Source organism: Diceros bicornis, chromosome 17 (genome assembly GCF_020826845.1).
Source record: "Diceros bicornis minor isolate mBicDic1 chromosome 17, mDicBic1.mat.cur, whole genome shotgun sequence".
Lineage (NCBI taxonomy): Eukaryota > Metazoa > Chordata > Mammalia > Perissodactyla > Rhinocerotidae > Diceros > Diceros bicornis.
In genome coordinates, this window is record NC_080756.1 from 14,757,051 (window position 1) to 14,829,139 (window position 72,089).

At 36.2% G+C, this 72,089-nt stretch overlaps 2 protein-coding genes and 3 pseudogenes across 2 annotated transcripts; 1 reads left to right on the plus strand and 4 right to left on the minus strand.

Annotated features, from left to right (window-relative positions):
• The first annotated feature begins 6,640 nt into the window (after positions 1 to 6,640).
• LOC131416545 (olfactory receptor 10C1-like) lies at positions 6,641 to 7,582 on the plus strand. The gene has a single exon (XM_058559219.1). It carries the CDS (start codon positions 6,641 to 6,643, stop codon positions 7,580 to 7,582), a length of 942 nt encoding a protein of 313 aa, XP_058415202.1.
• Positions 7,583 to 11,299: 3,717 nt separating this feature from the next.
• On the minus strand, positions 11,300 to 12,229 carry LOC131415683 (olfactory receptor 6C74-like; annotated as a pseudogene).
• Positions 12,230 to 30,100: 17,871 nt separating this feature from the next.
• LOC131416546 (olfactory receptor 2AP1-like) lies at positions 30,101 to 31,104 on the minus strand (annotated as a pseudogene).
• A 13,786-nt stretch (positions 31,105 to 44,890) lies between these two features.
• LOC131415986 (olfactory receptor 10A7-like) lies at positions 44,891 to 46,091 on the minus strand. The gene has a single exon (XM_058558050.1). The coding sequence runs from the start codon at positions 45,986 to 45,988 to the stop codon at positions 45,026 to 45,028; it is 963 nt and encodes a 320-aa protein (XP_058414033.1). The 5' UTR covers positions 45,989 to 46,091; the 3' UTR covers positions 44,891 to 45,025.
• A 12,483-nt stretch (positions 46,092 to 58,574) lies between these two features.
• LOC131415988 (olfactory receptor 6C74-like) lies at positions 58,575 to 64,103 on the minus strand (annotated as a pseudogene).
• Between the last annotated feature and the right edge of the window lie 7,986 nt (positions 64,104 to 72,089).

Here is a 72,089-nt window from a genome sequence, read left to right on the forward strand (position 1 = left end):
AGCTGAACTCATAGAAACAGAGGGCAGAATGGTGATTGCCAAGGGCTGCAGAGTGGGGAAAATAGAGAGATGTGAGTCAAAGGGTATAAACTTCCAGTTATAAGATGAATAAGTACTGGTCATCTAATGTACAGCATGGTGACTATAATTAACACCAGATATTCTATTATTATTTTTGTATTATTTGTACTGTTATACAAGTATCATATACTTGAAAGTTGCTAAAAGAACAGAAATTAAATGTTCTCACCACATGGACACAAAAATGGTAATTATATGAGGTGATGGAAGTGTTAACTAACCCTCTTGAGGTAATCACATTGCAATATATACATGCATCAAATCATCATGTTGTATACATTAAACTCACACAATGTTATATGTCAATTATATCTCAGTAAAGCTTGATAAATGTAGGACTGCAGCCGCCTGAAGGCTAGGCTGTGGCTGGATGATCTTCTTCCAGTTGGTTCACTCAAATTGCTGTTGAATTGGTTCTGACTATTGGGAAGAAGCCTCAGTTCTTTGCTATATAGATCTCTCCACAGGGCTTCTAAAGGTCATCATGACATGTTCACTGGCCTTTCCAAAAGCAGTGATTCAAAAGAGCAATATGAAAGAACCAATATCTTTTTTTTTTTTTTTTTGGTGAGGAAGATTGGCTCTGAGCTAACATCTGTTGCCAATCCTCCTTTTTTTTGCTGAGGAAGATTATCTCTGAGCTAACATCTGTGCCCACTTTCTTTTATTTTGTATGTGGGACGCTGCCACACATGGCTTGATGAGTGGTGGTGTGTAGGTCCAAGCCAGGATTCGAACCTGCAAACCCCAGACCACTGAAGCAAAGCACCTGAACTTAACATCTACTCCACCAGGCCAGCCCCCCCAATATCTTTTTTTTACCTTAATTTTTATATTTTTTTTAACAAAAGCTTTATTTATTGAGATATATTTGACAATTAAGAATTTTATACAAGGTATACAATTTGGTGATTTGATATACATACACATTGTGAAATAATCACTACATTCAAGCTAATTAACATGTCTCTCTCTTTGGATAGTTACCAATATATTTTATTCTGAAACTTATAGGTCAAACCTCACCATTTCTCCAATGTAGTAAGGGACTATGAGAGCATGAACACAGGTAGATGGGGACTGTTGGGGGCTATTTTAGAGGCTGATTACTAGAAAAGGCAACATTCTTAATCTAACAGAATTTATCTACATAAAAACGCTAAGGCAATAGTAAGACTTGATGTTATAACGCTGTAATATTTTTTGTGTGATGCACTAAGGTAAGTTAAAAAGCACTAAAAAATAAAATGATTAGAATGGAGGAAATAAAATGGATGCTATTTGCAGATAATAGTATATTTGTAATTCTAGATTGTTTTCCATTATGTTTCTATCCATAGATATATGAATATATATGTATCTATGTATGACAGATGCAGAGAATTTAAAAGTAACATAATATACAGAACTCATGTTTTCACTTCATTGGTTTTTGACAATTTTACACAACCAGGTAAAAAAATAATAATAAATTATTCCACAGAATTTCCTTATGGCTTTTCCAGTCAATTTCTCTCCCCCTAAGGCAACCATTTTCTGATTTCTATAACCATAGGTTCGTTTTTGGTACTCTGAGAATTCCTGTAAATGGAATCACATAGAAAGTGGTATTTTGTGTCTGTATTCTTTCATCAACTAAATCTTTATCCTTGAGGTAGAGTGAGTCCCTTGTTCACTCTATTTTTAGTGGTATTCTATGAATACATCAAAACTCTCTTTATCTATTCCGTGGTTGATGAACATTGGGATTGCTTCTAGTTTAGACTGTGACAACTACAGCATTAATAAACATTCTTGACATGTCTTTGTGTGTTGTATGTTTTATGTTTATTTTCATTTCTCTTGGCTAAATATCCAAGAGTAGAATTTTTGAGTGAAAGGGTCATAATATGTCTAAACTTATGAGAAACTGTCAAACTATTCTGCAAATTGGTTATAAATGCATAAGAATTAGTTTTTTTCACATCCTCAACAACATTTGTTTTTCAAGTTATTTTTTTAATTTTAACCATGCAAATAGCTTCTCTTCTACTCATTGGCATGTGACAGAATATCTTATGTATTGTAGTATTGTATTTATTTTTGCTGATGGTAATTGCACAGTTGATTCGGATCCAACATACCAAGTGTCTAAAATGAATTAAGTGAGAAGATCAAAGTATGGGCCAATTATTTATTTATTAACACAGACAATTAGAATCGTAATTTGGTTGTGGTTGCATGTGTTTAAAAATTGGTTTACTTACTGGTTGGATGGATGTTTAGTGTTTATGCTGCTAATAAAGTCTCTTCTCTAGGTATAAATGTGTATGACTTTTAAAGATGTCTTAAAATTCATTGTATTACTAATTAGGAAGAGCTTCTGTATTATATCTATAATGATGCTGTCTTTTTATCCCCAAGGATTGCCTTGCATTCTCAGCACTCTAGAGTGAAGGTAGAAGACACTTACCTTCACATTCTTTAAAATAAGTTCTTTGAAGATGAGGAGAATAACCAGAATAATTGGGGACCTTCTTTCTCTCGTATAGGTCTTTAATTTTCTTTTTTCCCAGACTCACAATGTTTATTAACACAATGTCTATAATCTATTTAACCGAAATTTATATAGAGGAGAGAGCAAAAGGCAATAAAAACAAGGAAACCTATTATACTTGTTGGTATTAAATGAGACAGCCTGACTTCAAGCCCCAACTCCACCTCTTTGTGTCTATAATATCTTGGGAAATTACTTAATAACTCTGAACTTATGTTTCCTGGTGTCCATAGTGGGGATACCAATAATAACTCTTTCAGATAATTGTCAAAAAAATTAAATGAGGTAAGTTATACAGATTGTCAAACATGTATCTAGCTGTTAGTAAACACTAAAAATACTAGCAGCTATTATTAACCACACATTATTATTATGATGATTATAAAGATGATCTTAATATTGTTGCTAGTGATGCGTGAATTTAAGCTCTCAAAGAAAAAAAAGGTTAGAATGACATTACAGTGAATCCTTGTCTCAAATCAAACATTGTAATTACTAGAAGCACAAATCTTAATATGACAAATATGTTTGTTTTCATTTTTCTACCATAGGATGCTCATAGTTTTCTAATTAATACTTTAATTAGAAAATTAAAATTAAGGTTATACTATTCTATTTCCAAAATATGGGGAGGGGAGTTTTGTTTTAGATGACTCCTTCACACTAGCTATTGAACAAGCTCAGGGTTTCACATCTTAAAGACATAGAGAATAGCAATAATAAATAACCTTGTCCTCTCCTTTCTTTTTCTCTCTAGGTATCACTCTGTCTTTCTCCTTCCCTTCATGGCCCAAATGTCTCCACTGTGTGGCTCCCATTGGTTTCTTTCATCTCCTGCCTTCTCTTTACTCAAATAACTTCAATCTGGTTGTGCTCTTACCTCTTTTTCAAAATTGTTCTTTTCTGAAGTCACCAATGGTCAACATGGAGCTAAAAATCAGCAGATAACTCAAAGCTGTTTTTTTCCTCAACTTCTCAGAAATGTTTGGCACACATAATTCTCAAATCCTCTTTCCTTGCCTTGGAAAATATCCCATTACCAGGATCCATTTCTTCATCCAAAGTCTTTTTTTTTCAGGACCACTCACAAACTCATGTTACGTGGGTTTAGAGAAGGATGTGAGAACTTCTCATGGGATATGGAGTCCACATTTTGTCATTATTGCCAGGAGCGCGCATTCTCATCTGGTCATTGTCTCACCAAATGTTGTGGCCTTTCACCAAGATATTCAGATCCAAAGCAGATGTGAAGCAACATGAGAGGACTTTTGACTTTACTCTCTTAATAAATATCTTACATCCAACCATATACTCATATTAATTTTTAATATCATCCTCTGGTTTAAAGACTAGATTGAGAAATACTCAACAGAGTCCAGGTGGAGATTAGAGAAATGTAGTATCAACATTTGTTTAGTTTTAATATTTTACTGTACAAACACATTGAAGATGGACACTTGTTTCCACATCTTACCTATTGTGAACAATGCTGCAATGAACATGGTGGTGCAGATATATCTTTCAGATACAGATTGTGTTTCCTTCAGATATACACCCTGAAGTGGAATTGCTGGATTATATGGTAGCTCTATTTTTAAGTTTTTGAGGAAGGTCCCTACTGTTTCCCATAATGGCTGTACCAATTTACATTCCCAATAACAGAGCACAAGTGTTCCCTCTTCTCCACATCCTCACCAACACTTATCTCTTGTCTTTTTGATAATAGCCATCCTAACGGGTGTGAGCTGATATCTCAAAGTGGTTTTGATTTGCATTTCTCTAATGATTAGTGATGCTGAGCACCTTTTCAAGTACCTTCTGGCCATTTGTATGTCTTCTTTGGAAAAATGTCTATTCAAGTCCTTTGCCTATTTTTTAATTGGATTATTTGTTTTTTGCTATTGAGTTGCATGAGGTGCTTATATATTTTGAATATTAACTCCTGATTAGATATATTGTTTGCAAACATTATCTCCCCTTTTATAGGTTGCCTTTTCATTTTGTTGATTGTTTCCCTACTGTTCAGAAACATTTTTTGTTTGATGTAGTGTGACTTGTTTATTTTTGCTTTTGTTGTCTTTGGTTTTGATTTCATATCCAAAATATCATTTCCAAGACCAATATCAAAGAGAAATATTATTCAGCCATAAAAAAGAAGGGAATTCTGCCATTTGTGATGACAAGGATGAAACTGGAGGCCATTATGCTAATTGAAACAAGCAAGATACAGAAAGACAAAATATTATATGATCTCACTTACATGTGGAATCTAAAAAAAAAAAAAAAAAGCTGAACTCATAGAAAGAGAGAACACAGAGGGTAGAATGCTGGTCTGGGCGTGAGGCAAATGGATCGATGCTGATCAAAGGGTATACAAGCCAGTTATAAGATGAATAAGTCCTGGGCATCTAATGTACAGCATATAAACTCTAGTTAATAATACTGTATTGTGTAGTTGAAATTTGCTAAGAAAGTAGATTCTGAGCATTCTCATCACACACACACACACACACACAAATGATAACTATGTGTGGTAGTAGATGTGTTCATTAACCTAATTTTGTTAATCATTTCTAAATGTTCATAGTAGATGTGTTCATTAACCTAATTTTGTCAATCATTTCTAAATGTTCATGTGATTCAAATCCCCACACCATACACTATAAATATAAACCACTTTATTTGTCACTGATATCTCAATAAAACTGGAAAAAGAAAAATAAAAGAAAAAGAAAATGAGTTCTGCTTGAAGCAATGAGGATCCTTGAGAATGAACGAGTTTTTCATTTCTTGAGAAGATTGCAAAGAAACATTTTTCATTATTTTTAAATCATAAATTATTTTCACTAATACCGTTGGAAATTTGGAATTTCCCTGAACAGGTCTATTTATTTAGGCTGCTAACAATTTAATCGTAGATAATGCATAAAGCGAATGGTACCTGTGCGGTTATGGAGCCGAGTACGTGCACTGCTCTGTGACTATTGATCTCACAAAGATCTGAGCAGCGTCCATTTGAGGAGCTTAAAGAAGATTCCTATGGAAAACACCGGTTAAATTCAATAATAATTTCAATTATTGAAATATGTGAATGGAAATGCATTAGAACCTTTTAGTTTTACACACTAAAACTTAAGTGATGGAACTAACAGCAGTAGATTATCTCTGGAAAATATGCTCTAAAAATGAACAAATTTACCTGAACATTCATTGTTGTTGTTTCTGAACAAATTCCTCTTGAGACTAACATAATTAAGCTGTGCAATGGATGCCATCCCTATGGTCTCCAGTCAGAATAGAAATACTGCCTGTTCCATCACCATGCTATAATATGGAATTGTAGGAATTCTAGAAGTCGTACAAGGAAAAGAAAATTTGTCTTGTGGTTCTAGGTATGTTCTTCTATTCATAATTTCCTGTAAAATTACACTGAGGTTGTGGAAAGGAGATTCTGTTCATGGATTTTAGCTGCCTAATCATTGGCTTATGCTTTTCAAATTAAGATGAGTAAAAATGTGTATGAAAATGAATAGATAAATCACTGGAAATATACTCCTTTCCAAACTCTTAAGTGGGCTTTAAGGAAGGTTGTGGAACAGAGAAGACCAGAATAGAGCACCTTTATATTTTACACTATACACTTAGGTTTTATGTCACCTCTTTACAATTAGAATGCATTCATGTCACTTAGGTTACAGCTTGTGTATATGATTAGAAAATCAATATGATAAAAACAGAAAAAACATTATGTAACTTAAAGCCATTGTTTTCTCTAAATTTCTGTGAAAATAGCATAAGGTTAAGAACTCAAATTCAGGGAAGAATATCGTATCTATTTTAATTGGGAAGTTATATAGAAAGGTTTAGCAAAAAGAATCTGTGTCTAAGTTCTCATGTCAGACCAGTGATCCTAGGAAAGCTCCTTTTTCTGAGGTTTGATAGACACCTGTGCTAGGTGACTGGATTCCTTTAGCTTATCTGCCTTTTTTCTTGTCTCCACAGATGTCTGGTTCTGAGCCTACAATGAGTGGAAACCAGTCCCTCTGCACTACATTCACATTTGTGGCTTTTTCCTCTCTGGCAGAGTTACAACCTGTGCTCTTCATTGTGTTCTTAATCATTTACTTGTTTACTATGGGAGGAAACCTCATCATCATTTGCCTGATCTGGGTCACCCCTTCCCTGCACACCCCCATGTATTTCTTCCTGGTTAACCTCTCCTTCCTGGAGATGTGCTATATCACCAGTGTGGTGCCTCAGATGCTGGTGCACCTGCTGACAGAGACCAAGACCATGAGTGTGGGAGGCTGTGCAGCTCAGATGTATGTATTTACCATCTTGGGACTGACAGAATGCTGCCTGCTAGCAGCCATGGCTTATGACCGCTTTGTAGCTATTTGTTACCCGCTGCATTACACTCTCCTGATGGGCCCCCGTGTGTGTTTGAAATTGGCTGCAGCGTCTTGGACCACTGGGGTGGTGGTGGAGTCAGCCCAGACTACCTGGATCTTCATTCTGCCCTTCTGTGGAGCAGGGAAGATTCAGCACTTTTTTTGTGACATCATGCCCGTAGTGAAACTGGCCTGTGTTGATACCTCCCAAAATGAGATTGTGATGTTTGCTCTCTCCATGCTCTTCATTATGAGTCCCTGTTTCCTCATTCTGTGCTCCTATGTGCGCATTCTTGTGACCATCTTGAGAATCCCTTCAGCAGCTGGCAGACACAAAGCCTTCTCCACTTGTTCTTCTCATATCCTGGTTGTTTCTCTGTTCTATGGCACCGCCTTGTTCACTTATCTCCAACCGAAGACCACACACACTCCAGAAACAGACAAAGCAACTGCACTCATGTACACAGTGGTCACACCTGCTCTGAATCCTGTTATCTATGCCTTGAAGAACAAGGAAGTAAAGGAAGCCTTTCAAAGGGTAACAGAAAGGAACCCTCTGAGACAAATGACCTAAACCAGCCATACTAGCAGAATCTTACACTTTCGTACAGAGAGGCTACCTGACTTTTTATGTTCCCTCTCCCAGTATTAATTGTCATTAAAGTATTTAAAGCATAGCAACCAGGAAACACTTGGATCTGTTCTACTAGAGGTATTCAATTATATTTATATTCTAAAGATTTCACTTTTGTCTTCACTTATTTTTCTATGGTTTTTGTCTCATAGAATTCTTCTCTGGTGATTCAGTGGGTATAGCATAGTGTTCAGCAAACACACTGAAATAATTAGTTATCTAAATACCATCAAATGAACTTTGGTCTGTGCCTCAAACTATATTAAAATACTAATACAGTAATCCATTTCCCACAAGATGAGTACAAGTTGGTATAAATTGGTAGCACATTTGGCTGCACATAACAATCAAGTAATGAAGTGGTTTGCAGACCACAACAGAATAGTCATAGGACATAGAAAGATAAAATGCTGAAGCTTCCAAAAGATGATAAAAAAAAAAACGGAGTTGCACCAAACCTCTAGGAAATGGTTTAGTCTTCATCGCCATGGTTATCATGAATTTAGGAATAATAGATCATTGTGAGTGAGATTTCCAAGAAGGAGAAATTTTGGAGGAAGAAATACATAAAATGTTTAGGCAGGGATTCAGCAAGTTAAAGAGGATAAGTTCCCCATCATGCTCAACATTGCACTTGAGAAATAGTGACGGGAATAAAAGTTTGCACCAAAGTTTCATCTGTAAGTCCAAGCCGAATGAACTCCATCTCCGTTGATTGGTTCTTGTTTCTCTATTACAATCTTACCAAAAGTACACAATAAAGATGATGAAACTAGGAATAACCGTGGATTTTCTTCATTTTTAAAATATGCTGACAACCAAGGAAAGTCACTTCTGCAGAATCATATCTATTAGCAAGTATTTCTTTTACATGCATAAAATGTCATATGATAGCTAAAGTCATGTAACAGCTCATCTTAGGGATCATTGTATCCTGAGAGATGTTCCCTTTTTATGAACTTGTAGAGTTCCTATTTGCCAAAGTGCTATGTACCTGATTGTTTCTAATTTGACACCTTACCATATGAATATTTTAAAGAATCAGAGCATGTAAATCACATGAATTACACTTTCTAGTGACATCAGAGAAAAAGTGGTTGAAGTAAATTCTAAATGCCAGTGTCAACTCTACCCCATGTTTAAAAGTTTCTCCTCAATGATAGAGTTCTAAGTACATGTTATATCTACCAAAGTTATGCTTTTCATATTTCATTTTCCATCCAGTTCCTAAATGTACCCATAACCCCTGAATATTATTCTGTACATGTACCCAACAGGATAACCTTGTTTATAACATTGTGTACATTTCAAGTGTACATTATTATATATCAGAGTTTGTTAGACTGCATCATGTTTACCACCAATAGTCTAGTTTTTCTGTGTCACCATACATCCAGAGATCTTATTTTTATATCATATTTGTTGTTCAGCCTCCCTCACTAGATAAGAAAAGCTGAAAGCATTTCATAGGAAAGCATTTCAGCATTTCAGGTGGAAGGTCTCTTAAGATGTAAGTTGTACCTGTGTTTAAAAAGCTATGTTACTTGGTCAAGACCCAATTTAAAGAAAACAAGCACTATTAAATTACCTGGGGATTCAGAATTCAGAGGCCAGTGGTAGTGGTTCTATTAGATACAATGTGAGGTGATATGTCATAGACTAACTGAAGTGCCGGAGAAGACAGATGGTGTAACTTTAATCTGCCTGGGAGTGGGAAGAAGTGGGAATGGGGAAATCTTAGTTCAGCAGTGCTAGACCCTTATTAAGAGTTACCGAATATCCTTTATGGTCAACGTAGTTCATGACATACATTTAAAAATACACAAATAAAGCATTTCAGAACAGCTCAAAGAAAAATTAGTGGTTTGACTTAGATAGTATATTTTAAGCAAACTCATCCTGGATGACACACAATAGAATCAAAAGCAATAGTAATGTTGAGCAAACCTTAGGTTTTACTTTTATTAGAGTGTGTCAACATGTTATATGTACTTTTTTTCATTCTCTGTGCTCTTAAAATTTCTAAAAGTTAGATAACGCTCCAGGATTATTAGATCTATTTTCTGACAATGGGAAAAGTATATACACAAATGATCAAGGAAAAATGTAATCAATTATTTAAATAACATTATTCCTGAAATCATATTCGTGACTCACATATCTTTTAAAATCCAGTTCACTAACCAATTGTACAAAAACCTGGAAAATTGTTCAGTCAATTGTATACTGTAAGTATTTTTCTCCCTGGCTATATTTTATTCTGCTCTTTAGATGGCATTCTCAATCATAATTTCTTCAAATCGAGACCCAGAGCTAAAATAAAAAGGAAACGAAAAAGAAACTATGGCCTAATGCAGGCACATTTCTGGAAAAAATTCTTGAAATGTGATGTGTATCTGTGAAAAGATTTTTTATTATGTTAATATTTTTAAATTCTGTTCATGACACAGAAATAGATTTGAGTTCCTTAAATTCCAGATTATGACCTACAGTTCAGAATTCTTTAAGAAAATGATTAGTTAATCGTAATATTTTGGTTTCACTGGCAGAATATATAGCTATATATGTGTATATACATGACAATCTGAAAAGAGTAAATACATTGAGTTAATTTTGTTTTCCTTTCATAAGGTCATTTACAATAAGTTTCCAATTAGCTTCAGAAGTATCCCAAGTTGTTGAACGGAGGTTTTGGATATGAGGACACCAAATAAATACTGTATTTCATTATTAATTTAAAGCATAAAGCAGTGATATGACTCATTTTTTCATCCATAATTGAAATACGTGTAAATGTTAACTATTCTATAACAGAAACTAAACTAGTTCCTATGGAATGTACTTTAATACACTGATTTTTTTTTAATAGACATTTTCTAATTTGAGCATCAATACTAATGGTTAAGCTCTGCGACAGTTCTCTTTTCATTTCATTAAATAGAGTATGCAACAATAAATTGCTAGCATTAAAAAAATATAAATGAATATTAGTTTTAAGTAGGTTGTAACAAACTACAAATAAAGAATGGTAATAACCTTCACATGCATGCTGCATTAAATATAATTTAAATGAAAAATATTTCATATTCTTGAATAACAAGAATTCGAAGATAAAAAGACAGATTGAAAAACTTAGCTCAATTTATTTCAGATATTTAAAGGAAAAGATAGTGAGATGAGAAAAAAAATTCCTATTGAAGAATATAAAGAAAATTAGCTTCTTTGGAACAAAGATTATTGTGAAATGAACTCTTAAAAAAAAATATGATGGGGGCCGGCCCGGTGGCGCAAGTGGTTAAGTGCGCGCGCTCCGCTGCGGCGGCCCGGGGTTCGCTGGTTCGGATCCCGGGCGCGCACCGACACACTGCTTAGCAAGCCATGCTGTGGCGGCGTCCCATATGAAGTGGAGGAAGATGGGCACAGATGTTAGCCCAGGGCCGTCTTCCTCAGCAAAAAAAGAGGAGGATTGGCGGATGTTAGCACAGGGCTGATCTCCTCACAAAAAAAAAAAAAAAAAAAAAAAAAAAAATGATGACTATCAAAGAAATGAAAGTGAAAAAAAGGGGAGGAAACTATGTATTGAAGCTACTACTGGATACACTGGTGTTATTTGAGACTCCTTTGTTCGCTTCCTTTATATATAATGCAATAGCATATCTATTTGTTTAAGAAAGAAACAATCCTCTACATCATACTCATGAAGCCTTTTTTCACTTGCTGGTTCCATAACGTGTAGATGAAAGGATTCAGAAGTGGAGCAACAGAGGTATGGAGCACAGAAATTCCCTTGGAGAAAGATATTCTTTGTTTGACTGATGGTTTAAGATACATGAAGATGCAGCTGCCATAAGAAAGGAATATCACAACCATGTGAAAAGAACATGAGGAAAGGCCTTTCTCCTCTGACTAGTAGAAGGGATTCTTAGAATGGTCAAGGTATTACAGGCATATGATATTGTCACCATTACCAATGTGACCACAAGTCTCACTACAGCTGAGATGAATCCTATCATCTACAGAAGCTGTGTGACTGAGCAGGAGATCTGCAGGACAGGAGTAGTGTCATAGTAGAAATGATCAACAGTGTGGGAGACACAGAAGTCAGGGTATAGGCCTAAGATGAGTGGTGGAAAGATGACAAAAACCCAGTAAGCCAGCAACTGAGGACCAGTGGTACGTAGATTTTACTGTTCATGATGGTTGTGTAATGCAGGGGCTTATAGATGGCAACATAGCAGTCACAGGACATAGCTGCCAGCAGGTAAAATTCAGATGCTCCAAGAAGGAAAGCAAAAAATACTTGAGCTGCACAACTGTTATAGGAAATGTTTTTGTCCATAGTTGCCATAATAGCCAGAAACTTAGGAATGCATGTAGTAGTGTAGGAAATTTCTAAGAAGGAAAAATTCCGAAGGAAAAAATACATGGGGTCTTGAGGTGAATATCCACCAGGGTGAGTGTGATGATGATCAGATTGCCAGTGATGCTTAGCAAGTAGATGAGAAGCAGGAAGAGAAATAACACAACTTTCAATTGTGGATCATCAGCCTGCTAGGATAAAACTGTCACTCTTGTATGGTTTCCCATTATTGTCCCCTACTTTTTCAGGTGTAAATAGAAAGAAAAAAAGAAAGGAAAAAGATAGAAAATAATGATCCCATGGAAAAATAAGTGATAATTAGTAAGGTAAAGTTAGTAAAGCAATGTTATGGATAGAGTAACCCAGTAATCATTCATGTTTTAAAGATAGTTCTGCCAGGAAGAACAATAGTTTGCATTACCAGAGAATCTGGACAGAGAATCCAATCTTTAGCTGGCATTTCTACCACAGAATAACCTAAATCATGACAGTATTTGTTGACTGTTTTTATGTGAACAAATTAGAGGGAAATGAAGGGACATTTTAAGGAACAGAAAAATGCTTCCTCTCTCTCGATAATATGCAACTGTTGGGATAGATGCCATTTCCTTTTCAATTAAAGAAGTCTGCACATTAGAACCAAAGTGATACCTGTTGTAACAAGAATATTAGCCCACGTTGTATGTTTAACACACACACACACACACACACACACACACACACACACCCCTAAGCGAATCAATGCACAGTACTAGTATAACTTTACCAGATTACTCAAATCAAACTCAAGTGTGTCATTTACTTTTATGGCTAATGAGATCCAATTTCAGATAAGTGAATATGAGGTGGTGGGAGTAATTTTATTTTCTGTTCTTGTTAGTATTTCCATTCCCTCAATTTCTGATATCACTCCCACCCTTCCCACTTTCCCCCCAAACAAAATCAGCAGGAACAGTCTGCTAATATTGGTGTGTGTGGCAAGAAACTGCAGTTTTCCTCTGCAGGTTATGGTTTTGAGAATGGTCCACATAAACAAAAGGGAAAAGTGAGATAAAGGGATGTAGAAGCAAAGAAAAATGTATAAATATGAGTTCATATAGTTACATGAGGTGGGAGAAGGAAAGAAAAGAGAAAGAAAAAGACAAAGTTATATGGAAATCTAGAGAACTAAGAAGAGTTTATTAGAGATAGGGTAGTGAGTTTGAGGAAAAATATGTAAATAAAAATATGTAAAGATTAAAAGTAAACAAACGTAAAAATTTGAAAGTAAAAAGTTAATGAAGATTTAAAACGTTTAAATTAGAGAGCAAAAATTTTAAAAGATAAAAATATGTAAATTATTAAGAAAAATATGTAAGAAGTTTAAATTTGTAAATAAAAATCATAGGGAGAGCATGTTTACCAATGACATTTCTATAACTGCTTCTACTTAGCATTTTGATCTTTGTCTAAAATGTAGACTGAAAACATGAACAATTTTGAGACCAGTGTGGCCTAAAATGTTGAGGAGTGAATATTTTGTAAATTTCAACACATAACTAATCGCAGGATAGCATTGACACAAATTTTAGGTGGCATATCAAGATATTCAAATTTTGGCAAACACATAATTAGAGAAATATTAACGATTGAAAATTATTCTATTGTTCAGGTCATATTGTTCAAGTTTGCACAGCTAGCAAATTGGAGGTCAGGATTAAGTTTGAAAAAGTGTATTTTCACAGTGTTCTCTTAAAAGTACAACATTGTGTACAAACAATTATAGGGAGATTATCACATATTTTTACAAAAAAAAGATTAATGATATCTCCAAGGAAGTTTTCCTTGCTCAGTATCTTCATCATCGAACACATAAAATGATAGGGTTTTGTGATGGGCGCTATACAGGACAAGGTTTTCTGTCTTGAGGTTATCAAGACAATTATTTCCAACCTCTAAAACATTCATTATTATTAAAGAGGTGTATACATAAATAAAAATTAACATTTAAGGACACATAAAAGTTGTTTCCAGTAATATCTAGAGGAGTTTATAGGCAGATTCTAAGATAAATTAATGAAATCCACTATCAAAATCGTATTAATAATGTGGACACATACGAGTGAAAAGAAATGACATTTTTGGGGGACATTCGTTTTACATTCACATCATTTTGAAGCAAGCTATTATAAATTTTTCTTCATTTACACAAATTACTCCAATGGCAACAACTGTAGGAATGCATATATCTAAAACACCTACATCAGAATTGTAACATCACATTATTTCTTTGCCCAATTTCCACAATTTCACACACCAACTATCCCCATCACACAACTACAAAAATATTAACAAAATTTACATTACCAAACCATTAGAAGTCAGGCCTATGAATGCAACGATGTTCAGTTGTGTTAGATATTATGAATATCACATATCTTTACAAAAGAAAAAAAGTTTTCAATACTAAATTATCATTGTATTCCATTTTTCTTTTTGCACCATTTTCCCTAAATCAAAATTTACAAGGTTACTGCTTTAATGGTACAGATAGAACAAAAGTGGATTAAAGTATATCTAGCATAAAATATGATCTTAAAATTTTAGACATGCTGATCCTTTTCGTCATTTTAAGTCCTATAGCAGTCTACCAAAAACACTTAAAAACTCAAACACCTTTTTTTAAGAAGATACATACACAGATTTATTCAGACAAAATCATCTCTGCTTCAGTATTTAACTCTTTTATCATCATGCTGAACAGAGCACACTGATGTTCCGTTGCTCTCTGAATGGATCTCACTCTACCCCACAATCTGTGATCATTTTTCCTTATCTATAAATAGCAACTTTAAATGGTTTGATTAGCTATTTTTATTTTGCGTATTTTTAAACAAGTGTATTAAATTTTCCCAATACTACAATTTACTTATTTATATTTTGAATACTTTTCTAAGCACTACCCACAATGTTGTATAAAATTAAGCAACAGTTAATCCTATGGAGTATTTATACTTTCTGTGTCCTGCAGAAAAATATCTCAAGATTATGAAGAATTCTCAGGAGGATATGAGATCCAAGAACACTATTCTCAAAGGATCACAAATTTGTGTGTTACACAAGAGTTCTCCCCAGACATTGAATATTTAAAAATAAAAATATTGTTTTTAAGAACTACTTTTAACTATGACTCCAGAGAATTCAGTATAGATTTCCCTAATATGTGTATGCTCTCATGTTTTGAAATCTCAGATACAAAGACAAGGATTTGGAAGCATAAAAAAGGAAATTTTTAGTGGTAATAAAAAGTGACAATATAAAATGGAGAATTTTGTCTCTCATAGAAAAAACTTGTACCTCCGACTAGATGCACCATTATTAATTCTTCAGACACAGCTAACACTTCATGTCCTGTATGTCCTTCGCTTTCCATTCTGAAAGCTGTCTTTTCTCCAAATAGTCTTTTGTGATATTGTCTAGTGGATCTTAAACTGATATTTCATAATTAACTAAGTATTCTCCATTTCTTCAGTATTAATAGAACATTAATCTATGTTATAGCTAGTGTTCCTTACAACTTGTGGCGGCCACGGGACTAAATTCTGTCCAAAGGATGTAAATGGAGATAATCTGTAGAATTTCCAGGATTACCCTTCCTAAAAAGGCCTTACCTTCCTTTTCCTCTTGACCCCTCTCACTTTGTAATGCAGATGGGATGGCAGGCCATTCTGAGCCATGAGTATGAGCAATTACATCAGGAATGGTGAATCAACAAGACAGAACACACCCAGGTTCCTGACACCATTGCAGGCCATTCCAGCATAGAAACACAATGACTTCATGGAGGGGTTTCAACATACCAGTCTGAACATTTAAATGTGACAAAAACAAATCTATTTCTTGTTAAACTGCTGTGGTATTTGTCTTTCTCAGACACTAACAAATCTATATTATTTTCAAAACCTGAGAAGGGGCTGAACTTTTGCCCTGCTTAGAGTCTAAGAGCTTAGCCCACCACCATTTCATAGACCCTGACAGAAAAGAGGAGCCTGCTGCATCAGTGTCACGCTTGTCATTTTTGTTGAAAACTGGACATACTGTCAAGTAATTTGAATGGAGATAAATAGGCCTTTAGCATGACAGTTTATATTAATTTCTCTAGGAATTGGGCTGTGTTTAATGTTTTCTGTAGCTATAGGCGCCAGAAGCTTCTATTTCCTCTAGTGTCATTTTTCTTTCCCCTCTTGACTTTGTGTTTTCCTAAGAACTCCTCCTCTGGAGGGAGCCCACCTCATATCTCTTTCAACAGTAATCACTATCATTACACTAGTCCCTGTTGGTGTGGTGGTAACGTAAGAGGTTGCCAGAGCATTCTATAATCTTCTAATTAAATTTCAGCTATATAGTGGCCTTTGTCCCTGGGCTGTGCTCTTTGCAATTGTTTCTCCAGTGATATATCTTTTTTACTTACTGGCTTCTACTCCTTTCTCTGGCTGTAGCATTTTCAATCTATTTTCTTGAAGGCATGACACCTATTGACTGTTTTTTCCGTCCTCAAAGGTGAAAAGGGAGGTTAACAGGGAATAGATCAGAAGGATGCCCTTCCTTCAGATACGAATAGGCTCTGGCAAATACTTGTTCCCTGGAGAGTGGGCCTTTGCTATGGAGAAGGCTTCAGGCATATTTCACAGTGATGAGTCTTCCCTTCCCTTGCCAGAGGCAAAAGCAGTATTTCTGAAATATTCACCATGAAACCTGGTGGGGTTCTTTCATTTAAAGCTCATAAGGGCCGGCCCTGTGGCTTAGGGGTTAAGTGCTCGCGCTCTGCTGCTGGCGGCCCAGGTTCGGATCCCGGGCTCGCACTGACGCACCGCTTCTCCGGCCATGCTGAGGACGCGTCCCACATGCAGCAACTAGAAGGATGTGCAACTATGACATACAACTATCTACTGGGGCTTTGGGGGGAAAAAGAATAAATAAATAAAATCTTAAAAATAAATAAATAAATAAATAAAGCTCATAAAAAGGTTGGGGCTTCATTAACATTGTGGCCCCCACCCCAGGAGTTTCTCACAGTCATTCTCTTCCAACTGAGGATCCAGCAATTCATCAAAATTAGCATTTAAGTGTTTCTATGACTTTATTGCTCCAGGGGCTTCTGTTTAAGATAAGCAGATCTCATATGTGACTCCCTGAATGCAACTCTATCCAGATTTTCACTTTCTTCCTGCATTAGTCCCCTCATAGATCTGAGAAAAGTCATTAGTTTTCGCTTGTGCAGCTTTTTCTTGTCATAAGGATTGAAATGTCTTTCAACTTTCAAGGACTTTATATGTTGGAGTTAAAACTGGAAGTCGCTGGCATATTTGCTTTTCACTTCAAGCAGCCAGGTGTCTGCTTGGAGGTCAACCAAACAAACTTCCAATATTGCATTTCACCCAAAGCCAGGTTTGAGGAGTCCTTGACCCTTCTCCTTCCAACTAGAGGAGTGAGCAACAACCAAAACCTTGGGTAACTAGCTTAAATACCGCCTCATGGCCTTCAGTCTTGTTATCAGGTAGGAGGATTTGGAACTAATACCTGCTTACTCACCACATGGGTAAGAGCATCCACAACTGAATATGAGGCATCTCATATCCTTAACTTGGCACATGGAAGGCCCTGTGCCTTCCTCTTCCAGAAAGCCATGTCTCTTCCAGGAATTCATCCTCTTCAACAAACCTATCAAGACTGGAAGAGTCAAAACACATCAATCAGACACAGTTTCATAGATTCTAGCAGAAAGCACATGACTCCTAAGTCAGAGACAATAGACATTATTACTCACAGCATAGCAGGTGGAGTTAACTTCATATTTGCATCAGTTCCCCTTGCCTCCTAATCCTCTCAAGAGGCAATGAAGAGAGGTTGAGCTTAGAAAACCCCCACTGTTTTAAAGAGGATGCTGGAAAATCTGCCCAACCTTGCCACATTGGGAGATCTTACCTTTATAATTCTAATCAGGAAAAACATCTGCCTTCTTATCCGGAGGTAGATATTCTCTCTATCTCCATGGCTGAACAATATAGAAATATTTTTATAAAAATAATCCAGAACAAGAGCTAATGTGAGCTATGTAGAAAGACATTGGAGAATTGCCACACAACAGTCATGGCTATGCAGGTAGTAGCATGAAACAGACCCTTGAAGAGGGTTTTTGGAGCTGGTCATCTGACCTCGACGAGTTTCAAGAAGGTGCTGGGACCATAAGAAGGTGGATTATTAGAAGTCCATGGATTCAAGTATTGACAGAATTATTTACATCATCACATGGACATTAGCTTGCATTAAACGCTGACCTTTCTCAAACTGCATGTAGGGGACACAGAGCAATATGATAAATGTGTGAAATACAATCACTATAGTACTGTAAGTCATACTGAAGATCTGAAGAGAAGTCCTGTATGTCAAAAGTATTGTGGTAAGCATTATAGTTTGTTTGGGCTACTATAACAAAATGCCAGAGACTGTGTGCCTTATATACAAAGAAATTCATTTCTCACAGTTCTGGAGGCTGGGAGCTGAGATCAAGGTGCCATCATGTGATGTCCCTCTTCTGGGTTGCAGATTTCTACTTGTATACTCACGTGGTAGAATACAAAAGAGATGTCTCTGGAGCCTCTTCTGTAAGGGCAATAACGGCATACACGGGGGTTCACCCTCACAACCTAAGCACCTCCCAAGGGCCCTATCTCCTACTACCATCATCTTTGGGGGTTAGAATTTCAAAATATGAATTTTAGGGGAGACATTCAAACTATAGCAGTAATTCACCAATTTACATTGACAAAAGCCTGGGGAATATATGGGAGAATAGATTCTAAGGGTAGTGTTCCAGAGAGAAAGTAAATATAATTCTAAATTAGAGTTAATGTATTGATATATTTTTAGTGATTGTGGCTTTAATGGAAGAGTTCAAGCTTCTGATGCTGGCCGTAAGTTTTTGTTCCATTAGATAATAACTTGGTCTTATGAATGTTTTATTTTGATTAAATTTGAAATACCAGACAACTTATTTTAATAAAAAAAAATCCAAAGCAGTAGGATGATAGCGATATGGAACAGATTTATTATGTGTAATCCACTTACATATATGTTAACTATGTAACTGGCGAAGATCCAGAAGAAAATTCTTTCTACAAGGTATTGATATGTTCACAAGGGCATATTAGCAGGTTTAAAGGTGTTGTAAATGTTGGCCTGAAATGAAGGTGAGAGATGCTTTCATTAAAACGAGCTCCCTGATTTCAGTGGAAATGATGGGTTCACGGGAAGGCAGAGGCCATTTTAAAGCACTTAACAGACATTGGCAAAATGGGTGTGGTTACTTATTAGTCAATAGAGTTAGAGTGGTTATCAAAAAATCATCCTGAATATATTGCTAGAATAGATGCACTGTGGGCTAAGTAGAAAACCAGGGAGTTAAACAAGTAACAGCTCTAAAGAATCTTTCCCTAGCAGAACTACAGTACTTGGTGCCAACTCTAAATACTTTAAAGAATGATGCGAGAGTGGTGATCCATTCCACATACCCATTAAATTCAACTGTTTACTTGTCCTAACACAGATGAATCTCAGAGCATAACAGTGAATTCATAGACTGAATTAGGTGAGAACTTCAGTTGCAACATCCTTTTCAGTTATTGCCCATTTACTGGTTTACATCAAAACAGTCCTGGTGTTAAATGTCGAGCTATTGATTTGTGAATGCAGTTTATAAAGCAGAAGTAGTTTTCATCACCTGTCAAGTAATACAGTAGACCTTTATACTAACTTTAGGGCTATCTCTGGCCTTTTGATATAATAAGTCCATGGGCAAGCAAACCACAGCCCAGAGGACAAACAGTCTGTTTTGTATAGCCTTCCATTTATAAATGGTTAGAAGAAGCATTGTTAGCAGATGAAGAATGAGGAGGAAGAAAAGATGAAGGAGGAAGGGGAGAAGGAGGAAGGGAGGAGGGAGGTAACCTATGATGATATGCTAAGAAATAACTTTAAAAAGTGTGTCAAGAGACGATGTCAAGGTGGTGGCTTAGGCAGACTCTGGACTCACCTCCTCTCATGGACGCAACAAATTTACAACTACTTTTGGAACAATAACCCCTAAGAGAGAACTGAAAACTGTCTAAAAATTGAACACCAAAAAAGGATGGTGTTCACTGAGGTGGAAGAGGCAGAAATTGCTTTCCGGAGAGAAAGAAGCCACCCTCTAGCTGCAAAGATGCATGGCTGGCTAGGAGCAACCTTAAGGAATGAAGCCATCCCTGGAGGAGTGGGGGAACTGAGCTGGGGAGCATACCACCCAAAAAACAGCTTTGGAACTCAGCACAACTGAGACAAGTGTCATTATACCTGGCTTTACTGGCTACTAAGTACATTCGGGGAGTACCCCCAGAAAAGTTATCAGACATAGGGGAAAGTAAAGCCTGCTTTTAAATGCCCCTTGCACAAGTTCACCCATTTGGCAAGGCAACCTAAAATCATCAGAAACAAAGGTGCACAGTCCTTTGATCAAAGGTGACTAACTTGACACGCTCTGGTGCATCTGGGTGAGAGATCATACCTCTCCAGGATCTAAGACATTGGTGGCAGCCATGATAGTGACCTAGAACAGTCACGCTGACACATATGCTGGGGGACACCATTGGAGTTCTTCCCCAACCTATCAGCACAGGAATCTACCCCACCCACTAGAGCACCAATTTAATGCAGCTCAGCCAGGGCAGGCAGCCCAACCTAAGTACTGACCCCACCCAACGACAAGCCCTCAGGCCACTAGAGGGCCCACCTAGGCAGAGTGTCTGAAACCTCTGCAACCCAGTGAGTGGGTCTGCCTCTTCAGGGCAGGGCATGTGTGATGGGGGGGCCTGCATTTGTGGAGAGTGTGGGGCCTTTGCAGTGGGGCGATGGAGTCCACTTTAGCGGGTCAGGGCACACACATGGGGCAGGACTCTGTTGACGGGTTTTGTGACCTTGCAGGTGGTAGGGCTTGTCAGCTGCAGCAGACTTGTGCTTCCAAAACAGCCACATATGGGATTGACTCCACCTTCCAAAGCTTGAAACAATTGGATGCTCCCATGCCTGGGGCCGGACCCACTCAGCTGCAACACTGAGAGAGCTAACAAAAGCCTTGCAGGCTGGAGGCCTGTAGCAATTGTAAGCCCCTGAACCTAGCAACCAGAAATGCTGGGGGCCTACTCACTTAACAGAAAAGCTGCAACAGGAAGGTGCTATTAGATCATGCAGCCAACTGTGGTGGGCCTCCCTCCCACCTGATAAAGTGACTGAAAGGATCATAAGCCACATGCAGCTGAGCATTACAACTAGCTGGCCAAGGATACAGCCTAGCCTCCCTGGGGACCTGCAGCAAGATCAACCATGCCCTAACAGAAGGACACAAGTAAACCACACAGAGGACATTCATGGAACAGTTGGAACTGGTGATGAGAGGGAAGCACATTGCTGGGGCTCATAAGACATCGCTTATATAAGGCCACTTTTCCAAGATCGGGAGACACAGCTGACATACCTAATACATATATTTAAGCACAGAGAAAGAGGCAAAATGAGGAGGCAAAGGAATATGTTCCAAGTAAGGGAACAGGAAAAAACTCCAGAAAAATAACTAAATGAAACAGAAATAAACAATCTACCTGACAAAGAGTTCAAAAAAAGACTCATAAGAATGTTCACTGATCTTGGGAGAAGAATGGATGAACTCAGTGAGAACTTCAACAAAGAATTGGAAAATACAAAAAGAACCAATCAAAAAGGAAGAATACAATACTGGAAATGAAAATTTCATTAGAGAGGCTCAATAGCAGAGTAGATGATACAGAACAACAGATCAGTAAGCTGGATGAAAGACTAGAGGAAATCACCCAAGCTGAACAGATAAAAGAAAAAAGCATTAAAAAGAATGAGGACAGACTAAGGGACATCCGGGAAAACATCAAGTGCGCTAACAGTTGTATTGCATGTGTCCCAGAGGAGAAGAGAGAGACAAAGTGTCAAAGAATCTATTTGAAGAAATAATAGCTGAAAACTTCCCTAACCTAAGAAAGGAAGCAGACATCCAAGTAAGGGAAGCACAGAGAACATCAAACAAGGTAAACCCAAAGAGGCGCACATCAAGACACATTATAATTAAAATGTCAAGAATTAAATATAAAGAGAGAATCCTAAAAGCTGCAAGAGAAAGGCAACAAGTTACATACAAAGGAAATCCCATAAGGCTATCAGTTGACTTCTCAGCAAAATCTTACAGGCTAGAAGGGAGTGGCACAATATATTTAAAGTAATGAAAGGAAAAAACCTACAGCCAAGAATACTCTACCTGGCAAAGTTATCATTCAGAATGGAAGGAGAGATAAAGAGTTTCCCAGACAAGCATAAACTAAAGAAGTTTATCACCAAGAAACCAGCTTTGCAAGAAATATGAAAGGGACTTATTTAAGTGGAAAAGAGAAGAACACAAATAGGAATAAGAAAACAATAATAAAAAAAGAAATTAAATCACTGGTAAAGGCAAATACACAATAAAAGTAGTAGATTAACCATCTATGAGACTAATATGATAGTCAAAAGACAAAAGTACCAAAATTATCAATTTCCATGATAAGAGGGTAGCAGTTACACATGCATAAAAAAAAGGAGGTTAGATATGATATCAAAAACATAAAATGTAGGAGGAAGGGAGTCAAAGAGTAGAGCATTTAGAGAGAGATCAAACTAAAGAGACCATTAACTTAATATAGACTGCTGTATACATAATTTATTATATATGAACTTCATGATAATTACAAACCAGAAACTTATAATAAATAGACAAAAAATTAAGAGAAACGAACCCAATCATATTACTAAACAAAACCATCAAACCACGAGGGAAGAGAGCAAGAGAAGAAAGGAACAGAGAAGAACGACTAAAAGAACCAGAAAAAAGTAACGGAATGGCAATAAATACATTCTTATCAATAGCTGCTTTAAATGTCAAGGGACTAAATGCTTGAATCAAAAGGCATAGGGTGGCCAATTGGATAAAAAAACAAGACACATACATATGCTGCATGAAAGAGATACACTTCGGACCTAAAGACACTCACAAACTGAAAGTGAGGGGATGGAAAAAGATACTCCAGGCAAACGGCAATGATGAGAAAGCTGTGGGAGCAATACTTATCTCAGACAAAATAGACTTTAAAACAAAAATTGTAACAAGAGACAAAGAATGGCACTACATAGTGATAAAGGGAACAATCCAACAAAATGATATAACAATAGTAAATAACTATGCAGCCAAAATAGGAGCACCTAAACATATAAAGAAATTATTAACAGACATAAAAAGGGAAATAGACAGCAACACAATAACAGTAGGGGACTTTAGCACTCCAATTAGACCAATGAATAGCTCATCCAAACTGAAGATCAATAAGGAAGCATTGGCCTTAAATGACACATAAGACCGCTTGGACTTAGTAGATATATACAGAACATTCCATCCAAAAACTACAGAATACACATTCTTTTCAAATGCACACAGAACATTCTCAAGGATAGATCATGTATTAGGCCACAAAACAAGTATTAGTAAATTTAAGAAGATTGAAATATTACCAAGCATCTTTTCTGACCACAATTGTATGAAACTGGAAGTCAACTATAGGAAGAAAATCAGAAAAGCCACAAATACGTGGAGTTTAAACAAAACGCTACTGAACAACGATTGGGTCAATGAAAAAGTCAAAGGAAAAGTCAAAACGTACCTGGAGACAAGTGAAAATGAAAATATGACATGCCAAAATTTATGGGATACAGCAAAAGCAGTTCTAAGATGGAAGTTTATGGCAATACAGTCCTAGCTCAACACAGAGAAAAAATCTCCAATAAACAATCTAACAGTACACCTAAAGGGACTGGAAAAAGAAGAACAAACAAAGCCCCAAATCAGTACAAGGAAGTAAATAATAAAAATAAGAGCAGAAATAAATGTAATAGAGATTTAAAAAAAAATTGAAAAAATTAATGAAACTAAGAGTTGGTTCTTTGAAAAGATAAACAAAATTGAGAAACCTTTACCTAGACTCACCAAGAAAAAAAGAGAAAAGGTTCAAGTAAATAAAATCAGAACTGAAAGAGGAAAAATTACAACGGGCACCTCAGAAATACAAAAACTTATTAGAGAATACTATGAAAAGCTATATGCCAAAAAATTGGATAATCTAGAAGAAATGGATAAAATCTTAGAATAAAACAACCTTCCAAAACTGGATCAAGGACAAATAGAGAATTTGAATAGACGAATCACCAATAAGGAGATGAAAACAGTAATCAAAAACCTCCCCCAAAATAAAAGCCCAGGACCAGATGGCTTCCCTGGTGAATTCTACCAAACATTCCAAGCAGACTTAATACCTATCCTTCTCAAACTCTTCCAAAGAATTGAAGAGGAGGGGAAGCTTCCTAACTCATTCTACAAAGGCAACATTACCTTTATACCAAAAACAGACAAGGATGACACAAAAAAGGAAAATTACAGGCAAATATCACTGATGAACATTGATTCAAAATCCTGGACAAAATACTAGCAAATCAAATACAATAATACATTGAAAAGATCATACACCATGATCAAGTAGGATTTATTCCAGGGATGCAGGGATGGTTCAACATCTGCAAATCAATCAACATGATACACCACATTAACAAAATGAAGAATAAAAATCACATGATTGTTTCAATAGATGCAGAGAAAGCATTTGACAAGATATAGCATTCATTTATGATAAAAACCCTGAATAAAATGTGTATAGAAGGAAAGTATCTCAATATGATAAGGGCCATATATGACGAACCCACAGCTAATATCATACTCAATGGAGACAAACTGAAAGCTATCCTTCTAAGAACTGGAACCAGACAAGGATGACCACTTTCATCACTCTTATTTAACATTGTATTGGAAGTCCTAGCCAGAGTAATCAGGCAAGAAAAAGAAATAAAAGGGATCCAAATTGAAAAGAAAGCAGTGAAACTCTCACTATTTGCATTTAATATGATTTTACATATAGAAAACCCTAAAGAATCCACCAGAAAACTTTTAGAAATAATCAAGGAATATAGTAAACTTGCAGGATACAAAATCAACATGAAAAAATCACTTGTGTTTTGGGGCCAGCCTGCTGGTGTAGTGGTTAAGCTTGCGTGCTCCGCTTTGGTGGCCCAGGGTTTGCAGTTTTGGACCCCGAGTGCGGACCTACACCACTTATAAAGTCATGCAGTGGCAGGCACTCCACACATAAAGTAGAGGAAATGGGCACGGATGTTAGCCCATGGCCAATCATCCTCAGCAAAAACCTGAGGATTGGCAGCAAATGTTAGCTTAGGGCTAGTCTTCCTCACCAAAAGTAACAAACAAACAAACAAAATTCAGTTGTGTTTCTACACACTAACAACAAAGTAGCAGGAAGAGAAATTAATAATACCATCCCATTTACAATTCAACAAAAGAAAAAAATACCTAGGAATAAACTTAACCAAAGAAGTGAAATACCTGTACACTGAAAACTATAAAATATGGTTAAAAGAAATTGAAGAAGACACAAAGAAATGGAAAGATATTCCTTGCCCTTGGATTGGAAGAATTAACATAGTTAATGTCCATACTTCCTAAAGCAATCTACGGATTCAATGCAATCCCTATCAAAGTTCCAATGACATTTTTCACAGAAATAAAACAAAGAATCCTAAAATTTACATACAACAAAAGACCCCAAATACTCAAAGGAATTCTGGGAAAAAGAACAAAGCTGGAGGTATCACACTCCCTGATTTCAAAATAAACTTCACAGCTATAATAAGCAAAACAGCGTGGTACTGACACAGAAACAGCCACACAGATCAATGGAACAGAATTGAAGCCCAGAAATAAACCCATACATCTATGGACAGGTGCTTTTCAACAAGGGAGCCAAGAACATGCCATGGAGAAAAGAAAGTCTCCTCAGTAAGTGGCGCTGGGAAAACTGGACAGCCCCGTGCAAAAGAATGAAAGACCATTATCTTACACCATACACAAAAATTAATTCAAAATGGATTAAAGACTAGAATGTAAGGTCTGAAACCATGAAACGTCTAGAAGAAAACGTAGACAGTACGCTCTTCGACATCAGACTTAGCAGCATATTTTCAAGTACTATGTCTGACTGGACAAGGGAAACAATACAAAAAATAAACAAATGGGACGACATCAAACTAAAATGCTTCTGCACAGCAAAGGAAACCATAAATAAAATGAAAAGACAAGCTAACAATTGGAAGAAGATGTTTGCAAACCATATATGTGATAAGAGGTTACTATCCAAAATATATAAAGAACTCATAGATCTCAACAACAAAAAAACAACCTAACTAAAAAATGGGCAAAACATCTGAACAGACATTTTTCCTAGAAAGATATACAGATATACAGAAGTTTAAGGTTCACAACAAAATTGGGAAGAAGGTGCAGAGCTTTCCCATTTACTCCCTGCTCCCACACATGAGTAACATCCCCCATTATCAACATCCACCACTAGATTGGTATATTTGTTACAAATGATAACCCTACAATGACACATCATTATCGTCCAAAATCCACAGTTTACTTTAGGGTTCATATTGTATATTCTATGGGTTTGGACAAGTATATAAAGATATGTATCCATAATTATGGTATCATATAGAGTAATTTCACTGCCCTATAAATCGTCTGTGCTCTGCCTCTTCATCCCTTCCTTCACCCCACAACGCCTGCAATTTCCAATCTTTTTTCTCTCCATAGCTTTGCCTTTTCCAGAATGTCATACAGTTGGAATCCTACAACAGGTAGCCTTATCAGATTGGCTTCCTTCACTTAGTAACACGTGTTTACGGTTACTCTATGTCTTTTCACAGCTTGATAGCTTGTTTCTTTTTAGTACTGAAAAATACTCCATTGTCTGAATGCACCACAGTTTATTTATCCGTTCACTTACTCAAGGAAATCTTGGTTGCTTCCAAATTTCGGCAATTGTGAATAAAGCTACTATAACCATCTGTGTTCAGGTTTTTGTGTGGAAATAAGTTTTCAATTTCTTTGGGTAAATACCAAGACGGATGATTGCTGGATCGTATGGTAAGAGTATGTTTAATTTTGTAAGAAAGCACCAAAGTGTCTTCAAAACTGGCTGTACTATTTTTCATTCTACCAGCAATAAATGAGTGTTCCTGTTGCTCCACATCCTTGCCAGCATTTGGAGTTGTCAGTGTTCCAGATTTTGGCCATTCTAACATGTGTGTAGTGGTTTTCACTATTGTTTTAATTTACATTTCCTGATCACATACGACGTGGGTCATCTTTTCATGTCCTTATTTGCCACTTGTAGATCATCTTTGGTCAGGTGTCTCTTAAGGTCTTTAGCATATATATGTGTATGATATATATATATACACACACACACACACACGTGTCATATCTCTTCAAATTATAAACTTTATTGGATGCACTTTATAATGCATATTATAACTCAATAAAATTGTAAAACACACGAATAAACAAACAAAATAAACCAAAACAACAATAACAAAAAACCTGCAACCCTTCTGAACTCAACTCAGACTCTAGTTGAACTAATTATTATCCCCTCTTATGACTCCTTTGGATGTCCTAGGATTCCCCGACCCTGATCCTTCCTTGACTTTAACATTTTTTTTCCTCTCTGCTACAGATTGTCAGCTATTTTAGCATGATGTTCTTAGACATTTTTGGTTGGTTGGATTCAATCTTCTGAATAAGAAGAGAATGCTTTCCAAATATATTGCTGATTTTCAAAGCCTCAAAAATGAAGTACTTAACAGTAAACCTATAATCAATCAACATTTTAATATTTTTTCCTGAATAATTTGGAATTTGAGATGAAATATGCGTGCAATTTGAATATCATTTATTAATGTTTTATAGGGTCACAGTACCTCTGGGTAATAGCTATTTCAGGTTCATGGAATGTTATAATTCATCTCCTCTGTAATTTTTATTAGTTGCCTGTTTTCTTTCAGAAAACAGTTTGGGTTGAGTTTCAATAGACAACTCTGAATTGGCTTTGTAAATTCTCTGTGTGTGTGTGTATGTATTCACATGTTTTAAAAGAAATTTTCTCTGCCAATAAAATGCCTAGCTGTATATCATTCTTTAATCTGTCTTCTGATATTGAGCAATGACAACAGATCAGATAATGTCTTGGATGACTATGATTAAGGTACTCATGATGAGGTTTCAAACAAAAAAATAAGAAGCAAAGAAGTGAAGTAATGAGTCAATTATCTGTCCATCTGAATAGTAGCAAACTAACTCACTTGTTAACATCAATTACGTATTAGGTATTCAGGTCTTTTTTGATGTAATTATGGCTATGTGCATAGGAACTGACAAGTTGTACATTTTCAATCATCTTTCTCCTACATGGCTTCCCAGGGCACTCTTTTAGGGTCTCTGCTACTTACTTTGATTTTCCACCACTAGACGGATGAGTAAAGAATTCAAGAGTACAAATTTGTCATGTATTAACTGTATGCTTTAGTAAAAGTTTGTTAACATCTCTAGGACTTGGTTTTATTCATCTGCAACTTGAAGGGATTGGAGTACCGATATCTACAGCCTCCTTAAATTTTAAAATTGCCTATGCTATGAATCTTGTCCATGTTTTCTGAAAATTAATATGGACAAGACATGTTCAGAAAATATGAGGCTTTACTTGTGATGAAGATCCTGCCTAAGGATATCAGATTACAAATATTTAAAGTTTAGTATGACATTAAGAAAGAATATGATTTAAGGATATAAAATCATAAATACCATGGAAAATATAATGGAGTTTCATTTCAGATTCTTCTAAATGAGAACCAGAACAGTGACTAGGTAGAACAATAAATTATATGAAATTTACTATAAAGACATATTTCTAATTAGTTTCAATTTGAATCATCCCTTTAACTCTTTCATGGATTCATTCAAAGAGTTTAATCTGTGTATAAATTCAACATGAAGCATTTTCCCATCAATACTAAAATAAACATATATTGATTTTCTCTTCTTTGTATTTTCTTACATCAAACACTGAGTATGCCCAGGTTGTCATTAAGTGATCATTGTGGAAAGACTCAACTTTAAATCTGAATATTATAATTTGAAAGTAACCAACTTTATATCACTTCACTAATATTTTACTTAAGCTATTATTAACAAGCTAAAGTAAATTTCTTTGGAGTATGTATTAAATTATTCAGTTACAAGTATAGAGATTGAAGTCCATATGGCAATGGATAAGATAAGAAAATTTCAGTGGTGAAAAACAAACTAGTAGGGCCAGCCGCAGTGGTCTACCAGTTAAGTTCAGTGTGCTTCATTTTGGTGGCGAGGGTTTGGTTCCCGGCCATGGACTTAGACCACTTATCTGTCAGTGGCCATGCTGTGGTGGTGGCTCACATACAAAAAGAGGAATATGGGCAGCAGATGTTAGCTCAGGGTAAATCTTCCTCAGGAAAAAAAAAATTAGAAATATTACATCTAATTCTGACTTTCTTCAAACCTTTTCTTTAAAAGAAAGTTACATAGGGGCTGGCCTGGTGGCACAAGTGGTTGGGTGCACGCGCTCTGCTGCTGGTGGCTGGGGGTTCACCGGTTCGGATCCTGGGCCTGCACTGACTCACAGCTTGGCAAGCCATGCTGTGGTGGCGTCCCAGATCAAGTGGAGGAAGATGGGCATGGATGTTGGCCCAGGGCCAGTCTTCCTCAGAAAAAAGAGAAGGATTGGCAGATGTTAGTTTAGGGCTGATGGTCCGCACAAAAAAAAAAAAAAAAAAAAGTAAGTTACAAAGTGACAAATGAAGGACAATAGTACAAAGGTGTAAAAGGACACACACATATAAACACACAGACCTCTAAATTTTTAAGAAGGGTAAAGTGATGACAAAATCAGCTTAATTATATAAGTAGTTTTACTGTCTCAGAGATCAGATAGGAATATTAATGATATAATATAGAAAATATTTTTAAATTATAATTATGTACTTCTACAATCTTCCAAACATTTATTATCTATTTTAATAGTGAACCTCAGATAGTTCCACTTTCTTGAAAAAATCATTATCTTCCTGACCATATCTTTGAAGGCTATTTTCACTTGCTTGTTCCTCAGGCTATAGATGAAAGGGTTCAACAGAGGGGCAACTGAAGTATTTAAAACAGCTACTTTCTTATTAAAAGTTGCTGCATCCTCCGCAGAGGGATTTATAAACGTAAAGATACAGCTTCCATAAGAAAGTGAGACCACAATCATGTGAGAGAAACACGTAGAAAATGCTCTTTTTCTTTGTTGAACAGACGAGATTCTCAGAATTGTCCCAATAATGTGTGTGTAGGAAAGAATCACAAGCATCAACATGAAGATGAGGGCAACTGCAGAAACGACAAACAATCACTTCTATGAAATGCGTGTCTGAACAGGATAAATGCAGTTAAGATAGTGTAGTCACAGCAGTAATGATTGATGATGTTGGATGCACAGAAAGGCAGCTTGAGAGCCATTTCATAGGGCACAATAACAACCAAAAAACCAGAAAACCAGGAACATAGGACAAGTCGAATGCAGAGTCTCCTGCTCATTATAGTTGTGTAATGTAGAGGTTTGCAAATGGCAATGTAGCGATCATAGGACATGGCAGCTAATAGGTAAAATTCAGTTGCTCCCACAACAACGGAAAAAAAATACTGTGTGAAACAACCAGCGAAGGAGATCGTCTTGTCTCCAGTTCCTATGTTGACTTGCATTTTGGGAACAAAGACAGAGGTAAAAGATATTTCCAGAATGGAAAAATTCCGAAGGAAGAAATACATAGGAGTCTGGAGGCGATAATCCAGCAGGGTCAGAATGATGATGGTCAAGTTTCCCATGACACTGAAGACATAAGTTAGCAGCAGAAAGAGGAAAAGCACAGCTTGAAGCTCGGCGTCATTGGTCAATCCAAGAAGAATGAACTCTGTCACTGATGTTTGGTTCCCTATCATTAACTTCAGACAAATTAAGGTAAAAAGAATAATAATGGTAAAGGTTGGAATAAAACAAAAATTTTCCAGATTATATTGAGGTATAAAATCAAGGTCAAAACCAATTGAAAGTAAAATTCAAAACTCTGAATATTCTTCTACCTTTTATTATTAAAATGATGTATCTCTTAATGAAAAAAGATTAATGCATTTTCCTAATTTATTTCAGAAACAACAAAAGTCCCAGTTCTTGGGGACATTGTCAATCATTTCTTCTAAATAGTGTCAATATTTATTTCTCACCATTTTCCCACTTGTTTATATTTTTCTCCTTATTCTTTCTATCCTGATTTTCCTCTCTTCGTTACTGGATGCTGTCACATGTGTGCAAACAAATCTAAAAGAAATTTAGAGAGTTTTATTTGAGATTTTATTTGGTTTTATTTGAGATTTCTTAGATTAGCCTTTTAAGTCTCAGTTTATTAGCCAATAATGTAAATGTAATCCAAGATATGAAGGATAGGAATAAGGATGAGCTTGGTTGTTTTCTTCTTTTTGCTGTTTTGTATTATTTGCTTTTTTCAACTTTCTCATTTTGAGTAATAGTCCTCTGTACCTACTGAAGCTCAAAGCCTGGATAGATTTTTCTCTTAATTCTTCGTAAAATGTTTGAGATTCATATTACTTACAAGTTCCTGAGTCATAGCAAGGGCTCAATAAATGCCATCACCATTTAATGTAGGTATATTGATTAGTCCTTGGTGACATAGTAAATCAAAACAGTCTCAGTGATTGTGCTTTCTTGCTGCACACACGATCTGTCCATCAACACATTACAGTTCCTTAAAAAGTCTGTTCAAGCTCGGCTCTCCATACAATTTTATCTAACAATCCCAGTTGACAATAATTGTTTCTCTTCTTTATAAAAACTTACCACAACATAACACTGGGTCATAAAGTCAAATTATTTTCTAGTTATAACAAGTATGTATTTACTATTATCTGTCCAACTTGAGCATAAATAAATTGCCCACAAGAATAGGCTCCTATTCCTTTATATTCTTTATACAGAGGCCAGAAAATTGTACAGATGTGGTAAAAATTTTAATGCAAAATATATTTTTGGCTTATCTTTAGACGGATACCCCTATTTTACTGAATGCTAGAGAGTTTTTATGCAAATACAATGTCTAATTAAGTTCATGCATACCGTTCCTCAGAATTTTCTTCTAGTCTTTTCCATCAGACATGAAGAAATACTACTAAGAGAATGCTTTTCCCTACTCAAAAAAATCATACAATTCTTTTCATTTTAACAATTGTTTCACTACATATATTGGTGTATTATCATATTTTAATATATAATAAACTAGCAATATTCATACATTTTATATCTTATCAAGGTAAAAATTCCAGAAATATTTAATAAAGTAAAAAGGCAGCTTTGCCAAGTGAGGAAGACTTATTCTCTAGTAAAATCATATCTGGAAAGTTTTAGGGTTACTGAAATTATAACTTTAGTCAATTTGCACTTTTGTAGAAAATTGTGTGTTTAAAGGCTATAACATGCTATGAAGCTATGCAGTAGTAGTACATTTAAAATTCTGTTACATTAACGAATAGTTAGATTAATGTACCAATAATATAAATTTAAGTGTCAATTGAAATTTTGGCTATCTATGTCTGAATATATTATCTTGACTACTTTATAATGAGTACAGATAAATGGGTGTGGGAAATTAAAAATCATGTACAAAAAATGAATTTTACAAAAATATTTTATTTTCAGAGAAATACTAGGACACTACTTCCACTACGACAAAATAGTTCATTAAATTGTAATATTACCACAGCAAGTTGAAATAAATCTTGAGGATACGAACAATTGGTAATGATTTTCTCTTTCTACATAGAAATAAATAGTGTGTCAGATAATTTGAAGATATCAATGTAATCTTCTAGTATTAATTAAGACTTAAAATTCTAAATTTGAAAGTAATTAATCAAGCTATTGCATTCACTAAACACCATCAATATTTTGAAAGTTCCATCGTTTAAATGGTAATATTTTGATAAAGCAAAAACTTTGTAATTGATTCCCACATAATAGAAACACTTGACTGAATGAAAAAATAAATATGGGTTCAAAAATGAGAGTAAAAACAACATTTTTATGTTAGTAAGTGGTCTCATCATGTATTAAATAAAAGATGAACAAAGTGATCATTTTTATATAAGAAGAAAAATTTATATCAAACATATCTTTCATCATAATAAAGGATGATAATCCTTTATAATAAAGATTAGTGCTATTAGTGCTATAGTTATATATGGTGATATGATAGATACTTGATCCAAACACCATTTATTTGGCCAAAAATATATTGTCTTCAAAAGATTTATTGCTAGGTCACTGATAAAAAAAGATAAGGTTTGTGTGTTGTTAAAAGGGCGTAGAAGAACTTCCCCAATCTTTTCTGGTTAACATTAGTTATGAATTCCTTCTCTCAAAGAAAAATCATCTCCACAATGAATTATATGTAACTCTCATGTTTAGCTTCTGTCTCCTACTGTGGTGGACCACAAAGCTTTAAGAAAGATCTGTTAGTTCATGGAGCATTGCTCTAGATTTCATTTAAGAGGAAAGCTAAGAAAATTGAATCTGTGGGAAGATGAATGGGTATAGTGGAAAACCAGAAAATTTGTGATTTGAATTATTTTACCACTTTAAGCTTAATTCTGTGAGTCTGGTGTAACATTTTCTGCCTGAAAATACATATAAATGCTAAAATGTTATGTTTTGAAATTTTTACCTGTATTTGCTTAAATCAATCAAGCTTTTATTTAAAAAAATATGTATTCAATTATGTCAACAAGCAAACATGAAAGGTAAACAAAACAATAAGACTATACATCTCTAGTTAAATGCAGCCGTCACCAACCCCTCCTACCTCAAGCAGGTGAATCAGTTCTTAGTTCCAAAACGGCTCCTTTTGTGACTGAATTGGGCAATATAAAGGTTTAGGACCCATTGGGAAATGGTCCCTGGGCGATCAGTAATTGTCTGTTTCAAATGCTCAGGAATGCCTTGCTTTCTGTCCCGACAGAGATGGGTCAAATTAGCAGGTAAGCAGAAAACAACATGCTTTCTTGTGTCTAAAGACATCTTTGCCTAATGAATATCAGCAAATTTTCTTCAGAAGAGAAATAACCTGTTTTCCTCCAGAAGTTTTATAGTTTTAACCCCTAATTTAAATCTATGATCTATTTCAAGTTAATGTTTGTAAAAAAATGTGAGGTAAGGATCAGGTTTATTATTATTTTGTAAATGACTATAAATTGTTCTAACACCTTTTATTGAAATAATCATCCAATAATCCTTTCCCTATTTAACTGGCACTTTTTTGAAGGAGTTCTCCATCCTCGTTCCTCTTTTCCAAAATTGTTTCAGCTTTTCAAGTTCCTTTGAATTTCCATTACAATTTTAGAATCATCTTGTCAATTTCTAAAATAAAAAGACTTGGTATTTTGATTAGAAATGCATTGAGTCTCTAGAACAATTTTTGGGAAGAACTGATATAACAAAATTTCATCTTCCAACGCACGAACACAGTAGTAGATATGTGACTAGAAAAGAAAAAAACTTTCTGCACTCATAGAGTTTACATTACCTATATTCACATTGATGTGCGTTTAAAGAAAAAAGTCATAAGTATATATATCCAAAGAAGGACACTAGCTTTATGTAAAACAATGGATATGTACAACATTCCATGATCACCAGCCTCCTCACATGCTGTCCTATCGACTGCTTCCCATCCTCCATTGTCCAGACCCCTGGACAGTGGTCTGTGATCTGTGACTAATCCACCACTTTCCTCTATCTGATACACTTGTTATTCTTTCCCTCTTGTGTCATAAAGCTAATGAATTATCAAATATCTGCTTTGTGATTTTTTTTTCATTCTTCCTTTTATTTTCATTCTCTCCCCTAATGCTACAATATGGGGTTAACACCACACACTCATTGTGCTACATAATATCGTAACTGCTTTCTCTGATTCAAGCCTGTATTTTGTACCGCACATCATCTCCATTCCTCTAATTTTAATGTTGCAATTTCCCTGCTTAAAAACAACCCCGTTAAACACATACCATTTCTAATACATTTGCTGGCATCTGGATTCTTCTGTATTATGAAATAAACATACGTTTCATATCTCTTTTGCCAATAGTTAACTTTGAATAGTTTAGCATCCCAAACTGGAAACCTCCAATCCTCTGAGAATGATATTTCTCAGGATAGCTTCCATACCACAACAATGTAGCAGGATGAGGGGTAAAATAGCTGATTTTTTTCCAACAGCTAGCATTATAATTCCTTTGAGTGAATGAACTTAAGAAGATAAGACATAAATCATGACAGAAGATAAAGTCCTGAGGAATGGGGTTGAAAATGGATCAAGGAAGTGATTGATAAGTGAATCTGCAGTAGGAAATGAGTACGAAACTCACAATAACATCTCTAACCATCTCTGTGCTTCGGTTTCCTCATCTGTGAGGTGGAGATCATATGAGCAGCTATCTCATGGCTTAGCATGATGAATAAGCTTTAGAACAGAGCTTGGCATAATCAGTGCTCTCTATGCGTGAAGTTCTAATCTTCCCCTCTGAGCCTGCTCTCACTGAGTAGATGAGATCACTAAGAAGGGATTTATCGGTTTTACAGCTGTGCAGTTCAGTGCTATTCAGAAGGAAAAGGGATAGAGGACTTAATGTTTACCAATTGCCAAATCTAATTTAGCATTACAAGCATAAAGAAAGATATTCAGATTTCTCTTTCTTTTGCCTATTTTCCCCAACTGTTTCAGGGCATTACCATTTTTTCTTTTCTACAGTTTTTAAATATAGTATATAATAAATGTTATGTATAGCTATTATTAATCACCTTTTTATTATAAACCTCAGTGAATAGATGAGTTTTTTATTTTCTAAAGGGTAATTTATAGGGACTATACTTAGAATAGTGCTATCTGAGAGCTAATGGGGTTGTTAGAATTATTTCCTAACTGAAGCTATAGTTCGTGCTGTGATCAATACAGTATTCAGATCCAGAATGTAAATGAGTCCAAGTAAAAGAAATAAAAATGATACTGGAAGCTTGAGGATGGAGTTAATATTCAGAGGGACAGACAGATGAAGGCAGAGAGATTTCATTAAATTAAGTGAGTGATAACAAAGGCAAGTACGAGAAATTGGCTCTGTTACCATACATGGTTAACATTTGTAGCTTCTTTGTACCAAGCTTCATAGTGTGGACAATTTTAGTCAGAGTCAAGGATGGGTTTGACAAGGCTATTCTTAATTTCATTACCTGGAATTATTTATGCATCTTTTATAATTTTGCCATTTATACATAACAAATCTCCCCTAAACTTAGTGCCTTAAAACAACAAGCATTTGTTACTGCTCATGAGTCTACGGTTCAGCGAGACAGGTCTGCTGATCTGGACTGGGTTCTCCCACATTTGGGGGAATCAATTGGCTGTAAGCTGGTCTAGTTGGGATGAATGAGCTCTGCTTCAGTAGATCTCTCTGCTTCCAGCAGGCTAGCCTTGTCTTGTTCTCATGAGAATCCAGTGGGTGCAGAAGAGAGCAGATCTATTCCATTTCTTTCTCCTAGCTTCTGATGGTTGCCTACAATCCTAGGTCTTCCTGGCTTGTACCTGCAAAACTCCAGTTTCTGCCTCCATCTTCACACGGCTGTCTTTCCTACAGGTCTGTGTATCTCTGTGTCTCTAAATCTTTCTCTCTTTATGTAATGACACTAGACATTGGATTTATGGCCCACCCTAACCTAGAATAAGCTCATCCCACACTGATTACATCTATAATGCCCCATTTCCAAATAAGTTCACATTCACAGATACTTCGGGTTAGGACTTCAACATATCTCTTTGAGGGGACACAATTTAGTCCTCTACTGCAATCATATATAGTTTATGGAAAGTGCTTAAGAGAAATCAAATACCCTGATTATCCTTAGAAACACAAGCCTCTAAATTCATAAAGTACATCAAAGCCCAATCTATATACCAGTGTATAAGAAACAGAGAAAATGCCAATTAACATGCAAACTAACTAAGCTTCCTTCTTTCTTTTTGCCCTCCACTATCTGCATTCCCTTGTCAAGAACAAGGCATGCTTCTTTTTCAACATAAATTTAAACTTCTTTTGCAAATGTGCCCATGAAGATTCCTAATCCATCTCCCAACTACTTTGCCATTTATAAAACATACCTTATTATTGACTGCTGTGAGATTTTTGTATCGTATAATTGTAGAACCTTCTCCTTCATAGATGATCTAAGTGAGTCTCAGATAGTTTATAACTTGACCAAGGTCACTAGGATAGTTAATGAAAGAAGAAAAAATAGGATCTAGGTTTTTAGTTTTATTTTATTTTCAGATTTCACTAGTTTTATTTATTTTCTTCCAATTTTATTGAAATATAAGTAAAATAAAACACTGTATAAGTTTAAGATTTACTGTATAATGTCTTGACATACATATATAGTGAAATGATTACCACAATAAGTTTAGTTAACATCCTTTACCTCATATAACTAAGTTTTTTTCTTTTTCCGTTTGATGAGAACTTTTAGGATTTACTCATTGAGCAACATTTGAATAATCCAGATGGCAGTGTTAACTATAGTAATCATATTGTACATTGCATCCTCAGTACTTATTTATCTTATAAGTCGAGTTTTGTACATTTTGACCCCCTTGACCCAATTCCCCCACCCCTACGCCCTGCCGCTGGCAACCACAAATCTGATCTCTTTTTCTTTTTTTTTTTTAATTTTTTGTTTATTGCAGTAACATTGGTTTATAACATTGTATAAATTTCAGGTGTACATCATTATACTTCTATTTCTGCATAGATTAGATCATGTTAACCATCCAAATACTAATTACAACCCATCACCACACATATGTGCCGAATTATCCCTTTCGCCCTCCTCCCTCCATCCTTCCCCTCTGGTAACCACCAATCCAATCTCTGTCTCTATGTGTTTGTTTATTCTTGTTATTATCTACTACTTAATGAAGGAAATCATATGTTATTTGACATTCTCCCTCTGACTTATTTCACTTTGCATAATACCCTCAATGTCCATCCATGTTATCACAAATGGCTGGATTTCATCGTTTCTTATGGCTGAGTAGTATTCCATTGTGTATATATACCACAGCTTCTTTATCCATTCGTCCCTTGATGGGCACTTAGGTTGCTTCCAAGTCTTGGCTATTGTGAATAATGCTGCAATGAACACAGGGGTGCATGTATCTTTACGCATTGGTGTTTTCAAGTTCTTTGGATAAATACCCAGCAGTGGAATAGCTGGATCATATGGTAGTTGTATCCTTGATTTTTTGAGGAATCTCCATACTGTTTTCCATAGTGGCTGCACCAGTTTTCACTCCCACCAGCAGTGTATGAGAGTTCCCTTCTTTCCACATCCTCTCCAACACGTGTTGTTTCCTGTCTTGTTAATTATAGCCATTCTGACAGGCGTGAGGTGATATCTCATTGTAGTTTTGATTTGCATTTCCCTGATAGTTAATGATTTTGAACATCTTTTCATGTGTCTGTTGGCCATCTGTATATCTTCTTTGGAGAAATGTCTGTTCAGGTCTTTTTCCCATTTTTTAATTGGGTTGTTGGTTTTTTTCTTGTTGAGATGCATCAGTTCTTTATATATTTTGGAGATTAACACCTTATCAGATGTATGGTTTGTAAATAGCTTCTCCCAATTGTTAGGTTGTCTTTTCATTTTGTTGATGGTTTCCTTTGCTGTGCAGAAGCTTTTTAGTTTGATGTAGTCCCATTTGCTTATTTTTTGATTGTTTCTCTTGCCCGGCCAGATATGGTGCTTGAAAATACGTTGCTATGACCGATGTTGAAGAGCATACTGTCTAGGTTTTCTTCTAGAAGTTTCATAGTTTCAGGTCTTACATTCGAGTCTTTAATCCATTTGGAGTTAATTTCTGTGTATGGTGTAAGGTAAGGGTCTACTTTCATTTGTTTGCATATGGCTATCCAGTCTTGCCTACACATTTATTGAAGAGACTTTCTTTTCTCCATTGTATGTTCTTGGCTCCTTTGTCAAAGATTAGCTGTCCATAGATGTGTGGGTTTATTTCTGGGCTTTCGATTCTATTCCGTTGATCTGTGTGTCTGTTTTTGTGCCAGTACCATGCTGTTTTGGTTACTATAGCTTTATAGTATATTTTGAAATCAGAGAGTGTGATCCCTCCAGCTTTGTTCTTTTTTCTCAGGATTCCTTCAGCTATTCGGGGTCTTTTGTTGTTCCATACAAATTTTAGGATTCTTTGTTCTATTTCTGTGAAAAAAGTTGTTGGAACTTTGATAGGGATTGCATTGAATCTATAGATTGCTTTAGGAAGTATGGACATCTTAACTATGTTAATTCTTCCAATCCCAGATGTCTTGACATGAGTACAGCCATGTTTGGCTGCTCCATTGACCTACAGCCACCAGCACAAAAAGAAATATAAAAGCTGCTTTCTGCGTGGTGGGAACTGGCCCTTCTCTCATGGAGGGAGTTGCAAGTTGTAACATTTCAAGACTCTTGGAGCGTCGTAGCACGGGATGGACTGGCCATCTGTGCTGGGCTGGGACGATAACCAAAGAGAACAATGCACTTACACAACTACTGGGCTGGGACGTTAGCCAGGGGGGTTAGTGCACGTACACCACTGATAACCATTTTGTGCATGGGAACACTAAATGCTTGCTCTGCAAACTCTGTAATTGCTTACTCTGAAAATTACTGATGGTATAAAAACTGCTGGAAACTAAGACCCGGAGAGAGTTCCACCTGTGGAAGGGACACCTTGCCCAGGACGTGTGATCCTTGCCCAGCCGCGTCGATTGACAGGGCTCTCCCGGCAGTGGGGCGTGGATGTTGTGAGTAACTGATTTGATGTGAAGTAATTGATTTGATATGAAGTAATTGATTTGATGTGTTCTCTTTTCGGTCAACCTGGTGTTTCTCTTTCTGGTTGATTTGTGTCATTTCTCTTCAGCCGATGTGGGTGTCTTCCCTTTCCAGTCGGGCTGATGTTTTTTCCCTCTTAATATTTGACCTATTTGGATCTGTTTGCAGACTGTCACCTTTACTATCCTCTATATAATAAAATATACCTTCAGTCCATTTGTTTGGAGTGGAAAGTGTCTTTTACGTCTCCGATCGAATCCCCGAACCTCTCATAACACCAGAGCATGGAACATCTTTCCATTTCTTTGTGTCTTCTTCAATTTCTTTCAGCAAAATTTTATAGTTTTTGGTGTATAGATCTTTCACCTCTTTGGTTAAGTTTATTCCCAGGTATTTTATTCTTTTTGCTGCAATTAAGTGGGATGGTATTCTTAATTTCTCTTTCTGCTACTTCGTTGTTAGTGTATAGAAATGCAACTGATTTTTGTATGTTGATTTTGTATCCTGCAACTTTACCGTATTCGTTTATGACTTCTAAAAGTTTTCTGGTGGATTCTTTAGGGTTTTTTATGTATAAAATCATGTCATCTGCAAATAGTGACAGTTTCACTTCTTCCTTTCCAATTTGGATCCCTTTTATTTCTTTTTCTTGCCTGATTGCTCTGGCTAAGACTGCCAGTACTATGTTAAATATGAGTGGTGAGAGGGGGCACCCTTGTCTGGTTCCTGTTCTTAGAGGGATAGCTTTCAGTTTTTCACCATTGAGGGTGATATTAGCTGTGGGTTTGTCATATATGGCCTTTATTATGTTGAGGTACTTTCCTTCTATCCCCATTTTATTCAGACTTTTTATCATAAATGGATGCTATATTTTGTCAAATGCTTTCTCTGCATCTATTGAGATAATCATGTGATTTTTATTCTTCATTTTATTAATGTGGTGTATTACGTTGATTGATTTGCGAATGTTGAACCATCCCTGCATACCTGGAATAAATCCCACTTGATCATGGTGTATAATCTTGTTAATGTATTGTTGTATGCGATTTGCTAGTGTTTTGTTGAAAATTTTTGCATCGATGGTCATCAGTGATAGTGGCCTGTAATTTTCTTTTTTTGTGTTGTCGTTGTCTGGTTTTGGTATCAGGGTAATGTTGGCTTCGTAGAATGAGTTAGGGAGCTTCCCCCCCTCCTCAGATCATGGAAGAATTTGAGAAGGATAGGTATTAAGTCTTCTTTGAATGTTTGGTAGAATTCACTGGGGATGCCGTCTGGTCCTAGACTTTTATTTTTGGGGAGGTTTGTGATTACTGTTTCGATCTCCTTACTGGTGATTGGTCTATTCAAATTCTCTACTTCTTCTTGATCCAGTTTTGGAAGGTTGTATGATTCTAAGAATTTATCCATTTCTTCCAGATTGTCGAATTGGTTGGCATATAGCTTTTCATAGTATTCTCTTATAATCTTTTGTATTTCTGAGGTGTCTGTTGTAATTTCTCCTCTTTCATTTCTGATTTTACTTATTTGTGCCTTCTGTCTTTTTTTCTTGGTGAGTCTAGCTAAATGTTTGTCAATTTTCTTGATCTTTACAAAGAACCAGGTCTTGGTTTTATTAATTTTTTCTATTCTTTTTTTAGTCTCTATTTCATTTATTTCTGCTCTGATTTTTATTATTTCCCTTCTTCTACTGATTTTGGGCTTTGTTTGTTCTTCTTTTGATCTCTTTTCTTATGGGTTTTTTTTAGATTCCACATATAAGTGAGATCATACCGTATTTGTCTTTATCTGTCTGACTTATTTCACTTAGCATAATGCCCTCAAGGTCCATCCATGTCATAAATGTCAAGATTTCCTTCTTTTCTATGGCTGAATACTACTTCATTGTGTGTGTGTATTTATTTACTTACATGACATTTTCTTCATTCATGCATGTGTACATGAGCACTTAGATTGTTTCCATATCTTGATTGTTGTAAATAATACTGCAAGAAACGTGGGTGTGCACATATGTGCTTGATATAGTGATTTCATTTCCTTTGGACAGATACCCTGAAATGGAATTGCTGATTTGTATGATAGTTCTATTTTTAACTTTTTGAGGATGCCCCATACTGTTCTCCATAGTGGCTGTATCAATTTACATTCCAACCCATAGTGCACAAGGGTGCCCTTATCTTCACATTCTCAGCAGTATTTGTTATAGCTTGTCCTTCTGACAATAGACATTCTAACAGGTGTGAGGTGATATCTCATTGTGTTTTTGATCTCATTTCCCTAATAATTAGTGTCATTGAGTACCCTCTCATGTACTTCTCGGCCATTTGACAGGTACATATTATTTGGAAAAATGTCTATTTGTGTTCTTTGCCCATTTTTGAATTGGATTACTTTGGGTTTTTTTCCTATTGAGTTATATTAGTTCTTTATACATTTTGGATGTTAACTCCTTATCACATATATGATTTGCAAATATTTTCTCCAATTCCATGGTTTCCTTTCCATTCTCTTGGTCATTTCTTTTGCTGTGCAGAAAGTTTTTAGTTTGATGTAGTTCCACTTGCTTATTTTTATTTTGTTGCTTTTGCTTTAGACATCATATCCAAAAATCATTACCAAAACCAATGTCAAGAAGCTCTTTCTCTATGTTTTCTTCTAGGATTCTTATGGTTTCAGGTTTTACGTTTAAGTCTTTAATCCATTTTGAGTTAATTTTTGTGAGTGGTGTAAGATAGGAGTCTAGTTTCATTCTTTTACATGTGAATATACAATTTTCCCAGCAACGTTTATTGAAGAGATCACCTTTTCTCCATTGAGTATTCTTGGCTCCCTTGTTAAATATTAGTTGATGTACATTCATATAGGTTTTTAAAAACTAAGATTAGTGTTTCTTTCACTATATGTTTGATTTTGCTTTATATATATATGGTTTCTGTTCACATTAAGATTTCGAAAGTTGATTGAACAAATTGTCATATTTTTTTATTCTGTCAGACATTTCTCCACAAATTTGCCAATGGTTGTAGATAAAGAAAATACATCCAACTAATCTGAAAATAAAATACCATTATAGTTTTTAAGGCTACATGCAAATGCCCTTTTGAAAGTTGTTTCTGCACCTCCTCCAGATGCCCCAAATACACACTCACCGATGGTTACTTACATCTAATTTATGAGGAAGAGGTGGTTCTGTATCTATGTATCAATATATTCCATATATTCATATATATAAAATTTCTTGCCTCTATATTCAACATGTTCCTTCCATAAGGCTTCCGTATGAACTACTTTGACTGAACTTTTAATAAATTCAGTTAAGTGACATTTTTTTCCTGATTTGATTTTTATCCATTAGAATTCTTTATTGAAAAAAAAAAAAAACCTGAAACTGGCTCTTGAAGATTTGCACAGGAAAAATATTTAAAATATATTAAGAAGCAGACCACATATAAAATGAGAAGGGAAATGCAAGAGTAAGCAGCAGTCAGGACCACAGTGAAAATCCAAATTAATACTCCAGAATCAGTTGTATAAACACACTCTTGTGGCCACAACTAAAACCTGGATGTCACAGGTTAAGCTTGTGCTACCAGCATTGGACGCTGGGAATCGCCACTGCCACTGAAGATTCCATTGCCCCTGAAGGCTGGGAGCCTCTGGGTTCATTCCCACTGTCCCTATTTCTTTGCATCACTAAATCTCAAGTCAAAATCTGGTCCGTTGAGCCTAGGTTACATGCCTCCAAACTACCTGTAAAGAGTCTGGTAAAATATATATCTGACATTCATGTCTGCTTCATGGGAAATTGTTCCTGTCTTCCTCTAAGACTCACAAAATGAAGAATTGAAAGACTACGCAGCCCATAAATAATCACTGTCCCCTCCATTCTGAATACATTAAATTGTAATAACACAATGAAAACTCACATGACTTTGCCACAAACCTGTACAGGTGTGATGGTTCATGGAGGATACATAAATTTTTTCTGAGTATTGGATTTTGAATTCAAATTAGTGATTATCTGACTGCCAAGTCTGTAGCTTTCATTCCACAATGAATCATCGTTTTACGTAAATTTTATCCTCTCAAGTACCTGAAAATTGCTATTTAAATCCTAAGAAGTAATAGCTGATTAATAAAAATTAATAGCTTATTTAGCCAATGATCAAAGAAGCCCAGAATCATGTCACCAAATATTAATACGAAGGTAATTTTATTAAATAAGATCATTTAAACAAGCTACTCATACAAAGAATTTGCACCATGAATACTTGGCAACTACAAATCTCAATCTTTCAATATATCTTTTAAAAAGTCACTTAAAACACATTACATGATTGTTCATTGCATCACATTAGCTACAGAATATATATTAATTTGTGGTGGATATTTTCTTTTATGCATCATAACTTTTTCCATCCTGATCAGTGCCCCAGAAGGCTGACCTTAATATACTGTATCAACAGACATTCTTGCCCTCTGTCTCAAAATTGGTTTGATCAAGAACAGGCACCAGCAGTAAATTTGAGAAAGTGAGCAGAATAAGCCTAGGATGACAGTGTTCCTCTACTAAAGAACAGAGCTCTTGGTGGGTGGGTTTTTCCCATAGTTTTAGTACTCTCCAGGCTCCAGTAATACTTCTTCTCCTTGTCCTTTCAGGTCATAAGACGGAATTCCAACATATGAGCTGTGTGACAATTATCTAACCCCGCTCCCCAATTTGTAAATAGTCCCCTCATAAAGATTCACTCAATTATTCCAATTTGAGAGTATCATCTGTTTCTTGCTGGGACTCTGACTGAGACACTGAGGTCCACCTCACATGGTAAGAGACATTGACAAAATAAGAGCAAATCTTCTACTTCTTTTAAGCTTTTGTTCATGGGTTCCACTGTCCCTACTTTGTTTAGAAAAATTCTACACAATAGGACTCAAAACACATCTAACTTTTGCAAGACTGTGAGAGATTGTCCTCTTGACTGCTTCCTTCACTTCGTTGTTCCTGAGGCTGTATATGATGGGGTTTAACATAGGAGTGATGACAGTGTAGGACAATGACACTAGCTTCTTGCTCTCAGGGGACTGGTGGGATTTGGGCCGTAAGTAGGTAAGGCTGGTTGTTCCATATAAAAGGGACACCACAATGAGGTGTGATGAACAAGTGGAGAATGCCTTCTGCCGGCCAGTAGCAGAGGGCATCCTCAGGATTGTTGTGATAATGCGAGTGTAGGAGACCAAAATGAGAGAAAAGGGAAACATAATAAATAGTAATGTGGAAGCAAGTGCTTGCATTTCATACATGGTTGTATCCTGAGTGACTAGTTTCAACACTGGGGGGCCATCACAAAAAAAATGATCTACTGTGTTTGGTCCACAGAAAGGAAGGGCCATCATCCAAGCTGTCTGTAGCATAGAGACAGGAACACCAGACATCCAAGAGACTATGACCATCCACCAGCATAGGGACCTACTCATTATGACTGAATACCGGAGGGGATTGCAGATGGCCACAAAGCGATCGTAAGCCATCATAGAGAGGAGGAAAGATTCAGAGCTGCCAAAGAAGAAGAAGAAGTACATCTGGGTACCACAGCCCACAAAAGAGATGATTTTCCTTGCGGACACTAGATCTACCAGCATCTTCGGCACCATGACCAAGGTGAAACAGACTTCAAGAAGTGACAGGTTTCGAAGAAAGAAGTACATGGGTGTGTGAAGAGCAGGATCCACACTCGTAACTGTGACAATAAGGAAGTTGCCCAACAAGGTGACCATATAGATGACCAGGAATAAAACAAAAAGAGAAACTTGCATCTCACGGTTGTTTGTAAAACCAAGAAGAATAAATTCAGTGACTCTGGTGTGATTTTCACAAGTCATATCTTAGACTATTTTCTCTCTTAGAATCAGAGTATGTGCATCAAAGGATCATCCTTAAATATAGATATAATCTCAATAATATCAATAAAATGTATAAATGCATCTCTGTTCCCATTTGTCTTAGCATTCTATTTCCCTGAAGCAGAGAGAATGTTTACAACAAGATAAAATCAAGAGAAAAGAAATATTTTGCATGAATCCTACTAATGTCTGATCACCTAGGTGCAGTTTTTCTCTCATCAGTGGTCATAGCCTGCAGATCATATTCTTCATCAGAAACATGCTATTTTTCAGAATTAAATAGAAAGAATTTATACAGATAATAATTAAAATAGAATCATCAGTAATTTTTAAAAATAAATCCAGGCTGCAAAAAGGTAAATTGTGAGCTAGTTGTACTTTTCTATTCTTTGACTATTTAAATGACATGTTTCTACTAAATGGAATGCATTTTACACTATTCCATCTGATATATACATACATATATACATTTAAATATACAAATATATGTTCACACACACATATATAGGTATATACGAGAGAAACTGAGTAAATAAGCATAAGCAAACAAATATGTGGACATAATATATGCCTATGATTTTGGTGCTTCTGTGAAGTCTTCATGTGACTGCTAATTTATGTGATTTTTGATATGGTCTCTTGAACCATAAGTTTACTTCACTGGAACCCGTTTCTTATTATGCATGTAAGTCTAGTCATATAGTTTGAGTTGGGCTTAAAAACAAATTTCTGAACAAGTATGACTTTCAATAGAGAAGTCCTCCTTCCAACCCTTGTTTTAATTCCCATTTATCACAATAGTTCTGCTTCCCAATGTGTTGTGATGCTGTTAAACTAACATTTGCTAAGTAGAGCTCAGGGGTGTAGGTCGGTGAGTGTGGTTTAACAAAAGACCACAAAAGAAAGTGAAATAGAGAAGTTTATTACTCACCAGTCCTGGATGAGGTACACAGTACACCTCAAGGGACCGTGGGGGAAGTCAAGGCAGGGTGCAGGCAGAGAGAGAAGGGCAGGACCTGGGGCACATTGCCTTTATTAGAGCCCACAGGTGGATTACTTTGGGAGCCTCTGGCTATGGCCAAATTGGTCAATTCAAACCAAAGAGAGTGGGGTTTTGGTACATTTCCCCGGGGGGATTATATAAGAGGCTCCAAAAGGAAGGCCCCGGGAGGCAGGGGAGACTGTTTATCACAAGGGCAGTATCACAATGTAAGTTCCTTACATTCCCTTGTGTCTCTCTGGGCTGTTATCTAGGGTATGTGCTCAAGGGAGGGGTTAACGTCAGTTCAAGTCCCCTGCAGGCCACTTGGCCACACAAAATGGACACCTAGTCAGCAAATTTTGTAGTAGTTTAGCTAAACTCTCAACACACTGTCAATCTTCTCCAAAATGGCATGGTCAGATGTGGGATCTGGTCACTGACTGTTGTGTATCCACTAAAACTCCAGTCATAAAAGTACCAATTCAACTATTATGAACTTAAACATTAATCTTATTTAGAGTAAAATATTTTGAGCAAAAGTAGAATTATATGAATATTTTCTACATAGGTCTTAGCAACAGCATATCAAACACTAGCAATCACAGAGACATTTGTTGGAATACCAATTATTCATAATGTTTCATTGGAGCTGAGCTGCATGATATTTCATTTTTTTTAAATATTGGGGTTATACAAGTATTGAATCAATTATTTTTTAATACATTTGTCAAATTCAGACAAAAATTTATTTTATTGTCAAAATTATATTTAAAATAGATTTCTCCTCTGAAAGTAAGGAGCTGAAAACTCACAGCCTATAGATTTATTCTGAAATGAGTGGCCCATTTGAAGAATTCCACGTTTAATTCTACTCTAAAGATATGTACTTTGGTAATATCTCACCTGTTTATTTTGCTTACTGTAGTTCTCAAACCAATATCCTCAATAGCATAAGAAAAGGAACTCCGGTGACCCCAGGCTGTCTGTGTCCCTAGAAGTTCTAGAATAATAGGTAACAGACTTGACAGTGATCGTGACCATTACCCTCTCATCACTATTACAAAACCTGCTTCAGTACCATTCTCATCATCAGTAATAGAAACAACATTATTCCTGGTATATTTAACAAAACTTATAAAAAGCTTCATATGCATTATCGTGCTTACCAGCATTTTGCAACAAGTATTAACTTGTTGTGAGTCTAAAAATACTCCATTTTATGTCTTGATAAAAAAAAAATATGAGAGTTGATGAATGTATCAAGATTTTATAATAGCCTAACGGTTTTTCATGTATCCCTAAAATGGCTCAACCACCACTGCCTCCCGGAATTCTGATGTTGATGTGGCAGAAAGCAATACTGGGTTGAATGGCTGATCCTTGAGTGATCAAAGTCCATAGTGCACCGTCCATGGTCTCCACTGTGAAATATGAATAAAGCTACCCGAGAAAAACGGTCAGTGTTTTGATGTTTTGATAGTGTCGCACACCTTCTACTTTGCCTACATACATTTAAATTCAATAAAAGTTTGAGGAACTAGAGGTTAATAGTGTCACAGAATGTACCTCCAAATATCCCTCTCGGTCTTCCTATATCCTAAAAAACCTCCTGATTACGTTGCATGAGTCCCCTAAAGAAAGAGAACCACCAGCAGTGATGTTGCAATCACGACCACAGATTTATATTGATGTCTTTTTAAAAAACTTGCAAACTGTGATTGAGTTGCCATGATTGCTACATAGCTCTAGAGAATGTACTATTTTACTTGTTGCATGGTATTTTGATAATTTAGTGACATTTACTTAAGTCCATTAATTTAATTGACTGTGTCCTAATGAGGCCAAAGAGTTTTTTCACCTCCCACTAAGCAACCCAACTTCAACCTTTCTGAGAAAATAGATTTTATCTCTCCTTCTGCTAGTTTTCTCACAGATATGTGTTTTCTCATGAAAATATTTATAGATCAATGCAATTACATCATCATTTTTGGAGCACAACTTGAAGCTGAAATCATCAAGTTTCTCTACCTGGAACAGCACTTCTAACAACCCACAATATAAATTAATAAAAATCAGAGAGCAAATCACCTCAGTATTTCAATTGAAAATACTTTGTATGGTTAAAATTCACAGCATTCCTTACGTTTACAACTATAGTTTTATTAATACTGTTTTCCTTAAAATTCTATAGCTTTCTAGACAGAAAACAAGGGCCCTATTGTTTTTTGTTTTCTTATATTTCAATAAAGCATAAGGTTACACCTTTTTCCATAAACCAAGTCGCATATTTATTTTTCTAAGAATGTTTCTTTATACACAGAAGCACTGAGAAAACCAAGTTTTTTAAAAATTAAGGAACAAAATAAATCATAAAGAAATATCTGGATGTATCTTACCAAATAAATCCTCATATTTGCTTTGTAATTAGGTTTAGTGATTTTTTAAAAAGATTAGTAATAGTTTGTGAGAATTGTTAACAGATCTTGAAATCTGTCAATTATCTCAAATCTTCAGAATTAAGCAAATATCTTAGGCAGACTAACCTGCTTTGCATTGACACTAAATGGTTGATATATTTCAGTAATAATATTTAAAAGTCTGACGGGCCTTGGGGAAATGATCCCTGGGACATTAGAAGAGACTACTGTTAATTAAACAATTTTTTTACTCTCACAAGGGAGAAAGCAGAATTCTCATGAAACTGACTATATTTTCTTTAAGTCCTAATGACTACAATTCAATGTGCATTTCTCAATAATAGGTATTTTGTGGTGAGTCACTGGTCAAGGACACACTGGTCAAGTCACTTGGGATTACAGCTATTAATAGTCCAAGACTATGTGAGGAATATAAATTTTAGTTTTCCCTGTAAAGTGTTTGTATTTGTGGCATAGTTTTTGATCCAATACAGGTAAGAGAGATTTGTACCATGTCCTTAAAACTTATGTGATTTTAAATCTCACTTTTAAATTTATTTTTAAAATTTTATCATTTCACACATATATTTTCCTAATAATAATCTTTTTAATTTTTTTATTATTATTTTTTATTTCTTAATTTTTTTGTGAGGAAGATCAGCCCTGAGCTAACATCCGTGCTAATCCTCCTTTTTTTGCTGAGGAAGACTGGCTCTGAGCTAACATCTATTGCCAATCCTCCTCCTTTTTTCTCCCCAAAACCCCAGTAGATAGTTGTATGTCATAGTTGCACATCCTTCTAGTTGCTGTATATGCGACGCGGCCTCAGCATGGCTGGAGAAGTGGTGCTTTGGTGCTCGCCCGGGATCCGAACCCGGCCACCAGTAGTGGAGTGTGACCACTTAACCTCTACGCCACGGTGCCGGCCCATAATAATCTTTTTAAATGAGTAAACACATCAAGTTAAGTTGATAATTGGCTGTATTTTATAGTTGCCTTATACCTTAAATAGTTTGGCTGTTGATTTGTTGTACGATGAAAACATTGTAAACAGTACTAAGATTCATACGTTGTTACATGGAAGCGTTACCTTATATCTAACAAGGTCAATGCCACAAAGAAGTAAGCGATTTTCCTTTCTTTTTTCAGTCCTTGGAATGTTTTATCCTTGGATTTTCTGAGACTGTTTTAATTTAGTAGGTAGAAACATAACATTATTCTTTGAAGTGTTTTGTAATAAGCTAACAAAACTCTAGAAATCACTCTCTTTATTTTATTATAACATATTTATTGTAGAACCAACTCGTGAATAAACATAAACTTCAAACAGTTATAAATTAGCACAGTGAGAATCATTCCAAAAAATTGTAATGAAATCTGTGGAGGGTGAAAAGCCTTGAAAAGGCCCCAGGAGTTTAACGTTAACCTAAGCCTGAGCAGGAGACATAAGCGTACAGGCCCTGGTATCAGTTCTCCTATAATAAACCCAGTATATAGAAGGTTAAAACCAAAAGCACTCATCCTCTTTCCCTGTTTCTCTAAGTTACATTCACATGTAGATATTGGTTGTTTTACAAAATTGTTACAAGCCCAAGTGGCCTCAAGCTGGGCTCACACTGATGTTTTGGCTAATTACCAGTTCTTGAGGTTTGTTACAGGGAAGCTGATATCAAGAAGCTAAAGCTTCTCAGGCCTCAACTCCTTGGCTTCCTGGTACCTGAATCCACCATCCACCAGGGAGACTCAGACAGTTGAAGGACACTCATTTGCGATTCCCTTGTCTTGCCCTCCTCCTTCCTGCCAGCAGCCTCACAAGACCAAACGCAGGCTGGTGGGAAAGTGCTGACCAGCAAGGCCACAGGCTCCCCCTCCCTACAAGCAGCCACATTCCTCACAAACTTTAAAACCCCTCGTCTCCCAACTTTCAGGGAGACGGGACAAATTTGAGAGCTCTCCTCTCTTGGTTGACGTCACCCGATATAACAACTCTTTCTTTGCCGTTAGCCTGGAGTGATAGTTTTATTTGGCCCCTCTTGTGTGGCAGGTAAAGAACCTGGATATGTATCCAGTAACAATAACAAATAACTACATAGGAAACTTCATGACTCCTTAATTTACCTCTTTCTGGAAAACAAAAAGGGAAGCGTCTTACATTTGGGGAAGTTAAAGGAAAATTCCTTTAATCCTTATTTTCCAAGTAAGCTAAATAACAATGGCAAAATAGTTTAAAATCTCTTTCTTTTCAGAATCTTCAGCTGGATAATCTACCTTTAAAATAAGTAAAACAAATTTGTAACCATTTCAAAAGAAAAGTTATAAAATATAGTTGATATATCTTAATTCATACCTGTACCAAATAAATAACTAATCACCATACTTTAGGAGATATTTGTAACATTGAACAAGAAAAATCAAGTGAAAAAGTGGCACATTGCTGAATCACATATCAGGCTTTTGTTTTGTTTTCAAAGATTGCAAATAAAAGTTTTATAAGATCTCAACAAGAAGACCACGAAAATCCCCTTATCTGAAGATAAGGTAAACTTCAATGGAGTTGTTTCTGCATTATCTGTTCCTAAATGAATATCACTCACCCTCCCACACACAAATTTTCAGAAAAAATACAGCTTACTGTGTGGTGTTTAATTGCCACTCTGGATTAGTCCACCTCCTTATCAAGCAATTCCTACAGTCAGATTGTACAATGCATTCACTGTATATGACTGCCAACTTGTGGGAGTTCATCTGTATTATTTTGGCTGAAAATTTTTCATGTTGTTATAACTTTGGATTTGCCAGGAAACAAATTAGTGATTCTTTTCCAATAAATTTTTTGGTTCATCTGCCAAGTGGCAAGCATTGTGCTAAGTATAGGTTGGAAAGGTAAAACAGACACATATTCTCATCTCAAAAAGCTTACAATGTTTGTAAATTTCATTTGATGAAATTCGTTTTGAGGGTGTAAGAATGAAGACATAGCAGCAAGAGTTTAGTGGCTCGTGAAAAAGACAAAATATAACCTTAAATTGGCCTAGGATCTGGACCATAGATTTCAGTTTCAGAATTTAAATGTGCGATTACATCCAGAGGATATGAAGCTCTTTGGGAAAGGTGAACACAAATTAAATTCATCCAAAGTGGTGTGTAACGTGAAAAGTATATAAAATCTAAAGGTGTATAAAATACTATTTATGACCTTTAAACCAAGGGATGTATCTTTTTAGTAACCTTACTACCCTTGTCTACTAACTTGGAAGTTACCTTTTGGAAGTCATGTCATTTGGGGGAATTAAAATAATATTTAGAAAATTTCTTTAAAAAATAAAATCAAAAAAACTGCATGAATTTTTGAGATTTTTCATGCATACTTTGGAAATTCTTGTTGAACAGCCATTTTATGAAAATAGTGAACATCTCTTTTAAGACATCAGAATATTTTTCTAAACATCAAAAAAACCAAACAATCTGTTTAGAAAATGTGCAGAGGAAATGAATGGATGTTTTTCCAAAGAAGATATACAGATGGCCAAGGCACATTAAAAGATACTCAGCACCATTAATCATCAGGGAAATGCAAATCAGAACCACAGTGAGATATCACCTCAGACGTGTCAGAATGGTTCTCATCAAAAAAGACAACAAATGACAAGTGTTGGCGAGGATATGGAGAAAAGGGAATCCTTGTGCCCTGTTGCGGGGAATGTAAATTGATGCAGCAATTCTGGAAAACAGTTTGGAGAGTCCTCAAGAAATTAAAAATAGAACTACCATACAATCCAGCAATTCCACTTCTGGGTATTACTCAAAGAAAATGAAAACACTACAGACATATCTCATTTTGTTATGTTTCATTTGTCTAAGCTTCATAGATACTGTGTTTTTTACAAATTAACGGTTTCTGACAACCCTGCTTCAAGCAAGTCTATCAGCATCATTTATCCAACAACATTTGCTCACTTCATTTCTCTGTGTCACATTTTGGTAATTCTCACAATATTTCAAACATCTTCTTTATTATTATATTGTTATGGTGATCTCTGATCAGTGATTTTCGATGTTATTATTATAATTGCTTTGGGGTTCCATGAACCGCGCCCATATAAGATGGAGAACTCAATTGATAAATGTTGTGTATGTTCCAACCGCTCCACCAACAAGCATTTCCCCATCTCTCTCTCTCCTCGGGCCTCCATATTGCTTGAGACACGACAATATTGAAATTAGGCCAATTAATAACCCTACAGTGGCCTCTAAGTGTTCAAGTGAAAGGAAGTGTTATGTACCTCTGACTTTAAATCAAAAGCTAGAAATGATTAAGCTTAGTGAGGAAGGCATATCAAAAGCTGAAACAAGCCAAAAGCTAGTTCACCAAGCTGAAAATGCAAATGAAAAGTTCTTGAAGGAAATCAAAAGTGATAATCCAGTAACACATGAATGATAAGAAATGATAAGAAAGAGAAACAGCCTTATTGCTGTAATAGAGAAGGTTCTAGTGGACTGGATAAAAGATCAAACCAGTCACAACATTCCCTTAAGCCAAAACCTAATCCAGAGTAAGGTCCTAACTCTCTTCAATTTTACAAAGGCTGAGAGAGGTGAGGAAGCTGCAGAAGAAAAGCTAGAAGTTAGTAGAGGTTGGGTCACGAGGTGTAAGGAAAGAAGCCATCTCCATAACATAAAGGTGCAAGATGAAGCAGAAACTGCTGATGTACAGGCTGCAGCAAGTTATCCAGAAGACCAGCTAAGAGAATTAATGAAGGTGGCTACACTAAATGAAAGATTTTCAATACAGAAGAAACAACCTGGTATTGGAAGAAGATACCATCTAGGAATTTCATAACTACAAAAGAGAAGTCAATGCCTGGCTTCAAAGCTTCAAGGGACAGACTGACTCTCTTGTTAGGGGCTATTGCAGCTGGTGACTTTAAGTTGAAGCCAATGCTCATTTACCATTCTGAATTTCTTAGAGCCCTTAAGAATTATGCTACCTCTACTCTGCCTGTGCTCTATAGATAGAACAACAAAGTCTGGATGACAGCACATGCATTTACAATTGGTTAACTGAATACTTTAAGCCCACTGTTGAGATCTACTGCTCCGAAAAAAAAACATCCTTTTCAAAATGTTACTGTTCATTGACAATGCACCTGGTTACCCAAGGACTCCAGATATACAATGAGATTAATATCTTCCTACCTTTAACACAACATTTATTCTGCAGCCCATGGCTCAAGGAGTCATTTTGACTTTCAAGTCTTATTATTTAAGATATATATTTAATAAGGCTATAGCTGCCATAGATAACGATTCCTTCAATTGGTCTGGGCAAAGTAAATTGGAAACGTTCTAGAAAGGATTTACCATTCTAGATGTCATTAAGAATATTTGTGATTCATGAGAAGAAGTCAAAATCTCAACATTAACAGGAGTTTGGAAGAAGCTGATTCCAACCTTCATTGATGACTTGGGAGGTTCAAGACTTCAGTGGAGGAAGTAACTGCAGATGTGTTGGAAATAGCAAGAGAACTGGACTTAGAAGTAGAGCCTGAAGATGTGACTGAGTTGCTGCAGTTTCATGATAAAACTTTAATGGATAAGGAGTTACATCTTATGAATGAGCAAACGAAGTGGATTCTTGAGATGAAATCTACTCCTGGTGAAGATGCTTTGTAGATTATTGAAATGATAACAAAGGATACAGGATATTACATAAACTTAGTTGATAAAACAGTAGCAGGGTTTGAGAGACTGACTCCAATTTTGAAAGAAGTTCTACTATGGGTAAAATGCTGGCAAACAGCATCAAATGCTACAGAGAAATTGTTCCTGAAAGGAAGAGTCTGTCGATGCCACAATTGCTGTCATATTTTAAGAAATTGCCACAGCCTCCCCAACCTTCAGCAACCACCACCCTCATCAGTCAGCAGCCATCAACCTAGGGTCAAGACCCTCTGCCAGCGAAAAGATTACAACTCACTGAAGTCTCAGATGATGGTTAGCAATAATGTGTTTTCTAATTAAGATGCATATATAGTTTTTTCACATAATGCTATTGCACACTTAATAGACAACAATGTAGTGTAAACATAGCTTTTATATGCACTGGGAAACCAAAAAATTTGTATGACTCGCTTTAGTGTGATATTTGCTTTATTGCAGTGGCCTGGAACCGAATCCGCAATATCTCTGAAGTATGCCTGTAATTCAAAAAGATGTATGTGCCACTATTTTCATTGCAGCATTATTTATAATAGCCAAGATATGAAAGCAACCTTATTTTCCATAGATAGATTAATTACTAATGAAGATGTAGAGATGTAGTATATATATGTATAATGGAATATTACTCACCCATAAAAAAGAATGAGATCTTCCATTTGTAACAACATGGATGGATCTAGAAAGTATTATGCTAAGTGAAATAAGTGAGACACAGAAAGACAAATATTGTATGATTCACTTATATGTGGAATCTGAAAGACAAAACAAATGAACAAACAAAACAGAAACAGACTCATAGATACAGAGAACAAACTGGTGGCTGCCAGAAGAGAGGGGGATGGGGAGTTGTGCAAAATAGGTGAAGGGGATTAAGAGGTACAAAATTCCAGTTATAAAATAAATAAGCCACCAGGATGTAATATACAGTATATGGAATATAATCAATAATATAGTAAGAACTTTGTATAATGACAGACGGTGACTAAACTTATCATGGAAATCATTTTGTAATGTATATAAATATTGAATCACCATGTTGTACACCTGTAACTAACATAATATTGTATGACAACTATGCATCAAGTAAAAAATAAATAAAACAGGGGCCAGCCCCATGGCCTAGTGGTTTAAGCTTGGCATGGTATACTTTGGTGGCCCAGGTTCATGGGTTCGGTTCCCGGGTACAGATATATACCACCCATCAGCCATGCTGTGGAGGTGACATACATACAATATAGAGAAAGACTGGCAAAAGATGTTGGCTCATGTTCAATCTTCCTCACACACACACAAAAAATTAATTAAAAATAAATAAATAAAATGAAATAGAATATTTTTTTTCTTCTGGCCATAGTATCTCTGTTTCTTAGACAGCAATAAATCAACAATTCAACAATTACTGTACCATTTCTCTGCTGATACATTTATTATAAACAATAAATTAAATCATAACCACAAATAGGAAAGGCAGATAGTTAATAGCATATAGGAAAACTGCACATACAAATGTCTTGGATCTTTATTTATATCTTATTATTTATTCCCTAGATATATGATCTTAAACAAGGTAATTAGCATTCTATTACTTTTAAACAAAACGGTGAATATTCTTTTACAGAAAAATGTTGAGGATTAAAGTAAATAATGACAGTAAAGCATCTACTACAGTGATCTAGAATATTGCAGACAATAAACATTAGGTTTATTTTCCCCTGGTAATCCAGTTCTGGTCTCATGGAAGAAGAAACTCTTGTATCTTCCAAAACAGATGAGAATAGTAGATAAGCACCAGTTCTTTTAAATTCTTGATAATGAAAATAAAATCTGAGTTCTTGATAATAAAGCTAATCTTTATGGAGTCAAGTATAATTCTGAATGCTTTATATTTATTTACTCCTATAAATTTTACAAAAATTTAATGAAGCATGAAATATTTATAACCACCACTTTATAGATGAAAACAAGGACACAAATGAAGCTTGTTATTGCCCTCAAATCATAGTTATTAACTTTAGAATCAGGGTAAATATTTTAGCTTTCTGATTTCATAGCCCTTCTCCTTAATTGCTTCTTAATGCTCTAATTTGAGAACATTACAATTTCCAATATCATCAAGTCCTGATTGCTTTTTGTTTAACAGCTCTTGCCTCAATTTATCTCTCTCCTCTCATATTTACTGTAAGTAGCAAGGCATTTCTATTCTTTGCTTGGATATTTCCTCAGCTTAATATCCAAGTCTACCACCTCTAAGTTCTGCTTCCCACATAACTGCAGGATACAAGTCTGTTCAGCTTTCTGTCACTATATAACAAGGGTCCCCTTTCCCTTGGGTTCCAATAATTTGTTCCTGATTTCTTTCTAAGCCCTCACCAGTGCCTTCAACATCCATATTTCTATTAGCAGTCTGTTCATGACAGTTTAACGGTTGTCTAACATGACATAGGTTTTTCTACAATGCTTCTCACTTTCTTCTGAGCCTTTCTTGGAAGAACCTTTAACATGCATATTTCTGCCAACAGTCTCTTCGAGACAATGAGGCTCTTTCTGTCATGCGCCTCAAATTTCCCGAGTCAATGCCCACTGCATAATTCAAAAGCCATTTCAACATTTCAATATTTGTTATTGAAGCGCTCCACTTTCAGGGACCAAATCTGTGTTAGTTTTCTAGAGCTATCCAAAAAAAATTACCACAAACTAGGTGGCTTAAAACAACAGTAAGTTATTTTCACACTGTTCTGTAGGTCATATTTTCCAACATGGGTCTCAATGGGCTCAAATCAAGATGCTGCAGGGCTGCATTTCTTTCTGGGGGTGGTAATGGAGAATCTTCTTCCAGCTTCAAGAAACCGCTCACATTCGTCCACTTGTAGCTCCCTTCTTTCACCTTCAAGTCTGCATCTCTCTGACCCTTCTTCCGTTGACATGTTTTCTTTCCGACCACAGCTAAGAAAGATTTTCCTTTTCTGAGGACTCGTGTGATTAGATTGGGCCCATTCAGATTGCTTCGTATAATCTCCTCATCTTAAGGACTCTAGCATTAATCACACCTGCAATATCTCTTTTTTTCATGTAAGTAACATAGTCACAGGTTTTGAGGATTAGGGCGTGGAGATCTTCAAGGAACCATTATTCTTCCTGCTACATTGATTTATCAATAAAGTGATCTGAAATTCATGGAATTTCTACTTAAAGTGAAATTCATATACTTATTTTTAATAATGACAAAAAAATGACTTAACTATCCATCCTAAGAATTTAGAAAACAGCAGTAAATCAAACCCAATGAAAGTGGAAGGCAATACACTACAAAGAAAACATCAGAAATTAATGAAACAAAATGTATATATAGACGAGAGTATCAGTGGAACCAATAGTGACACTTTGAAAACAATTAATATTTGACAATGCTCTGGAAAGATATACTACGAAAATAAAGTGAGGAACAAATAACAAAAGAAATAATAAATAAAAGATATCTCCCTTCAAGTGTTACCAATAAAAAAGAATGAGTCAAATAAATGTAACAATGTAGATAAATAAAATTTTAAAAACTTAGGAGCAAAATTCAATTTACTGAAGCTGACTTCTGTAGAAATAGAAAACTGGATTATTTGCACAATAATTTTTAAAAGAATCAGTAATCAAAAAGAACTCCACAAAGAAATATAGACCCACATGTCTTCACCAGAAAACTCTACCAAATAATGACACTGCCCAAAAAAATCAAGTCATTCACAAACTATACTTTTATCTGTAGATAATAGAAGAAATATTAGTATTCCAAGCATATTTTATTAGGGTGGATCACTATTGAGATTAAACCCAATAAATTCTTACTAGGAAGAAAAATTACACACCAATTTTATTCTTGAACAGCTACATAAAGATTCAAAATTAGATATTAGGAAAAATAATTCAGCATGCATAAAAATGATAATAAATAATGATCAAATCTGACATAGAAAACTAGCCAGTATAATTTACCATTTTAAGAGTTTAGACATAGGAAATCACCCTATCTCTTCATTAGGTGCACACAAACGGCTTGATTCTCTTTCACAATTATTCTTTATAAAATCTCAGAGCAAACAAACTATTGAATGTATATTAATTATCTATTGTTATGTAACATTATCTTAATGCCTAAAACAATAATAAACATTGATTACCTCACAATTTCTGTGGTTCTAGAATTTGGGAACAGTTTCTCTGGGGAGATGTGACTCAGAGCCTTTAATGAGGTTGGCAGTTAAGGTAGGATCTCATTATATGTGGAATCTAAAAAAGCTGAACTCATAGAAACATAGGGCAGAATGGTGATTGCCAAGGGTTGGAGAGTGTAGTAAATGGAGAGATGTGGGTCAAAGGGTATATACTTCCAGTTATAAGTACTGGTGATCTAATGCACGGCATGGTGCAACAATCCTCTGCATCATACTCACGAAGGCTTTTTTCACTTGTTGGTTCCATAACGTGTAGATGAAATGATTCAGAAGTGGAGCAACAGAGGTATTGAGTACCGCAATTCCCTTGGAGAAAGATATTCTTTGTATGACTGATGGTTCAACATACATGAAGATGCAGCTGCCATAAGAAAGGAATATCACAAACGTGTGAGAAGAACATGTGGAAAAGGTCTTTTTCCTCTGACTAGTTGAAGGGATTCTTAGAATGGTCAAGGCAATACAGGTATATGATATTGTCACCATTGCTAATGTGGCCACGAGTCTCACCGCAGCTGAGATGAATACCATCATCTACAGAAGCTGTGTGTCTGAGCAGGAGATCTGCAGGAGAGGAGTAGTGACATAGTAGAAATGATCAATAATATGGGAGATACAGAAGTCAAGGCATACGCCTAAAAGGAGTGGTGGAAAGATGACAAAAACCCAGCAAGCCAGCAACTGAGGACCAGCTGTATGAAGATTTTACTGTGCGTGATGGTTGTGTAATGCAGGGGCTTACAGATGGCAACATAGCAGCCATGGGACATAGCTGCCAGCAGGTAAAATTCAGATGCTCCAAGAAGGAAAGCAAAAAATACTTGAGCTGCACAACTGTTATAGGAAATGGTTTTGTTGCCAGTTGCCATAATAGCCAGAAACTTAGGAATGCATGTAGTAGTGTAGGAAATTTCTAAGAAGGAAAAATTCCACAGGAGAAAATACTTGGGAGTCTTGAGGTGAGTATCCACCAGGGTGAGTGTGATGATGATCAGATTGCCAGTGATGCTTAGCAAGTAGATGAGAAGCAGGAACATAAATAAAACAACTTTCAATTGCAGGTCATCAGTCAAACCTGCTAGGATAAAACTGTCACTCTTGTATGGTTTCCCATTACTGTCCTCTACTTTTCCAGGTCTAAATAGAAAAAAAGAAAGAAAGAAAGAAAGAAAATTATGATCCCGTGGAAAAATGTCATAATTAGTACTGTAAAGTTAGCAAAGCAATGTTACAGATAGAGTAACCCAATAATCATTCATATTTTAAAGATAATTCTGCCAGGAAGAACAGTTGTTTGAATTACCAGAGAATCTGGACAGAGAATCCAATCTTTAGTTGGCATTTCTACCACAGAATAACCTAAATCATGATAGTATTTGTTGACTGTTTTTATGTGAACAAATTAGAGGGAAATGAAGGGATATTTTAAAGCATAGAACATTGCTTCCGGGATGGATGCCATTTCCTTTTCAATTAAAGAAGTCTGTACATTAGAACCATAATGATACCTATTGTAACAAGAACATTAGCTCATGTTGTATGTTTAACACACACACACACACACACACACAATTACACACACCCCCCTAAGTGAATCAATACACAGGACTAGTTTAACTTTACCACATTACTCAAGTCAATCTCAAATGTGTCATTTACTTTTATGGCTAATGAGATCCAAATTCAGATAAGTGAATATGAGGTGGTGGGAGTAATTTTGTTTTCTGTTCTTGTTAGTATTTCCATTCCCTCAATTTCTGATATCACTCCCACCCTTCCCACTTTGTTCCCCAAACAAAATCAGCAGGAACAGTCTACTAATATTGGTGTGTGTGGCAAGAAACTGCAGTTTTCCTCTGCAGGTTATGGTTTTGAGAATGGTCCACATAAACAAAAGGGAAAAGTGAGATAAAGGGACGTAGAAGCAAAGAAAAATGTATAAATATGAGTTCATGAAATTACATGAGGTGGGAGAAGGAAAGAGAAGAGAAAGATAAAGACAAAATTATATGGAAATCTAGAGAACTAAGAAGAGTTTTTTAGAGATAGGGTAGTGAGTTTGAGGAAAAAATTAAAAGAAGATTAAAAATACTTAAATAAAAATATGTGAAGATTAAAAAAGAAAAACACATAAAAATATGTAAGTAAAAAGTTAAAGAAGATTTAAAATGTTTAAATTAGTAAGCAAAAATTTTAAAAGATAAAAATATGTAAATTATTAAGAAAAATATGTAAGAAGTTTAAATTTGTAAATAAAAGTCACAGGGAGGAAATGTTTACCAATGACATTTCTATAACTGCTTCTACCCTTTATGCTTAGCGTTTTTTTCTTTGTCTAAAATGCAGACTGAAAACATGAACAATTTTGAGATCAGTGTGGCCTAAAATGATAAGGAGTGAATATTTTGTAAATTTCAACGAGTAATGAATTGCAGAATAGTAGTGACACAAATTTTAGGTGCGATATACTTCTCAATCTTAAAGATATTCAAATTTTGGCAAATACATAGTTAAAGAAATATTAACAATTGATAATTATTCTATTGTTCAGGTCATATTGCTCAGGTTCACACAGCTAGCAAATTGGAGATCAGGATTAAGTTTGAAAAAGTGTATTTTCCACAGTGTCCTCTTAAAAGTAAAACATTTTGTACAAACAATTATAGGGAGATTATCATATATTTCTACAAAGAAAAGATTAACAATATCTCCAAGGAAGTTTTCATTCCTCAGTATCTTCATCATCAAACACATAAAATGATTAAGGTTTTGTGATGGGCACTATGTAGCACAATTGTTTTGTCTTGAGGATATCAAGACAATTATTTCCAACCTCTAAAACATTCATCATTATTAAAGAGGTGTATACATAAATAATACTAAACATTTAATGACAAATAATTGTTGTTTCCAGTAGTATCTAGGGAGTTTAGAGCAGGATTCTAAGATAAATTAATGAAATCCACTATCAAAATCGTATTAATAATATAGACATATATGAGTGAAAAGAAATGACATTTTTGGGGGACATTCCTTTTACATTCACATCATTTTGAAGAAAACTATTATAAATTTTTCTTCATTTACACAAACTACTCCAATGGCAACAACTGTAGGAATGCATATATCTAAAACACCTACATCAGAATTGTAACATCACATTATTTCTTTGCCCAACTTCCACAATTTCACACACCAACTATCCCCATCACACAACTACAAAAATATTAACAAAATTCACATTACCAAACCATTAGAAGTCAGGCCTATGAATGCAATGATGTTTTGTGTTAGATATTATGAATATAACATACTCTTACAAAAGAAAATGGTTTTCAATACTAAATTATCCTTGTGTTCCATTTTTCCTTTTTCACCATTTTCTCTAAATCAAAATTTACAAGGCTGGAAAAAATAAGGTTACTACCCTAATGGTAAAAATAGAACAAAAGTAGATTAAAGTATATCTAGCAGAAATTACAATCTTAAAATTTTGGATATACCGATGCTTTCGTCATTTTGATTCCTATAGCAATCTACCAAAAAGACTTAAAAACTCAAACACCTTTTTTTAAGAAGATACTATACACAGATTTATTCAGAAAAAAATCATTTCTGCTTCAGTATTTACCTCATCATGCTGAGCAGAGCACACTGATGTTCCATTGCTTTGAATGGATCTCACTCTACTCCACAATCTGTGATCATCTTTCCTTATCTATAAATGGCAACTTTGTAAATGGTTTGAGTAGCTATTTTTCTTTTGCATATTATCAGACTACTGTATTAAATTTTCGCATTACTACAATTTACTTATTTAAATTTGAATACTTTTCTAAGCACTACCCACAATGTTGTATAAAATTAAGCAACAGTTAATCCGAGGGAGTAGGTATGCTTTCTGAGCCCTGAAGGAAAATATCTAAAGATTATGAAGAGTTCTCAGGAGGATATGAGATCCAAGAACACTATTCTCAAAGCATCACAAGTTTATGTGTTACACAAGAGTTCTCCCCAGACACTAAATATTTAAAAATAAAAATATAATTTTGAAAACTACTTTTAACTATGACTCCAGAGAAATCAGTATAGATTTCCCTAATATGTGTATGCTCTCATGTTTTGAAATCTGAGAAACAAAGATAAGGATTTGGAAGCAGAAAAAAGGAAATACTTTAAGTGGTAATAAAAAGTGACAATATAGGATGGAGAACTTAGCCTCTCAAAGAAAAAAATTGTACCTTCAACTAGATGCACCGTTATTAATTCCCCAGACACACCTAACACTTCATGTCCTGCATGTCCTTCGCTTTCCATTCTGAAAGCTGTCTTTTCTCCAAATAGTCTTTTGTGATATTGTCTAGTGGATCTTAAACTGATATTTCATAATTAACTAAGTATTCTCCATTTCTTCAGCATTAATAGAACATTAATCTATGTTATAGCTAGTGTTCCTTACAACTTGTGGTGGCCACGGGACTAAATTCTGTCCAAAGGGTGTAAATGGAGATAATCTGTAGAATTTCCAGGATTACCCTTGATTAAGGGCTTACCTTCCTTTTCCTCTTGACCCCTCTCACTTTGTAATGCAGATGGGATGGCAGGCCATTCTGAGCCATGAGTATGAGCAATTACACCAGGAATGGTGAATCAACAAGACAGAACACACCCAGGTTCCTGACACCATTGCAGGCCATTCCAGCATAGAAACACAATGACTTCATGGAGGGGTTTCAACATACCAGTCTGAACATTTAAATGTGACAAAAACAAATCTATTTCTTGTTAAACTGCTGTGGTATTTGTCTTTCTCAGACACTAACAAATCTATATTATTTTCAAAACCTGAGAAGGGGCTGAACTTTTGCCCTGCTTAGAGTCTAAGAGCTTAGCCCACCACCATTTCGTAGACCCTGACAGAAAAGAGGAGCCTGCTGCATCAGTGTCACGCTTGTCATTTTTGTTGAAAACTGGACATACTGTCAAGTAATTTGAATGGAGATAAATAGGCCTTTAGCATGAGAGTTTATATTAATTTCTCTAAGACTCGGGCTGTGTTTAATGTTTTCTGTAGCTATAGGTGCCAGAAGCTTCTATTTCCTCTAGTGTCATTTTTCTTTCCCCTCTTGACTTTGTGTTTTCCTAAGAACTCCTCCTCTGGAGGGAGCCCGCCTCTTGTAGCCCTTTCAACAGTAATCACTATCATTACACTAGTCCCTGTTGGTGTGGTGGTAATGTAAGAGGTTGCCAGAGCATTCTATAATCTTCCAATTAAATCTCAGCTTTATAGTGGCCTTTGTCCCTGGGTTGTGCTCTTTGCAAGTGTTTCTCCAGTGATATATCTTTTTTACTTACTGGCTTCTACTCCTTTCTCTGGCTGTAGCATATTCAATCTATTTTCTTGAAGGCATGACACCTATTGACTGTTTTTTCCTTCCTCAAAGGTGAAAGGGAGGTTAACAGGGAATAGAGCAGAAGGATGCCCTTCCTTCAGATAGGAATAGGCTCTGGCAAATACTTGTTCCCTGGAGAGTGGGCCTTTGCTATGGAGAAGGATCCAGGCATATTTCACAGTGATGAGTCTTCCCTTCCCTTGCCAGAGGCAAAAGCAGTATTTCTGAAATATTCACCATGAAACCTGGTGCGAGTTCTTTGAGTTAAAGCTCATAAAAATGTTGGGGTTTCATTAAGATTGTGGACCCCACCCCAGGAGTTTCTCACAGTCGTTCCCTTCCAACTGAGGATCCAGCAATTCATCAAAATTAGCATTTAAGTGTTTCTACAACTTGATTGCTCCAGGGGCTTCCTTTTAAGATAAGCAGATCTCACCTATGACTCCATGGATGCAACTCTATCCAGATTTTCACTTTCTTCCTGCATTAGTCCTCTCATAGATCTGAGAAAGGTCATTAGTTTTCGCTTGTGCAGCTTTTTCTTGTCATAAGGATTGAAGTGGCTTTCAACATTCAAGCACTTTACATGTTGGAGTAAAAACTGGAAGTCGCTGGCACATATGCTTTTCATCACAAGCAGCCAAGTGTCTGCATGGGGGTCAACCAAACAAAACTGATATTGCATTTCACCCCAAGCCAGATTTGAAGAGTCCTTGACCCTTCCTCCTTCCACCTAGAGGAGTGAGCAACAACCAAAACCATGGGTAGCTAGTTTAAATCCCACCTCATGGCCTTCAGGTTCGTTAACAAGTAGGAGGAATTGGGACTCATACCTGCTTACTCACCACATGGGCAAGAGCATCCACAACTGAATATGAAGAGTCTCATATCCCTAACCTGGCACATGGAAGGCCCTGTGCCTTCCTCTTCCAGAAAGCCATGTTTCTTCTGGGAATTCATCCTCTTCAACAACACTATCAAGACTGGGAGGTCCAAAATATATCAGCCAGCTACAGTTTCATAGATTCTAGCAGAAAGCACAAGACTCCTGAGTCAGAGGCAATAGACATTATTACTCACAGCATAGCAGGTGGAGTTAACTTCATATTTGCATCAGTTCCCCTTGCCTCCTAATCCTCTCAAGAGGCAATGAAGAGAGGTTGAGCTTAGAAAACCCCCACTGTTTTAAAGAGGATGCTGGAAAATCTGCCCAACCTTGCCACATTGGGAGATCTTACCTTTATAATCCTAATCAGGAAAAACATCTGCCTTCTTATCCGGAGGTAGATATTCTCTCTATGTCCATGGCTGAACAATATAGAAACATTTTTATAAAAATAATCCAGAACAAGAGCTAATGCGAGCTATGTAGAAAGACATTGGAGAATTGCCACACAACAGTCATGACTATGCAGGTGGTAGCATGAGACAGACCGTTGAAGAGGGTTTTTGGAACTGGTCATCTGACCTCGAAGAGTTTCAAGAAGGTGCTGGGACCATAAGAAGTCCATGGATTCAAGTATTGACAGAATTATTTACATCATCACATGGACATTAGCTTGTATTAAAGGCTGACCTTCCTCAAACTGCATGTAGGGGACACAGAGCAATGTGATAAATGTGTGAAATACAATCACTATAGTACTGTAAGTCATACTGAAGATCTGAAGAGAAGTCCTGTATGTCAAAAGTATTGTGGTAAGCGTTATAGTTTGTTTGGGCTACTATAACAAAATGCCAGAGACTGTGTGCCTTATATACAAAGAAATTCATTTCTCACAGTTCTGGAGGCTGGGAGCTGAGATCAGGGTGCCATCATGTGATGGCCCTCTTCTGGGTTGCAGATTTCTTCTTGTATACTCACATGGTAGAAGACAAAAGAGATGTCTTGGGGCCTCTTCTGTAAGGGCACTAATTGCATTCATGAGGGTCCACCCTCACAACCTAAGCACCTCCCAAGGGCCCTATCTCCTACTACCATCATCTTTGGGGGTTAGAATTTCAAAATATGAATTTTAGGGGAGACATTCAGACCATAGCAGTAATACACCAGTTTACATACAAAAAAGCCTGGGGAATATATGGGAGAATAGATTCTAAGAGTAGTGTTCTAGAGAGAAAGTAAATATAATTCTACATTAGAGTTGATGATGTATTGATATATTTTTAGTGATTGTAGATTTAATGGAAGATTTCAAGCTTCTGATGCTGGCTATAATGTTTTGTTCCACTGGATAATAACTTGGTCTTATGAATGATTTATCTTGATTAAATTTCAAATACCAGAAAACTTGTGTTAATAGAGAAAAAAAAATCCAAAGCAGTAGGATGATAGTAATATGGAAAATTTTTATTATGTGCAATCCACTTACATATATGTTAACTATGTAACTGGCGAAGATCCAGAAGAAAATTCTTTCTGCAAGGTATTGATATGTTCACAAGGGCATACTAGCAGGTTTAAAAGGTGTTGTAAGTGTTGGCTTGAAATGAAGGTGAGAGATACTTTCATTAAAATGAGCTCCCTGATTTCAGTGGAAATGATGGGATCACGGGAAGGCAAAGGCAATTTTAAAGCACTTAACAGACATTGACATGATGTGTGTGGTTACTTATTAGTCAGTAGAATTAGAGTGGTTATCAAAAAATCATCCTGAATATATTGCTAGAATAGACATACTGTGGGCTAAGTAGAAAACCATGGAGTTAAACAAATAATAGCTCTAAAGCATCTTTCCCTAGTACTTGGTGCCAACTCTAAATACTTTAAAGAATGATGTGAGAGTGGTGATCCATTCCACATACTTATTCAAGTCAACTGTTTACCTGTCCTAACACAGATGAATCTCAGAGGGTAACAGTGAATTCATAGACTGAATTAGGTGAGAACTTCAGTTGCAAGATCCTTTTCAGTTATTGCCCATTTATTGGTTTAAATCAAAACAGTCCTGGTATTAAATGTCGAGCTATTGGGCCGGCCCCGTGGCTTAATGGTTAGCGCGTGCGCTCCGCTACTGGCGGCCCGGGTTCGGATCCTGGGCGCGCACTGAAGCACCGCTTCTCCAGCCATGCTGAGGCCGCGTCCCATATACAGCAACTAGAAGGATGTGCAACTATGACATACAGCTATCTACTGGGGCTTTGGGGAAAAAAAACAGAAGGAGGGGGATTGGCAATAGATGTTAGCTCAGAGCCGGTCTTCCTCAGCAAAAAGAGGATGATTAGCACGGATGTTAGCTCAGGGCTGACCTTCCTCACAAAAAAAAAAAAAAAAAAAAAAAAGTGGAGCTATTGATTTGTGAATGTAGTTTATAAAGCAGAAGTAGTTTTCATCACCTGTCAAGTAATACAGTAGACCTTTGTACTCACTTTAGGGCTATCTCTGGCCTTTTGATATAATAAGTCCATGGGTAAGCAAACCACAGCCCAGAGGACAAACAGCCTGTTTTGTATAGCCTTCCATTTATAAATGGTTAGAAGAAACATTGTTAGAAGAGGAAGAAGGAGGAGGAAGAAAAGATGAAGGAGGAAGGGGAGAAGGAGGAGGGGAGGAGGGAGGTAACCTATCATGATATGCTAAGAAATAACTTTTAAAAATTTGTCAAGAGATGATGTCAAGATGGTGGTTTAGGCAGACTCTGGACTCACCTCCTCTAATGCACACAACAAATTTACAATTACTCTTGGAACAATTACCCCTAAGAGAGAACTGAAAACTGTATAACAAGAACCCCCATAACAAGAGGAGGTGTTGACGGAGGTGGAAGAGGCAGAAATTCCTTTCTAGAGAGAAAGAAGCCACCCTCTAGCTGCAAAGCTTCATGGCTGGCTGGGAGCAACCTTAAGGAATGAAGTCTTCCCTTGAGGAGTGGGGGAACTGAGCTGGGGAGCATACCACCCAAAAAACAGCTTTTGAAATCAGCACAACTGAGACAAGTGTCATAATACCTGGCTTTATTGTCTATTAACTACATTTGGGGAGTATCCCCAGAAAAGCTGTCAGACATAAGGGAAAGAAAAGCCTGCTCTTAAATAGCCCATGCACAAATTCATCCATTTTGGAAGGCAACCTAAAATCATCAGAAAGAAAGGTGCACAGTCCTTTGGTGAAAGGTGACTCACCTGACACACTCTGGTGCATCTGGGTGAGAGATGATACCTCTCCAGGGACTAAGATAGGTGGCAGCCATTATTGTGCCCTAGTCAGTCATGCTGACACAGACGCTGGGAGACACGATTGGAGTTGTTCCCCTGCTGTCAGCACAGGAGTCAACCCCACCCACTAGAGCACCAATTTAATGCAGCTCAGCCAGGGCAGGCAGCCCACTCTGATGACTGACCCCACCCAACAACAAACCATCAGGCCACTTGAGGGTCCCCTTAGGCAGAGTGCCTGAAATCTCTGCAACCCAGTGATTGGGTCTGCCTCTGCAGAGCAGGGCATGTGTGATGGGGGGGGCCTGCATTTGTGGAGGGTGTGGGGCCTTTGCAGTGGGGCAACGAAGTCCACTTTAGTGGGTCAGGGCACGCATGTGGGGCAGGACTCTGTTGATGAGTTTTGTGACCCTGCAGGTGGTGGGGCTTGTCAGCTGCAGCAGACTTGTGCTTCCAAAACAGCCACATATGGTATTGACTCCACCTTCCAAAGCCTGAAACAATTGGATGCCCCCACGCCTGGGGCCGGACCCACTCAGCTGCAACACTGAGAGAGCTAACAAAAGCCTTGCAGGCTGGAGGCCTGTAGCAATTGTAAGCCCCTGAACCTAGCAACCAGAAATGCTGGGGGTCTACTCACTTAACAGAAAAGCTGCAACAGGAAGGTGCTATTAGATCATGCAGCCAACTGTGGTGGGCCTCCCTCCCACCTGATAAAGTGACTGAAAGGATCATAAGCCAATGCAGCTGAGCATTACAACCAGCTGGCCAAGGAGACAGCCTAGCCTCCCTGGGGACCTGCAGCAAGACCAACTATGCCCTAACAGATGGACACAAGTAACCCACACAGGGGACACTCATGGAACAGTTGGAACTGGTGATGAGAGGGAAGCACATTGCTGGGGCTCATAAGGCATTGCTTATATAAGGCCACTTTTCCAAGATCAGGAGACACAACTGAGGTACCTAATACATAGATTTAAGCACAGAGAAAGAGGCAAAATGAGGAGGCAAAGGAATATGTTCCAAGTAAGGGAACAGGACAAAACTCCAGAAAAATAACTAAATGAAACAGAAATAAACAATCTACCTGACAAAGAGTTCAAATAAAGAGTCATAAGGATGCTTACTGATCTTGGGAGAAGAATGGATGAACTCAGTGAGAACTTCAACAAAGAATTGGAAAATACAAAAAAGAACCAATCAAAAATGAAGAATACAATTCTGGAAATGAAAATATCATTAGAGGGACTCACTAGCAGAGTAGATGATACAGAACAACAGGTCAGCAAGCTGGATGTAAGACTAGAGGAAATCACCCAAGCTGAACAGATAAAAGAAAAAAGCATTAAAAAGAAGGAGGACAGTCTTAGGGACTTCTGGGAAAACACCAACTGCACTAACATTTGTATTATATGTGTCCCAGAGGAGAAGAGAGAGCCAAAGAGTCAGAGAATCTATTTGAAGAAATAATAGCTGAAAACTTCCCTAACCTAAGCAGTGAAACAGACATCCAACTAAAGGAAGCACAGAGAGCAGCCCACAAGGTAAACCCAAAGAGGCCCACATCAAGATACATTATAATTAAAATGTCAAGAATTACTTATAAAGAGAGAATCCTAAATGATGCAAGAGAAAGGCAACAAGTTACATACAAAGGAAATCCCATAAGGCTATCAGCTGACTTCTCAGCAAAACCTTACAGGCTAGAAGGGAGTGGCACAATATATTTAAAGTAATGAAAGGAAAAAACCTACAACCAAGAATACTTTACCCGGCAAGGTTATCATTCAGAGTAGAAGGAGAGATAAAGAGTTTCTCAGACAAGACAAAACTGAAGAAGTTTATCACCAAGAAACCAGCTTTACAAGAAATGTGAAAGGGACATAAGTGGAAAAGAGAAGAAGACAAATAGGAATAAGAAAACTATAATAAAAAAAAGAAATTAAATCACTGGTAAAGGCCAATATACAATGAAAGTAGCAGATTAAGCATCTATGAGACTAATATGATAGTCAAAAGACAAAAGTAGCAAAATTATCTTTTTCCAGGATAAGAGGGTAAGAGTTACACATGCACACAAAAAAAGAAGGTTAGATATGATATCAAAAACATAAAATATAGGAGGAGGGGAGTCAAAGAGTAGAGCTTTTAGAAAGAGATCAAACTAAAGAGACTATCAACTTAATATAGAGTGCTATATGCATAGGTCATTACATATGAACCCCATGGTAATTACAAGCAGAAACTTACAATAAATATGCAAAAAATTAAGAGAAATGAACCCAAACATATTACTAAACTAAACCATCAAACCACAATGGAAGAGAACGAGAGAAGAAGAAAGGAACAGATAAGAACTACTAAAAGACCCAGAAAAAAAGTAACAAAATGGCAATAAGTACATTCTTATCAACAGCTGCTTTAAATGTCAATGGACTAAATGCTTGAATCAAAAGGCATAGGGTGGTCCATTGGATAAAAAAAACAAGACACACACATATGCTGCATACAAGAGATACAATTCTGACCTAAAGACACTCACAAACTGAAAGCGAAGGGATGGAGAAAGATACTCCATGCAAACGGCAATGATGAGAAAGCTGCGGTAGCAATACTTATCTCAGACAAAATAGACTGTAAAACAAAAACTGTAACAAGAGACAAAGAAGGGCACTACATAATGATAAAGGGAACAATCCAACAAAATAATATAGCAATAGTATATAACTAGGCACCCAGTATAGGAGCACCTAAACATATAAAGAAATTATTAACAGACATAAAAGGAGAAATAGACAGCAACACAATAATAGTAGGGGACTTTAACACTCCACTTAGACCAATGAATAGATCATCCAAACTGAAGATGAAGAAGGAAACATTGGCCTTAAATGACACATTAGACAGCTTGGAATTAGTAAATATATACAGAACATTCCATCCAAAAACTACAGAATACACATTCTTTTCAAACGCACATGGAACTTTCGCAAAGGTAGATCACATATTATGCCACAAAACAAGATCAATAAATTTAAGAAGATTGAAATAATACCAAGCATCATTTCTGACCACAGTGGTATGAAACTGGAAGTCAACTATAGGAAGAAAATCAGAAAAGCCAAAAATATGTGGAGTTTAAACAAAATGCTACTGAGCAACGATTGGGTCAAAGAGAAAGTCAAA

Bases quoted from the DNA above. Each gene is read 5' to 3' on its own strand.
- LOC131416545 (XM_058559219.1), top strand. From the start codon at position 6,641: ATGAGTGGAAACCAGTCCCTCTGCACTACATTCACATTTGTGGCTTTT.
- LOC131415986 (XM_058558050.1), bottom strand. From the start codon at position 45,988: ATGACTTGTGAAAATCACACCAGAGTCACTGAATTTATTCTTCTTGGT.